The 69,118-nt window shown below is 53.5% G+C and overlaps 3 protein-coding genes across 3 annotated transcripts; all 3 read right to left on the bottom strand.

Annotated features, from left to right (window-relative positions):
• Positions 1-587: 587 nt before the first annotated feature.
• FEV (FEV transcription factor, ETS family member) lies at positions 588-4,311 on the bottom strand. Its single transcript, XM_065927651.1, has 3 exons — positions 4,260-4,311; positions 3,443-3,517; positions 588-1,174 (listed from the first exon to the last, which is right to left on the bottom strand). The coding sequence occupies exons 1-3, from the start codon at positions 4,309-4,311 to the stop codon at positions 588-590; spliced, it is 714 nt and encodes a 237-aa protein (XP_065783723.1).
• A 4,991-nt stretch (positions 4,312-9,302) lies between these two features.
• Positions 9,303-12,279, bottom strand: CRYBA2 (crystallin beta A2). Its single transcript, XM_065927650.1, has 4 exons — positions 12,119-12,279; positions 11,170-11,311; positions 9,933-10,075; positions 9,303-9,450 (listed from the first exon to the last, which is right to left on the bottom strand). Exons 1-4 carry the CDS (start codon positions 12,277-12,279, stop codon positions 9,303-9,305), a joined length of 594 nt encoding a protein of 197 aa, XP_065783722.1.
• A 10,027-nt stretch (positions 12,280-22,306) lies between these two features.
• CFAP65 (cilia and flagella associated protein 65) lies at positions 22,307-58,619 on the bottom strand. The gene is made up of 33 exons (XM_065928918.1): positions 58,446-58,619; positions 56,047-56,231; positions 50,278-50,380; positions 49,593-49,759; positions 49,191-49,390; positions 48,758-48,903; positions 48,048-48,270; positions 47,369-47,634; positions 46,763-46,963; positions 46,171-46,530; positions 43,828-43,965; positions 41,921-42,166; positions 41,114-41,338; positions 40,081-40,239; positions 39,704-39,854; positions 39,130-39,258; positions 37,522-37,735; positions 37,076-37,204; positions 32,542-32,718; positions 32,195-32,261; positions 31,937-32,047; positions 29,785-29,976; positions 29,522-29,680; positions 28,224-28,367; positions 27,764-27,877; positions 27,455-27,562; positions 25,827-25,871; positions 25,390-25,592; positions 24,791-24,919; positions 23,748-24,248; positions 22,928-23,065; positions 22,686-22,814; positions 22,307-22,484 (listed from the first exon to the last, which is right to left on the bottom strand). Exons 1-33 carry the CDS (start codon positions 58,602-58,604, stop codon positions 22,307-22,309), a joined length of 5,796 nt encoding a protein of 1,931 aa, XP_065784990.1. The 5' UTR covers positions 58,605-58,619.
• Positions 58,620-69,118: the final 10,499 nt, after the last annotated feature.

Below are 69,118 nucleotides of genomic sequence, written 5' to 3'. Positions count from 1 at the left end.
CTCGCCCCGACCCCCCACCCCAAGTTTCTGGGGCAACTAAGAACAGAGAGAGGAGGCAGCGGGGAGCTTGGGAGCTTTAATAGGTCTGGAAGGGAATAGAAACACACTGCAGTCCTGCAGGAGAGTTGGGGGTGGGAAGGAAGGGGGCCTGGAAGCTACCTAGAAATGTGTGAGGTGCCGGGAGAGGAGAAGGTGGACTGAGCCGGGGGTCGGGGGGGGGGGAATAATGAGAAAAGATTTGGAATTCGAGAGAGGGGTCATATCGGAGGGGCTTCCAGGAGCCAGAGGGAAACACAGATGGAGGGGAGGGAAAATCAGGAGAGATGCGGGGACCTGGGGTCTAGAAGATTAGAAGCGGGGGCACAGTCACCCTCCCTCGGGGGCTGCGGGACGAGGCGGGGGGCAAATACAGTGGTAAAGAAAGACTGAGGCAACGTCAGTCCCTTCCCACCCGGGGCTGGGTGCAGCGGGTGGAATCAAATCTGAGCTGGAAAGAACGGAGGGGGAGGCCCCAGCCCCCTCTCCCGTGTGTGGGTGGGATTGAGCGAGGCTCCCGGCGCATGGGAGAGGCCCCCGGGGCACCCGGTCTAGTGGTAATGGCCCCCCAGATGCGAGGCCGCGGCCACCGCGCCGAAAGGCCCGGGCGGCGCCTGCAAGCCCGGGCTGGGGTAGAGCGCAGCGGTGGCGGCGGCCGTGGCGGCGGGGCCCGGGCCTGGCCAGTAGGAGAAGCCGGCGGGCGCGACGCCGGCCGAGGCGGCCATGAGGTTGAGTTTGGAGAGGCCGGGGAAGGGCAGTGGGGCCAGGCCGGCCGGCAGCTTGTAGAGCGCGCCGTCCTGGGCGGCGGCGGCGGCGGCGGCCGCGGCCGCGGCGGCGTGGGCGTGCGCGGGGGGCGGCTGGCAGGCCTGCGCCAGGCCCTGGAAGTCGAAGCGATAGGCGTAGCGCTTGCCGTGCACCTTGCTCATGATGTTCTTGTCGTAGTAATAGCGCAGCGCGCGGCTCAGCTTATCGTAGTTCATGTTGGGCTTGCTCTTGCGCTCGCCCCAGCGCCGCGCCACCTCGTCCGGGTCGGTGAGTTTGAACTCGCCGTGGCCGCCCTCCCAGGCGATGCAGCCGGCGTTGGCGCGGTCAGCCAGCAGCTCCAGCAGAAACTGCCATAACTGGATCTGGCCGCTGCCTGTGGGGAAGGGGGCGGTCAGCCACAGGCGGGATGAGGGAGGCGAGCGGCGGGGAAGAGGTGGGGTGCGAGAACCCACCACTCCCCCCGCCCAAGTCGGATGTGGGGGCCGGTGTCAGGGAGGAAAGGGGCACGTCCAGCTGAGTAACTGGGTGCAGCTGGAGCGGCTGGCCAGGGAGGAGATGATCAGCAAAACCGTCCCTAGGCAGTACCGCGCTTTCGCACAATGGAAACGCAACCCCACGGGCGCACAGCTTTGCAAGAATTAGGGAGCGAAAGGAAAGCATCGCTTCTTCCGTGTGGGGGCAGCGGTACCCCAAGGCACAGGGCTCTTGGAGGTAAGCGAAGGTGGGATATCACCCCTCGGCCTGAGAGCCCTTACCGGGTGCAGAGCCTGCATAACCGCTCGGGGTAGCCTACATAGGTGGTTAGCTAGCCACATCCCAGCTGGACCACGTCCAGAAACCCAGAGGGAAGAAGTCGGCCTGCAGCGGGATCACTCCGCCCACTTGGACCCTCTGCCTGAGGTGGAGAAGAGGTGATGTCTGGCTTCCTTTCGATACCATGTCAGACTGGGATGGGGACAGTGGTTCCCTAAGTGTGAGAGGAACGGCAGTCTCTGAAGTCTCCGACCCTTGCCAGCGTCTGGTGCTGGGGCTACTCCAGTTCAGCCTTTTTTTTTTTTTTTTTTTTTTCGGAACAGGCGGGATTCCCAGGGTACCAAGGTGTCACAGTTCCCAGGGAACATGATACACAGCTCTGAGGAGAGGAGACCCAGACGCTTCTGTGCTTGGCTCCCTGCCTCCGCCCATCTTTGGCCAAACTCCAGGCCCTTCTGCCCTGTCCAGATTTTCAGGGTTGCTAGAAAGGGCCAGGAGGTTTTCCCAGATAAGTGGGTAGTGAGAACTTCTGTTTCTCTGTCTTGGAGCCTCAGTCAGACAAGTGGAGAAAAATCTTGACAGAACTAACCCCTGCACCCCCCCACCCCCACCACACCCCCAGCCCACCCCCACCACACCCTACCCCACCCCAGTCCTCACACCTACCAGCATGTTTACACACACTCTTTTAGAATAAAATGGATTTTCCTCGAAGTTGTCTGATTATTGTTTTAAATTGAGCCTGGTGAAGCTCTCTTCTTTTTTCAGTGATTTCCTCAGAACCCAGATGCTGCCCTCCACCATAATTTTGACCCCAATCCTTTCACACCAGCTCTGGGAGGGGCTCCCTGGCTCCAGGTCAGGAACACTGCGTTTTAGGATCAGAAGCACAGCAAGGGGTGGGGGAAATGTGCATCTGGTACTGAGAGATGTAGAGGCTTGGAAACTCATTCCTGTTGGGTGTTGTGCTCCCTTTTAGATAAAGCAGTTCCTGGCCTCGTTTTTCTGGTCATGGTAATTATCGGTCACTTGATGAGATCTAGGGTACCAACTGTGGGGCTTCGCCCCCCCCCCCCAAAGAATCTGCCTGCAATGCAGGAAACACAGGAGACTCACGTTCAATCTCTGGTTCGGGAAGATCTCCTGGAGAAGAAAATGGCAACCCACTCCACTAATTCTTGCCTGGAAAATCCCATGGACAGACGAGCCTGGCGGGCTACAGTCCAAAGGGTCACAAAGAGTAGGACATGACTGAGTGACGACGCACAGGGTACCAACTGGGCAAGGACCAGTGGGGAGGCTTTCCCTGGTAGGTCAGCCAGGTCCTGCTGCCAGCATGGCAAAGCCAAGGGCAATTTAGCGACCAGCCAAAGGCGGGTGACACCTGAAATGGCCTAGAGGACTTGGCTCACGGAGCTGGGCTGGCCAGGCCAGTGAGGCAGGTGGGCGCTGGCCTGGTGCTAATGGGGACTCAGCCCGGAGTGGCCTGAGAGCACTTCTCCGGGGTCACCTTGCTGGGTGGTGTCCAAGCCTTGTGCTCCTGCTGCCAGTAGGGAAAGAATGCCAAGCACCAGAGCAGGAGAGAAACATTCCCAGCTGAAAAGGGGCGGGCCGGGGTGGGGTGGGGGCAGCAGGATTTCTCAGTCTGCCCCGGCCTGCAGGGTCAACACTGGGTCTCAGAAGGTACCAGAGCCAAAGGCCAAATGAATGTTTCTCACCCCCCACCCCAGCCTCCCCACAATCAGGCCCGACCCGCCGTTTCCCAAAGCCCAGCTTTCCACATTGCTCCCACCCGCCAGTTGGGATGACAGTGGCGCCTGTCGGTATGCGGTGGGTGCCCCGGGACCCCATCCTCGACTCCACCCGTACACTCCGGCGGCCAGCTCACCTTTCTGTACCGCGGGGCTCAGCGGTCCCCAGCCCGGGCTCTTTCCTTCTTTGAAGAGACCGTCTCCGACGGGATCTGTGGCAGCGAGAGAAAACAGTCAAGCGGATCCAGGCGGAGGTTGCCGACTTGACCGAAAGCCCCCCAGGCCAAGGCTCAAGGGGGAAGAGGGGAGTGCCATGGTTCCCGGGCGAGAGGCTGGGGGCCCTATTCGTCCGGCTCCTCCTCCCGGAGCCTGGCCCGGGCGCGCGCCGCGCGGAGCCCCTCCATAACGCCCAAGTCAGGAAACGCGTCCAGGAAAAAGGAAATCCGCTTTCCGAACGGGCCGGCGGGAGCCTTATAAAGCCGAGCGGGGTTTGCGCCAGCCGAGCTGGAGCGCGCAGAGCCCACCGGAGAGGAGAGGACGCCTGGAAGGCTGGGCTGGTGGGAACGCTCGGAGCACGGAGGTGAGGAGCCACGAGGGCGCCCGGGCCACGCCCGGCTGACCACAGCCCCCCAACACTGCACGCGCGCTCAGTCCCTTGCAACACTGAAGACCCCTGCACCCCTACCAGGCTCTTTCAGCCCCCGAGCCGGCGCTCCTGGCTTCCCAGGCTCTCACTGTGCTCACTTCAAGTCCTCTAGATCTCACACTTAAACCTCTAAGCGCTCCATCTGCTTTTAAGGTTTCCTGATGCCCTAGCTGGCTCAGTTCTGCCAGCGATCTGAGTCTCTGGACCGCGCCCCCTTCCCTTGGACCCCAGCATCCCTGTCCCAAGCCCTAACCCAGATTTCCCGCCCCGGGTCCCGGTGCCTCCAGCCCCCAGCTGGTCCCTGGTACCTGGCAGGTACATGTTGATCAGCAGGGGCTGGGAGGCGCCGCTCTGTCTCATCGCCGCCAGGGACTGGGTGGTGGGAGGTGGGGGGGGGGGAATGGGAGAGGGGGGGATCGCGTCAGGCTTTGAGCTCCGGGGCACAGATCCCCGCCCGAGGCGACCGAGGTGACAGGGAGAAGAAGGCGGCGCTGGGTCCAGCAGGGCCTGGCGGGAGGGAGCTGCCCGAGTGTGGCGGGGGATGTGGGGTGGGGGGGTCCTGGAGCGACGCTCCCAGCTACCAGGCTGTTCGGAACCCTCCGGCCCCCAGCGCGGGCAGGGGCCGCAATTTCCGTTTTAATTAAAGAGCTGCCGCCTCGGCCCCCCGGACCCCGCCCCCGCCCCTTATCGCCCCATCGCAATAAAGTCTCCAACGTGCGGCGCGGCAGCCAAGCGCGCCAGGCAGCCCCCCGCACCCCGCAACCCGGGAGACGCGCGGGGGATGGGCCTGGACCTGGCGCTCTGACGGGGGTCAGGAGCCCATTTTTTTTCCGCCTCCCTGACTCTAAGCAAACAGCAACGGGGTGGACTACCCCGGCCCCATCTCGGACCCCCGGGGCCACAATGCGGGGAGGGGGAGGCTCACTCCTTCTCATCCATTCCCCCCACCTCACTGCTCCACTCTCCTCCCCTTCCTCTCCCCACCCCTACCCGGGTTCCCGTCTCCAGGCTGCGTTATCTGCATCTTCACTTTTAAATTTCCGCTTCCCTCCCTCTCGCCTGTCGCTGCGCTCCGGGTCGGCAGCCGTTGCTCTCTTTATCTGCCCCCCTCCATCCTCGCTACTTTTCCCTCCTCCTCCTCCGCTCTCTGCTCTTCCCTAGAGACCCGATCTCCTTCACTGTCTCCCTCTTGTTTCGCCGGGTTTCCTGTCTTTCCAGGGTTCCCAGGCCTCTGGGCTATCACTGGGGTGTCTCCCTTACAACTTTTAGTGGGTTGCCCTTCTTTTCCCTTTTTAGGTCTCTCCTTTCATCTAGTCCTCCTCCCTCCTCCTCCTATCTCCCCTTCTGTCTCCTCTCTACCTCTCCATCCTGTCTCTCTCTTTCTCTTCCTTTTCTCATTGATTTGCTCCCACTGATTTGTGGCATATGATCTTCCTTCCATTCCCACCCACCACAACCACTTCTCTCCTATCTTTTCCCATCTCTTGTCATCCCAGCTTAACCATCTACCCTCACAACTACTCCTGATTATCCCTGAACTAGGCTGCAATTGGCACCTTGCTCTAGCAGAAGAGGAGTTAAAATAGGTGTACTCTACAAGGCCCCCAACCCAGGGAAAGTGGAAGTAAATCCACTCTGGGAAAGGTACAAAGGTGGGTATGTGGTTCCCAAGTGCTGGCCTGGAGTCTCTGGATACAGGTGAGGCTTCCTGGCTCTGGAGAAGTGCATCTGGAGGGATGCTGGCTGAAAATGAGGCCCTGGGCCCGGAGCACCACCTGCAGCCATACAGCATCTGGTGACTCCAGGCAGAACTGATAAACTCAAAGCCTTTCTTTCCCACTGCTTGACTCGAGGAGACAGGAGGCCTAGACTTCAGGGCATTTGGATTCGAGTAAGCAGGTTACCTGTAAGATCCCTGGTCCTGGGATGCCTGACTGAGAATGGCTGGGAAGTCCAGCTCGAGGTGGGGACCCTGTGCATTCTTCACTTGGTGTGACCACTGGGTTGTTCCTCATTCCTGGTGGAGGATACAAAAATCAGAAGGAGCCAAGGAGGAGTGTGGGAGGAAATGGGGGCATCCCAGGACCCTAGAGGATCCTCAAGGGATACAGATAGAGGCTTCAGGATGTGGAGGTGGAATCTGGTGGGAAAAAGATGAGCAGTTGGGATGCTGGCTGGGGTCAAAATTCAGGGCTTCAAAGGAGCAGAGCATCTTGAGGGTGGGGCCAAGGTCCTACTCCCTCTCCTTCAAGCCTTCTGTCACTTCCCCAGAGAGAAAATGAGAAGGAGGAGACCAGCGTTGCAAGAGTGGGGAGGCAGAAAGTTTCACTCACTTAATGGTCTCAGCAGAAGGCTGAGGGAGAAGGGAGAGGCACTTAGAGTGGGGGTCTGTTCAGACATCCCAGCTCCGAGCTGGTGAAGGACAAACAGCTCAGGCTCTGCCTCACCTCACTGAGGACTGAGCGGCTGAAGGAGGGAGTGGGCTATCGGAAGAGCTTGTGAGGGAGTGAGGGGTGAGCTCCGACCTCTTGTGGATCTTGGCTGCATCCCCAGAAATGAGATGATTTCCTCCATTCACTTTGGCCTTTGGCTGAGTGTAACCAATGAGCAGGTCTAGGCAGCTTCCACCATCGCCTCCCACCTGACTGAGTGGGTGTGGGTCCCACAGGGTTTTGCACACCCCATCAGCCTGCCCAGAATAGGAGGATGGAAAGGTGCTTCCCTGATGGCTAGTGGGAAAAAACTCTGCCTGCAATGCAAGAGACACAGGAGACATGGATCCCTGGGAGATGCAAGTTCAATCCTTGGATCAGGAAGATCCCTAGAGAATAAATGGCAATCCACTACACTCTTCTTGCCTGGAAAATTCTGTGGACAGAGGAGCCTGGCAGGCTGCAGTCCAAAGGGTCTCAAAGAGTTGGACATGACTGAGCGACTAAGCACGCAAGGTGAAAACACCCAGGCCCAGCCTGGCATCTGTGCCTCCTTCTCTTTAGTTGCTGGTGTGGAGAGCAGAGTTGGACCCCAGGGTCTAAGAAAACCTAGAAGGTCCATTCATGCTAGCAAAGACTGCAACAAATATTAGCTCTCCCAACTCCTTCATTGTACAGGCAGGAACACTGAGACCTAGACACAGGGTGCGCCCTGATCAGCGTCACACTGCAAGTTCCCGAAGGCATCTTGCTGGATGTTTTTGGTAGTCATGGGCCTTCCTGGAGGGAGGGCAGCTCAGCTGGTGGAGTCCACCAGATCTCCCTTTGCCCATTGCCTGCCCCAAAGCAGGTGGTGGGGAGATGACTTGCTGGGCTCTGAGGCCAGTTCACCTGGGTCTGGGCTCAACTCCCCCATTTTCTAGTTTGTGTGGTTTTGGAGAAAGTTACATCACCTCTGTACCTTAGTCTCTTCATCTGTTAGATAGATAAAGATTAGAATACCAACTATACAGAATTATTAGGCTTATATAACATGCTGAGTGCCCAGATAAAGTTGCATATATGAAGTAGCATATATAAAGTAAGCATATATGCATATATAAAGTAGCTGTTAATATTGCCAACCCCCAAGGGCACAGTTAAGAGCCTGTGACCATGCAGGAACCCCATACTCCTCTGGAGGACACAGAGGTTTGGGGCTCTGCTGATGCCCGAGGCTTTTGACCACAGCTCAGATCAGCCTCCACTTAATAGTCTGGATTTGGGGTCAGAAGCCCTGTGTTCAGGTCCTGGCTTTGTCACCAATTAAATGGATAACCTCATCCATTTAAAACCTCTCCCTCTCTGAGGAGCTCGTCTCTTCACTGGTGAAACTGGTGAAGAATGGAAGCTGTTAGGAGGATTAAATGCAACAGGGGCCATGGACTCTTGAACCCATCCAGGCATAAAGCAGAATTCATACTCCGTCTAGAACTCTGTCCTTGGTCCTCTGACCCAACCTTGAGATCCATGGGGGAAGGCAGGGCCTATGGTAACTGTCCTAGTGCTTTTCTGAATCACAAGCATTTTCAGGGGGTCCTTCTTGAATCCTCACAACCCTTGTCCTGTGAGAGAGACAAGGCAGGAGTCTGGAGCTCCAGTTTCCACGTGAGGGAATTGAGACTCGGGGATGTTAAGTGGCTGGGTCCCAGGTGTTCTGACTTCTGGGCTGGGGGATCTTCCCAAGGGAGCAGATGCCTAATTTTCCCAGCTGGGCCCCTGGAACTGCCCAGGTCCAAGTCTGAGTTTTCTTCAACATTGCCTTGACTCCCCCAGACAGGCAACGATCTGGGCCAACCCTCCCTGTGGCTAGATCCACTAGCGGCTTGAAAACTCAAGCATCCTTGAGGGACAGGATGAAGGGCATCCCAAGGGTCTTGAATGTGCTGCCTATGTGGGGCTGAGATTATTGTAAACTGGGTCAAAGATGGAACTAGGAAGAAGCTATACTGGTGCCATGGACTCTAATGGCTGCTACCACACTCAGCCCCCAAAACATGGCTATGGGCCTCTACCACCTACCCCGGAACACAGGCCCGCTGTGGTCAGTGACTCGGGGGTGGTCTCTCCAGCTCACTGGTCTTCTGAAGAGTGGGAAGGAAGAATGAGGAGGGAGTTGTTTGAGACAGCTGAGAGGCAAGGAATGAAGATGTTTTGTAAAATTCTGGAGCTCACTACCACATGAAGGATTGCTATTCAAAGGGTCTGGGTCTCAGCTTAGAGACAGGATGTCTTCCCTAGAAAGCAGTGGGACCTCCCACCAATTACCCCTCTCACACCCTTGCTCCTCTGTCAGGCAGAGATTCCACATAACTGGGAAATGGGTGCAAGTTTCCCTTAGGCTGGATAGGGAGCCAGGATGAAGAAAGGCTGGAAATGCCTGTGAGGGGTTAGAGAGGGGCCCAAAGGGGCTCCTGCACAGAGTTAAGGACGTCCTGCCCTGTATGATGGTGCCTGGCCCGGGGGGGGGGGTGGGGGGGTGTGAAGGTTGAAATTAAGCTACGAGCCCTGCCATGGCATTGTGTGCACTCAAACCAGAGGACGGCAAAGGCGCTATCTGGGCTAGCAGGACCCCCTGGTCCAAGCTGAGAGGTCTCTATCATGGAGAGGTGTGGGGCTGGCTGCATTTAACAAGTTCCTGAGGATGGTTAGCAGCAGTTTCATCTCAGCCTCATCTCAACCACTTATATCCTAAGCCAGTGTATGCTCCATAGTCAAGGATCCTGGGGCCCAGGGGAATGGTCAAGTTGGCAGAGAAGGACTCTCAGAAAGATGAAGGTGAAGGTCACAAAACAAGACACTGAGAAGGAGGCAAGAGGGGCAGGCAGGTTCAGGAGCCTTTATTCAGGGTCCTCAGGGGAGGCGCTGGGGCTGTGAGACTTAGTGCTGGACTCTCCGGATGGACTGCAGCTGCCCGGTGTGGGCCTGCGTGCCGAATTCGCTGTAGTTACGGAACTCCCCACTGTGGCGGTCCCGCTCCAACACATACTGGTAGCCCCGGTAGCCCGGATACTGGTAGGCCACCCACCTAGGCGAGTGAAGGCACAGAGGTGGTAAGTCGGCTCTGCCCCCACCCCCAGTGATGTCTGCTGATTGCCAGTCCTCCTTTCTCAGCTCCCAATTCCCACCTCCAAAATCATGGCTTCAGTTTTCCCTACATGGTCTCTCCCTGCCCTGTCTACTGCTCCAGGTCTTCCTAACACCTTCCTCATCTCATCTCCTATTCCAACCCTCCATTGCCTCCTCACTCAGGTTTTCAACTCCTTCCTCTGCCCCACATTGCTCCCCTGACTCCTCTTCTCCTATTACCTGCCCCCCTCCCTCCCCATCTTCTCCGCCATCTCACTTCCCCTTGCCTCGAAGTCTCCCACGACCTCACTCCTCCAATCCCCCACCCCCCCCCATCGTGTGTGTTCATTGTGTCTCTTAGCACTGTCGCCTTTCCTCACCCTCCTCCCTGGTCCCCATTGCCTCCCTGCTCTAGCCCCCTATTGCAGTCCCAGGACTCACGCTCCAGAGCTGACTTTGAGGGAACCCACATCCTTGCTGGCCCAGCCCATGGAAGGCAGGGATGGGTAGTCATCATTGAGTTCAAACTTGCAGCCCTGGAAGTTTTCCCCCTCAAATAGTGTCACACGACTGTCACTGTGGTTCTGAGGAATGAAAAGGGGAAGCGGACAGGTCAGACCCTCCAAAGAGGTGCTAATGGATGCATTCTTAGCCCCACTCCCCCAGTCCTCCTGCCCAACACAAGCAGTGAAGACAGGGTTTATAAGCACACCCAGAGTTCACTCCATCAGCTCCATATTCGTCTGGGAAGCTGGGGTGCTCAAAGGTCCCCAGTCTGGTCCCTTCTGTGGCTTTGGATTGGGGTGGTGAGACTAGAAGGGGGATTTCCAGAGACCCTTCCAGGTCAAAAATAAAGAATCTTGTGACATGGACCTGTTTTGCGGGAGGAAAATTAGAGGTCCTAAGAGAAATCTGGTCCACTACACAAGACAGTTTCCCCAAGGTCTCATTGGCTATCCACTCCCCTGCCCAGGACTCTGGGCATGGCCACTCATAGGGTAGGACCCAGTGAAGGGTGATGGCAGAATCATCAGTGTTTGTTAAGTCTGGGCTCTCCTTGTCCCAGGACCTTCTCCCTGCAGGACTCCTTGGCCTCCTGGAATGGAGAACCTGGCCTGAGGCAGTACCCGCTCTCTGTCCTCCACCCCACAGCCCCAGATCCTCCCCTCCAGTGTATTTGATTCATTAACAACCCTTTCCCCCGCTCCCCAAAACATACACACCCAGACCATCCCTTTCTCAACCTTGATCCCTGATTGAGTTCTAGTCTCATCTTCATGTTAAGCTTTGTGAGCAGAGGCAAACCACTTTGCCCTTCGAGCCGCATTTCCACACCTATGTATAAGGTTAACAACAGTTACCCCAACCTCACAGGGCTGCGTGAAAACAAAAGCGCTGGCTGACTAGTGCAGACGACTGGAAGTGAGAAATGGAGCGCGACAGGCACGGTTGTGGTGCTGTCCATGGTGCTGATTTCTGACGCCTGGTTTAGGCCCACGGTCTAAACTCTTGGAGAACTCTCTGGTTCCGAGGAAGTAATGCCACTACTACCCGTCTAGGAGTTGTGTTTACACACCCCTGTACAGTGAGTGGACGGTCTTTCCCAGGTGCTGTGGTGGGGCTAGGACCTGGAGCTAGGAGCTAGGCTGCAGGGGAGGAAGGGGAGGGCTGTGCTTACTGCACAGAGCACTGGCCGGAAGGACAGCAGCTGGTCGCTGTGGTGGCCGGCACTGCCGCTCCAGGCACTCCACCGAGGATAGTCACCCTTCTCCAGAATGAACTGCTGTCCTTGGAAGTCAGGGTACTCGAAGGCCACCCAACTGGGGGAAGATAAGGGAAGCTGGGAGGCCTCTGCCCCAGCCTCATTCATTCCTCCCCGCCCCCCCACACCCCCAGCCTCACATCCTCTTGCTTGCTAGGAAAACCAATCTTTTCCTCCACCCTAGGCCCTTCCCCTGACACTCTCATCCCAAGGCAACCCAGTCCCTCTAGAGGCTAGAAACCCAAAGCCAGCTGCTATCTGGGGTTGGAGGGGTCCAGGCTTCCAGATCAGGGCTCCCAGGCTGGAAAGAATTTTCCAGTCTATGAAAATCACCCAAACAAGCACTTCTACCTCAAGGAGAGGTCCCTGCAAAGGTAGGTGTAGGAAGCCCTCTAACCTGCGGTAGCAACCTGTGATAGCAAAAAACTGCAATAGCTTTGGGGCCCCAGCTTTCCCGAGGGCCCCAGTCTCTAGGAAGCCAGGGTGGGGGGAGTGGAAGCGACTTGGCTTTTGTTGATGTTAAAAGAAGCTTAGAGTCATCCAACTTTGGAGAGGACAAAACTATGCTGTGAACTAACCCCTTTAGGACTCAAGCTGGCCTCACGGAATCCTGCCAAGGGTAGCTTCTTGCCTTTATCCCTTTGGTTCGCACGAGGATACAATCTCTCTCATGATTTGTCTTGGGGCTGGTGGGAAGTTTTGAGGACGCCTAGTGTTTTCCCATCTTGGTAGGTCTCTCTCAGGCAGGGTTTCTCTACAGTCTGGGGAATGGAGGGCTGGGAGCCAAGGTCCCAGTTTCGGAGCTTGGGCCAGGGGAACCTGGCGCCTCTCAACCCAGCCCAGCCACGCCGGGGGCATCACTCACGCGCCATTTTCCACCTTGACCGAGCGCACCCGGCGCAGGCCTCCGCGCTCGCCGATGTTGGCGCAGTCACTCAGCAGCCGGCAGCGGCGGCCCTGGAAGTCCTCCTCATCCCAGAGCGTGAGGCTGGCGGGCGCGGGGCCCTGCGCGGGGGCGCTGCTCATGGCGCTGTGGACAAGGACGGGACCAGGCGCTCAGCGTCCCCAGAGGCCCCTCCCGGCCCAGGCCCGCCCGATCCCGGTGGGAGGTGAAGGACCCGAGGGTTGGACCCGAGCTGCTAGCAGCTCTTTCCCATCTCGCCCTCCCCGCCCTAAGAGACCCCGCCCCAGCTCCGAATATTCACCAGGTGGGTGGGTGAGCGCGGTACCGACGGAAATGGAGAGGCTGCGCGCGGGCTGGGCGTGCGGGACTTTATACCAGGCCTCGCCCCCTCCCCGCACCCTCTCCCGCCCGGGTGGGGGGAGCTGAGTCAGCGGGCAGGCTGCGGTCAGCTCTGGTGTCCCTGGGGGTGGGGGTGGGGCCGAGGCCTTTCCCGCAGCCGCTGACCTGGCCCCAGCCCTCGGGGATGACAATGGAAAGTGCTGAGACACACGTCCGGCGCCCGCCACAGCCGAGGCTGACTCCGCTTTTTCTTTTTGGGGGGCCTGAGCCAAGCAAGGCGCACCCTCACTGGCCCAGACCCTCAGGGATAGAGGTGCCAGGCCACCCTGTGGCCATCCCGCTAAAACCGCGCTATCCCGACTCGAGATGCTGAAGCTCTTCCCAGCGTCTAAACACCTTTTCTTCAGCCCTAGGTCGAGGCTTCTCTTTGCGGCGACGCTAAGGAGGAAGTAGACAAGGCTCCTCACAAGCGACCTTCCTACGAGCTCAGCCCTCTTTTCCCTGGAAGGTGGGCCACCGCGGCCCGGCTCCTCCCAAGCTCGAGTTCCCAGACTCCGAGCCAGAGCTCCCAGAGTTTTCTTGCGGGAAGGTGCTAAGACGAGGCGATGACCAAGACTCGCCGCAAGACGGCGCTGAGCGCAGAGAATGAAGCGCCCGAGGGAAGGCACGGATTTACAAAGCGTTTAGGGAGTGGGGGTCGACTGAACATTCTTTGGCATTACCTTTCTTTGAGATTGGAATGCAAACTGACCTTTTGCAGTTCTGTGGCCACTGTTGAGTTTTCCAAATTTGCTGGCATATTGAGTGCAGCACTTTAACAGCATCATCTTTTAGTAAAGATTTTAAATAGCTCAGGGGAATTCCATCACCTCCACTAGTTTTTTTCCTAGTGATGCTTCCTGCTTAGTGATGCGCGGCAGTAGGTAGGAAAAAACGCTTTCGACTGATGTGCGGCTGGAACTGCGACGCGGCCGGCCACCAGACAGAGCTCCTGGGTCTGGGACCCAGCCTGAGAGCTAGCAGCTGATTATTGAGCGCCTAGGTCGGATCACACCCTCCGGTCAGCTCAGATCTCAAGTAATTCTTGCATCGATCTGTTGAGGCAGACGCTGCTGTTGCCTGGCGTTTCACAGAAGATCCTTCGGCCCAGAGGGTAACACCGGGACACAGTCCAGGAGGTATCACAACTGAGAAGTGGCCCAGCTGAGGTGTGACCCTGGGGTTTCTGCTTTGACTATAGATCCAAGGCTCTTGGTCTCCCACGTGCTGCAGTGGTAAAGAATCCACCTGCCAATGCAGGAGACACAGGAGAGGGGGTAGGATCCCTAAGACGGGAGGATCGCCTGGAGTAGGAAATAGCAACTCACTCCAGTATTCTTGCCTGGAGAATCCCATGGACAGAGGAACCTGGTGGGCTACAGTCTGAGGGGTCACAAAGAGTTCAACTCCAGGGAGTAGGCACGACTGGGCCTCCTAGGCTCTTAACCCCAAACTCACTGCCTTGTGTGTGGCAGGAAATTTCTTTCCTGGAAAGAAAGAACAACTTGCAGCAGAATTTCCTAGCCATCATGGCTGTCAATGAGCCACAAAAGTTTCTGGCAAAATTGTATTTTCCTTAATGAAGTGGGTATGCCAGAAGAAGTGCAGGGGTGAGAAAGAAGGGAAATAATACTTTGTTTTCCTCATGAACCAAGTGCTTCCCTTACAGGCTCAACAGTCCAACATGGTAAGGTTGGATGAACTTACCATGTGGAAAGGTGGAAGAGGCTGCCAGAGGTACAGAGCCTTTTCCAAATCCACACAGCTAGCCAGTGTCAGAGCATGATTAGACTGGAGTGCTTTGCCACACAACTTCTGGTGACTAAAGGGGCTCACAGGCCAGATTCTGATGCTACAGATCCAGAAACCTAACCACGCTGTCTTCCACGCTTTCTCAAAACTGCCAACCTCACTCCAGACTCAGAGCCTCTGCATTGGCGGTTCCTATTACCTGGAGTGCCTTAGTCACAAGGTCTTGGCGTGCTGGCCTTTTTCATCACCTGGGTGATGCTGTTCCTGACATTTACTGTCCTTCACATCACTCTATTTTCTTTATAGCATTTACTATTCTGTAAAGTTGTCTTTTTCATCTTTTGTGTATGGCTGTATGGAGTGTTTCCTTTTGTACTAAAGTGTAAACTCCTTTTAAAGGGGCAGGGGCTGTGTCACTCTTGTTTTCAGTTGTTTTTCTCCATCCTAGCACAGTGCAGGGCACATAGAAGTTGCTCAATAAAACGTCTCAAATGAGTGAGTGGACAGGGTGGTCAGGTTGGGCCAAAGGTCCCTGGGGAAAGTTGTGTAGAGGAAATGCTGCCTTGAATAGGGGGTGATGGTTTGCCCATCATGCCAACCTCCCCAGCCTTGAAATTCTGGCATGCTGAGAGCCAGCACGGGGGTATTGGGGTCTCCCTTGAGTCTCTCTCTTCACTGTTGAGAAACTGCTGTTCCAGATCCCGATGTGTGTGAAGGTGAAGGCCAAAAGTACGAGGCCCTAAAACACAGGGAGTAAAGTCCAGCTTGGAAATTTTGGAATCAGAGCAGGGACAACCCCAATTTGATTGCAGGTGGGGTCAGAACCATGACCAGTCCCCTGACTCTCTGTGCTAGAGGGGGTGTGGTCAAATAGGGTATACTTTTTCCAAGCCAAGAAAAGGGGAAACGCAAAGTATCGAAGGAGGCAAGAAACAGTCCTAGACTCTTCGTGTCCAAGCACTTGGTCTCGGTTTCGCAAGTGGGGCTGTGGCAGCGGTGACACGTGAGGGATCGAAAGAATCTCTCTTCTACATTCTCTGTTCCTCCCCGGTCTCTATCCAGCACGTCTGGACTCGGCCACCAGGGGGGGCGCGCGGGCCGCGCCGGGTGGAACGCCAGCGCAAAGGCGGGAGCAGCGCGGGCAATGGAAGTGGGAGTTGATGGGAGGCTGAGGTCTGGAGGCGCTGCACGCGCCGGAGGCGAGTGCGTCAGGCTGTGCGTCTGCGCTGGTCAGTGACGTGGCTGGTGAGTGCTAGTACCGAGGCTGCGGGGGTGTTTGTCCGAGGCCAGTCACTGTGTGTTCGGGAGCTGGGGCTGGGAGAGCAATTTCCAGTCCAGGTGTTGGTGGGATCACCATATTCCACAGGAGATGGGTGGTGTGTGTGTGTGTGTTTTCAAAGACTTGAGGGGAGAGAACACAGTTGAGACCCAAGTTGGGATCACCATATTACACAGGAGATGGGTGTGTGTGTTTGTGTTTTCAAATGTGTGTGTGTATTCAAGTGTGTGTGTGTGTGTGTGTGTGTTTTCAAAGGCTTGGGGGGAGATAACACAGTTGAGATCCAAGTTAGAATTCCAGCTGGAATTTGAGATGGAGACCTGTGTGTGAGAATCGTCATGGCTCCTCTCCGAGACCCAAAATCTGATCTTGTCTCTGCACTCAGCGGCTGTGAGGCTGCGAGGCATTAGCTGGCCTCTTACCTCCTCTGCCTCAGTGGGTCCCACCACCCATATACTATAGTCAGTGGCTTTTAGTTCTACCTGTCCTCAGCGGCTTTCTCAGAAATGGGCGCAGCTACCAACACCGCCCATAGCCATTTGCCAGGATCTCTAGACCTCTCTCAGGCTCCTCACGTCCCTCCAGACCCCTCTCTGGTTCTGGTGGTCCTCATAATCATCAAGAAAGAGAAGAATGAGCCCCTGAGGAAATGGGGTTGTCAGGCAGCCCTGCCCACTGTGCTAAAATGGGGCTCTGGGATCCCTGTCCCTTTCCAGTACTGGGGACCCCCTTCTTGCTTCCTTTCTCCACCAGCTGATCCACCTCCAGCCTCCGGAGCCTCCCCCACCCACTCCCCTCCTAGCCCCCTACCGTCCCCCTCCCCAGCAGCTGGTCCTGTTTGTTTTCCCAGATCAGTTGTGCTCAGGGCTTCCTGAAGGATGGATGCACAGGTGGCTTTGTTTGCCAGCTCAGCACCCTCACCCCTACCTCCTCCACATCCACAGCCGCTCATGGGAAGCGGTGGGGGAGGGAGTTAGGCGGACAAAAATAAAGTGTCCTCAGGGCCACACATCCAAGAGACCTCGAGATCTCATCAGGATCTCATTACCCAAAGGGAACTTGCCACCCTATCCAGTGCTTCATCTCATATAGGGACCTTTGGTCCTACAGAGAAATCCTCAGGATTCCTCCTTTCCATGATTCTACCAAAGCACTCATCTCAGAAGCACCCTAAGATCCCACAGAGAAGCCCTAAGGCTCAGTCCTGTATCCTCAGTGAGGCCCTGGATCCCACTCAGATGCCCATCCCATACGGGGAAATCTCGATCTGATGAAGAAACCCTCAAATGCACCCCTGGACTCTCACGGAGGTCTCCATCCCAGGAGAAGTGACGCCCTCCTCACGTAGGGCCCCATCCCTGGAACAGTCCAACTTCACAGTACTGCTGGGCAGCTTAGAGGGCCCCTGCCCGATGGCCAATGTCCTCGCATCTGCCGGCTCCTACCCCTTTCCTTCATTTCACTGGCAAATCAGCCAGGGCCTTGGTGACTGCAGATGCAAATTCTGTGAAGGGTGCCTTCCCCCACCCTTCCTGTCGCCAGCGCCTCCTTTGCAGCCCTGCTCCTCCACTCCCCACCCCCACCCAAGATCGGGAGGGAGCAGGGAACAGGCAGTGAGCACCTTCCCCGGGGCTGTGAGGGCTAGTCTCCTGGGAGACAGAGATAACACGGGTGAGAGACCAGCGCAGCTCAGGCTGGGTCTGACAGCTGGGCCTGAAAGAGGTGGGTCTGGAAGGGGTGAGAGCCCCACCCACACAGACTCCTCGTCCGGTCCCTTCATCAGCAGAGCGCCTCTTGTCTGCCCCTCGGAGGGATGGGAGAACTGGCCCCATCCAGGGAGGTGGGAAGCAGCTTTCACCGCCACCCACTCACCCAGAAGCAGAACTGCGGGACTTGAAGGGAGAGGGCACACACGTGCTTACATTCACACAGACGGATCCCACACGTGTCCCATGTGAACCGTCTCTCCTAGGCTCAACAAACACCTCAACAGTCATGTTCATTTACGGGCAGATGTTTGTTCGCTCCTTTATTCCTTAAATATTTAGTCAAATGTACCGTGTTTCAGCCACTGTGCTGGGTGCCTCGTGGACCTTCATTGTGCACACCACCCACTCCACGGTCATCAGAGTCACCCAGTCACGATCATACAGACACTGAAGGTTTAAGTGTGTGGGCTGTGTCCTGGATTCAGATCCAAGCTCCCCTGCTAATAGGCTGGATGAACTTGTACTTCTCAAATTTTCCCTTTAAAATTGTTGTGAAGATTTAAATGCATGTAAAACCCAGCACTGACCTGTATCAAATAAATGTTCACTGTTACTGTTGTGGTGGCTGTAGTTACAACTGGCTTTGCTGTCCTCGCTATGGCTCCCCATTCGTGCCCCCTGCTCCTGGGGCTGGACTGGGTTGTGGGGAGGAGTCAGGGCATCGAGTCTAGCTGCATCCCCCCTCTCCATCCCATATATGCCCCCCCATCCAATACATGCCCTGTGGAAAGCAGTCTGGCTCTCAGAATGGGGAACCTTCCTGCTTCACCCCATTAGAACCACTCTAATGATGAGCTCAGTGGGGGGGGGGGGTATCCCTATTTCTTTTGTTTTGCTCAGTCCTCTGCTCTCCAGATGGAACCAGAGACCTGACTTGTGGTCCCAGTGTTTCTCCTGGCTCCGTATGTGGTCTTGGGCGGGTCATTCCCCTTTTGGGGGCCACAGGTTTGTACCTGAAAACTAAGCTAAATGCTGATCCTGGAGGGGCCACCCAACCCTTACTCCTGTGATCCTGTGATGCCTCAGGAAGACTCCCTTCCCTCCTCCCCTAGCCTCTGCCTGCCCCCCCATCCCCCACCCTTTATACACACACACACCTGGCCTAGCCAGAATGAGGGGGCGAGTTGCCACTGTTGTCATGGGGACTAATCTCCGAGAAGGTCAGTGAGGCTCTGGTTCTGCCTTGGCCCGATTGGGGATTAGCGCTTGTATACAACACCACCCTCCCCAACCCAGTGCCTCCACTCCTGGGTCCCCACACTTCACACAGCCCCTGGGTGGCCTCCACACCCAGAAGTTCCAAGGCTGGGCAGAATCCACAGATGGGCAGTGGGACCAGGGGCAGCTGCTGCAGCTGTCTATCCAGCAGTGGCTGAGAAAGAAAGGGGAAGAGATGAAGTCAGATCCACACCCCTCACTCCTCACTGTGGCCTGAGCTTTGCCCTTCTTCACCTTCTGCCCTTTACTGGGGCATTACGGGTGTCCAGGAGATAGGAGTGTCACCTCCCCTTCCAATCCTGGATCACAGTTGCAGCTCAGGTAGAAGCCACCTTTTTCTCCCTTTGCTGTGGGTAGCATTTCCCCATCCCGATGACGTGGCTTGGGATGGAGGCTGTTTTCATACAGCTCCCCTTCCTACACACACACACACACACACACACACACACACACACACACACACACACACACAGTAGCTTCTGTACCTGGTTACCCTGACCTCTGACCCAACATCTTCAAGTACCTCCATCTCTCTGGAGTGTACATCCCTTGTTATTGTTATCTCACATTGCCTCTTTGTGTCTCTGGCCTCTCTCCAGCTCTCACTTTCACAAGTCTGGGGTTGGGGGTGGTGGTGGATACAGCCTCTCTGGACTCTGAAATCTTCCATGCCCGCTGGGCTGCACCCACAGTCTGTCCCTTGGTGCTCCTGCTTGAATTCCCCCATCTCTTCTTGCGCATCCTTCTCTCCTCTCCCTTTCTCATCGGTGATTTCCCTGTTCCCCCTACAGCCGCACTCCAAGCGCTCTTTCCTTTTTTCCACTTCCTCCATTACCTGCCCCTTCCCCCGCCCAGGGTGCTGACAGGGATGACAGGAAGCAGGCTCCGGCTCCCCCTGCTTCGAACACCAGCTGCTAAGCACCCCCCTCCCCAAGCCCAGCACCTGCAGGCCTGCCTGGCGCCTGGAGACTCCACCCCTGGGTCGGCAGGGGAGGAGGGACGGGGAGGAGAGGCCAGATCCCGGCCACATCCAGGAAATGCGGGTCTTGGGGGGATGGGGAGGTGGAAGTCTGCGGACACCGTCCTCTCTCCCTGGAAGCAGGGGAAGAAACAGTGGCTCTCTGTCACAGGGGCAGACCCCAGTCCACTGGTGAAACACTGTATGTTGGGGGGGCGGGGTTCATTCCAAGGGGAGACTTTTCTGTCTTGCAGCCCTAGGGTCTGGAATCCCAGGGAGGGGGGCAGTGCTCTGAGTCACTTCCATGATTGGGGGAGGGGAGAGGATGCCCACAAAGACAGGGAGGATGTGCCAGGGCCAGACCAGGCCCCTGACAGGCAGATCAATCAGTGCCAGGCAAGGAGCAGAGGGCTGGGCCCAGGACAGAAGCCTGGTCAGGGAGGCCAGGATGGGAGCTGCACACACCCAGCCCAGGACCCATGCATGGGCCTCCCCCCACCCTCTTGCCCAAGGGTTGCTGCACGTAGATCCAGCCTGCAGTCTGCCCTCTCCCCAGCCCTGCCTGGGATCTGTCAGAGCCATCTCATCCCCTCCCCCTCCCTTTCTCTGTGCCAAGACTCAGCAGATCCTGTGGAACCTGCGGGTAGCTGGGTGAGGGGTGGCAGTGAAGTGGAGGGAAGGTAGAGTGGGAAAGCCAGCACCCCCAGGAACCTCCAAATTGGAGTGGGAAGGGACCAGCGACTCCTGACCCTCATTCCCATCCCCCTGGGGGCTTCCTCGGCCTAGATGTGTGGGGGTACAGTCCCTCCTCATGATGTCTCCTCACCCTTAGGAGAAATTGGGGAGCTCCTTACTGTTGTACAAGGAACCTTCCTTCCACCCCTGACCTACAACTAGCCCCTCTCTCTGGGGCTGACTTAGCATCGACATCAGTTCTGGGGGAATGGAACGGAAGACACTGGGAATCAAGGACAGGGACCCAACTGACCCCAGTTGGAGTTCTAGGTTCTCCAAGCAGGGGGTGGGGGGTTTAGCGCAATCTTTCTCTCTCCAGTCAGATCTTAACACTCTTAGTCACTGAAAAGGGGGCGGCCTGTCCTATGTTTGGGTTGTAGCTAATGACCCATGAACTCCCACCTAATCTGAGGGCCACTTAGACCCACCCCACCCTCAGCTGACTGAAACAAGAGACCTTGGGATTATGAAGTCTGGGAGAGGCGGTCAACGGCAGGGCCTGGCACCCCCAGCAGGCAAGGGCTACCAGACCCTGTGTTTGTACTTCTCAAGCAATCTGTTCAGAGATGGGGAGACTGCAAGATGGGCCAAGGAGATGGCAGGGAGTGAACCCTCAGGATGTCAGCACCAAAGAGATGAGGAGGAACTGAACTTGATCCAATGTGACCCTAGCTCCCCAGACCCAGATTTTCCACACCTCATAGCTGTTGCTCCAACCCCTTGCGAGCCTCCAACTTCCCAGGCCAAGGGGCTCAAAATCATTGCTAAAAGCCCAGAAACCAGAAAATGGGGACTGGTGGGCCCCACACGAGAGGCCAGACTAACCTCCCTCTCCTTGTGCAAGTGGGAAAATCCGAGGAGAAGCCGGGAAATGACTTGCCCAAGACTACAGAAGTCGCTGGGACAGAGCCAGACTAGAAACCCGGGTTTCCACCTCCGAAGAACGCCTAACCTGGCCCCCAGACCCCCTCCACCACCCGGCGGAGCTGGCTCGGCCCGCCCGCGTTATCCGGAGTCGAAGCGGGCAGCCCTGGAGCCGCGGGCAGGACAGGGCAGGGCGGGCGGGGCCGGATGGGAGCCGGATGTCCCCGGGGAGCGGCGCACAGCCTCTCCGACGCATACGGCGGCGGCGGCGACAGGTGCCTGCGTGGCGATCGGCCCGGGCCCCCGGGCGGGTGCTGAGAGGCCGCCCCTGCCTCACGCGAGCCGAACGAACAAAACGCTCAGGTCCGGTTTGTGCGAGGGGCTCGTCGCGGGGCGGGAGCGGGGCGTCCGGGGCCTGGCTGTGGCCCTCGGCGGTCTCCTGGTCCTGGTCTTCGGCGAGCGCCGGGCTGTCCCGCGCTCGATGGCCGCCGCCCTCACCTGCGCGCATCTGCGGCTGACACGTCGGCGGCCGCGGCGGCCACTGCAGGTGCGCACCTGGCCCGCCCCTCCCTTCCTGGCCACCCTCCACCCGGCCCGGCCCAGCTTGGCTTGGTCCCCAGCGCACGCCGCGGAGCTTGTGCGGGAGCCCCGGCTCAGCGCGCTTTATACGGCCTACCCAGTCCCCGCCCCTAGAGACACACACGCGCGCGCGCACACACACACACACACTCACACCTGTCCGGGCTCCCGTTTGCTCGGGGCAAATATTGACTCAGAGGAGGCGGAGCGCCCCCTTACCCCTCTCCCCGCCCCCGCCTAGGCTTCGGGGCTGGAGCTCCTCCGAGGCCTTGGCGGTGGGGGTGGAGGGGGGTGTCGGGGACCTGGGCGCCTCTGGAACAACACCAGATGTCACTTTTCCACCCACCTGCCTCGGGGAGGGTGTGGGGAGGAGCCGAGGACAGAGGCTACCAGGCGGAGGTTAGGGGGAGCGGGAGGTTGGGTGTCCTAGGGAAACTGGGGCATCCCCTGGCCTGGGGGATTCGGATTCACATCTAATAGGGTCTGTGGCCCGCGGCCTAGCGATGCGCTCCGTCCCCGTCCCAGCGTCAAATTCTTGACCTTCCTCGACGTGCCTCGATTTCCCTTCCTCTCAACCTCCGCAGAGTCCCGGGAGTCCGGCAGATGCTGAGTAAAAGCTAGCAGTGGAAGGGCCGAACCTCGGAGCAGGTGCGGCCGGGAAAGGGAAGGGATGGCCCCTTTTGCTCCGCGGCCACCTGCTGTGCAGACCAGGCCACCCGGCTCTGCTGGGGTAAAAGCCGGTCAGAAGCCACCCGGAGCGCCCTCCACTGGCCAGACCGCAGAAGTCTCGCCCAGCTGCCGAGTGGAAAGGAGAGACTCAACCTCCCAGCTCCGACTCAGTGCGGTCCACCTTGGCCGCTTCCACCATCTGTGCCTCTCAGACTGCGCGCGAGTTCTTGTCGCTTACGAGGAAATAAAGTGAAGGCAGATGTGTGTGTGGGGGGGAGCTAAATGCTTTACTGGGGGGTGATGGAGAAAAGGCCGGGAGGAATCTACAGATGCAAGTCGGAGGGGGTGGGCGCTAGCGTCTGCAAACAGTCGGTGGGGGGCGGTTCAAACGAGCCGGGCATCTCCGTATGCTGCGGCCCCGGGGCCGCTGCCGGCAGCGACTCGGGACTCAGAATCCTGGAAGACAGAAAGCCCCAGGTAGGGGCAGTGGAGGAGAAGTTTCCCGGCGCCCCCGCCCTCCCCTGCCGCCCCTCGCGTCCTCCAGCGGCCGCTGGCCCCGGCGCCCCCACCTGGGAACGCTGAGCGGCGGCAGGGCGATGATGCGTGGTCGCGAGGTGAGCACCACCTCACCGCGGCTCGCCTCCACAAGGATGTTCTGGATCATGTTCTCCAGCAGCGCCTCCTGCAGGATAGCGAAAGCCGGGAGCCTGCGCGGAGGGAGGCGGGCGCGCCGGGGTCAGCGCCGCCACCGACTTGGGTTGGGCTTCTCCGCTGGCCTCCTCTGTGTTGTACCGTTTGCCCCGAGCTTTAGGTGGATTCTCATTTAACTCCCCGCCCTCCCAACACTATGAAACATTCTTGTCCCAGTTTTACAGACGTTCAAACCATGACTCAAAGAGACCAAGGTGCTAAATGTCATGCTGTTGGTACCGGAGAGGGATTCGAACTCAGACAATCCAGGTTCCCATCCCAGGATCAGGGCTGGGGAAAGGTTCTGAGCCATGAGACCGCACAGAAGGAGCTCCTAGGGAATCACACTGTGGACAGAAAGCCACAGAGCAGCCCCAGGAAACGGCAGTGCAAGAAGAGGTGGTACTTTGCTCCTCGCTCTAGAAAGTCACTTAAGTGACTTTGACGACTATAATCACTCTGCTGCAAGTGGTGTGATGGTAGATGTTAATAGCCTGCTCTCGGAGAAGAAAAATTAAAGCTCAGATCGCCATTCTGTACATAGCGCCCCTGAGACCTTAAGCTTCCAGCAGCGCTGTCAATGAACGCGGAGTTGGAAAGAGAAGCTGACACAGTTAGAGACCCAGCACACCACTGCCTCTGAGGACCCTTCTGCACTCAGCCCTCCCTCCAAACCCTCTCCTGGGCCTGGCTGCTCACCGGCTGATGGCCTCCTTCTCATCCTGCTCTTGTCTCTCCTTCAGTAAGGCCTTCATCTGCTGCTGCCACTGCCATTTCAGGGACTCCTGGGATGTGGGCTGCAGCAAGGGCTTCATCTCTGTCCAGGGCAGCTTCTCCCCCTTGTCTTCCCCCTCCTGCTGCCGTAGCTCCTCCTCGCCCATCTCCTCCTCCTCTTCCGTCTCCTCCTCCTCCTCCTCTTCCTCCTCCTCCAGCTCCTCCTCTTCTTCTTCCTCCTTCTCATCCTCTTCTTCCCCCTCCTTACTCCCCAGCCTCTGTTTGTCCTCCTCCTCCTCTTCCTCCTCGTCTTTGCTGAACTCCGAGCTCTTGGAGAACTGAGACAAGGCTGGTACCACATGCAGGCTGCTGTTGTGGGCCATGAACCTGGCCGACTGCTCATTCCAGAACTGGCAGAAGTAAGGCATTTGTTCCACCAGGTTTTGGCCCACAGCCTCATGGAAGAGCTTGTCTTCCAGCAGGCCCCTGGGTGGGCAGAGGAGGAGAAGGTCCTCACTGAGAGGCCTTGCAGCCCTCTGTGGGGGATTCTGGTTTCAGGGTTCCCCGAGGGGTGGTTCTTGACTACTGTGGCCACAAACAGGTGCTGGTGGGGGGCTGATCAGTTGCTCTTCCCGCCGTTCCTTCTTTAGAAAAAGACATCTCTGGTCCCCCTCCCCCTTGGATTCTTAAAGGCGATCATTATATGATAGTGGAAGAGCCAGGAGGTCAGAGGTACCCAGATGAGGGTAGGAGCCTTGGAAAACAGTGACCTAGCTTCAGACCCCATCTACCAGCTGCAACCCTGGTACCTGAGGAAACTGGTACCTGGGTACCTTGGGACCCAGTCCTGAGGATCCCTCCAGCCAGGTCACCCTCCAGGAGAGCCTGGGGCAACCCCTGGGAGGATCTTGTGAAGTTCTATCTTTTAGGAAAGGAAGGACTGGGACATGCGGGGCTTTGGGTGGACCCAGAGTTGGCTGAACTCACAAGGGAGACAGAGGGGTGAGGGTTTTGGGGAGGGTGCTCACCTGATGATGGCGGAGAGGCAGTCAATCAGAAGCTGCTTCTCTTGCTTGGAGACAGAGGCCCAGTTGTCAGGGGATTCTTCCTCACCAGCCTCCGACTCCACCTTGGGGCACATCCTCTTTGGCAGCTCCCTGGGGGGCAGGCCATAGCATTCTGAGTGGCCTGGGCAAGCCACCATGCTGGGGTCAGGGGCATGAGCAGTGATGGTGGCTGCCCGGTCATGAGGACATAGGTGAGCTTGCAGCAGTCTCTAGTCTTAACCCAAACATAATGCTGCTGCATTTTGGGGATTAAGTCCAACTCTGAGTCAGCACAGGACTTGGAGACGCTCCAAGGTGGAAAGGGAAGGGAGGAGGGGAGGCAGGGAGACCTAGGTGGGTTCCCCCGGGGGCTCTGGCTCTCTGCCCCTCCTTGTAAGGGCCTGACAGTAATGGGGGCATCTTGGGCCCAGCAGGGCACCAGTAGTCCCGCTGATGGCTGCATGTGCTCCAAGCCCTCAGCAAGGGTTAGATCTGGGTAGCCGCTGTTCTGGAGTGTGTGGGGGAGGGGCGATGCAGAGAGCAGAGAAAGGAGACCCCTCCCTTCCTCCCTGAGAGTTCACCAGTGCAAGAAGTGGCGGGGGAAGTCGGAGAAGTAGCTGGCCAGGAAGTCATCGGTGGCATGGGCATGGGCAGTGAGGCCTAGGCAGAGCATGCCAGGTGACGGCGGCTGGGGGCATGGCCAGCCTGTCTCTTCCTTCACCATCTTGAGGTTCCAGTTGGTCGGCCGGTTGAGATCCTGCTGGTTCTTGATGGGGGGCAGCGTCTTTGGGAAAGAGGAGGCATGGATAATAGGAGCTGGGGACTGCACTCCCATCACTGATGGGTGCTTAGTCCCCCAACCAGGCCTTTGGCGACACCTCTGGCATTTCATCCCCACCCATCGCTACTTTCATCCCTCCCTTCCAGGAGGCTGGACTGGGGGCTGGAGGTATCTCTGGGGAGCAAGTAAGGATCCTTTCAAGACATCCCAAGGAGATGGGCCTGGGTTTGTCCTCACCTTGTACTTTCTCGCAGGCTCACAAGCTGTACAATATGCCCTTTTCTGTGGAAGCAAAGAGACCCTTGCTTAGGATGCAAGAGGCTTAGAGGGATTCCCCCTGTCCTACCCTTTCTGCCGACCCACAGAGGGCCTGAAGTCAGCGCCACCACCTGCTGCCCTCTTGGTCCTGCACGATTCCCAGCCACACCCTCTTCCACAACATTCCCCAGGGAAGCGCGGCCTACAGACAATGAAAATCTGGGCTACCTAGCTAAAGGGAAGGAAAGGAGATGCCACCAAACAGTGCAGGCTGCTCCAACATCACTTGTCCCTGGTGCCCAGGAATGCTCTGGTTTAGTGGGATGGGGAAACAGCCTCCCATATTAAGCCTTAATTCAGAAATCCCTTCTCCCATAGCCCTCAAAACATGATTTGCCTTCAGAACTGGGCCAGAGCCTCAGAGGGGAGCAGTGCCTCCCTGGGGGTTCAGTGTGGAAGACACAGGGGCGATCAAGGTGCAAGAGTGCCACTGTGGGGACAAGGTGGACATGTTGACTCATTTATTCCCAGTCCACCTGCATAAATACTAATATTAGCCCATATTGAGTGGAGCCTTTCTGGGTACCAGGCACTGTTGTAGGTAATCTATAAGCATCGACTCATTTAATCCTCCCACCAATGCCACAAAGTGGATTATTTGTGTTTTAAAAGTTTTAAAACTTTTCTTTTTAACCTTTTCTGTTTGTTTTTGGCCACCCTGCACAAAGGATCTCACTGGCTGGGGGATCTCACTTCCCCAACCAGGGACTGAACCTGGGCCATGACAGTGAAAGCCCAGAATCCTAACCACGCGTCCACCAGGGAATTCCCTTTTTAAACCTTCTTAATATGGAAAATTTCAAAGGTATACACAAATGCACTTTCCTGGTGGTCCAGTGACTGAGACTTCATGCTCTCAATGTAGAGGGCCCGGGTTCAATACCTGGTCCGGGAACTAGACCCCAAATGCCACAAGTAAATATCCCACGTGCCATAAGGGAGATCAAAGATCTCGTGTGCAGAACTAAGACCAGGTGCAGCCCAATAAATAAATAAAAATACATATTATTAAAAAGTATACAGAAGTGTTGAGAATGCTACAAAGAGTTCTCCATTACCGCCAACCCAGCTTCAACAATTAGCACTTCATGGCAGTCTTCTCATCTAGACTATCTTGAAGCCAATCTCAGATGTCATATGACTCCCATTATATAGTTGAGAGAACTAAAGAGGTTAAATAACTTGGCTAAGATCCATCAAAGCTAGAAAATTAAGCCAGACACTTGTTTCCAGAGCCTCCACCTGAAAACACTATGCCACCTTCCCTTCCACCAGAAGGCAAGCTCTGCTTGTTTCCCCCTGGGTCCCCAGTGGCCAGCACCCAGTAGCCACTCATTAAACAGTCTACATGAGGCAGGGTATGGTCAACCAGCTTTCTGTATCCACAGTCTCTTGGGAGGGACTATGCTTAGTCTAATAAAAGAAATCTAATCTTTTATGTCAAGCTGGTCAACTTTTAGGACCACCTTGGATCACCACCTCTGTCCCCTCTGGCAAGGCTAATCAGAAGGCTCTGTGGTCTTCAGAGCCCACTCTGCCCTCCTCACCTTCACTTTCCTATCTGTGATGGTGAACTCCACTTCCTGCCGCAGTTTCTCGTCCTTCCACTCCTGCAGTTCCTTATGGTACTGCCTCAGTTGTTCCTGCTGGTACACCTGGGGCTCAGAAGGAGAGAGAAGACCAGGTCTGGAGGGCCTGGGCCTGGGCCTGTGTTGTGGGCCCCCCGCTTTTCCAGAGGTTGGCCCTTGGAAGAGAGGCCTTGGGGCAGATCTGGGGATCTCACAGACCACTGCACCCCCCCCCCCCAAGACTGGGAGCTGTGTGCCATCCCAGCTTCTCTCTGAGAGTGGTCCTACCTTGCATATCAGGTCCATGCTATAGAAGCTGGCATGCACTGAGGCCTTCAGGGTCACCATGAATGGGATTGTCTCTTCGGGAGCCACCTTTCCTTCCATAGGACTCACAGACACCTATTTATATTTGGGGAAGGAGTCTCTCTGGAGCCTCACAGGGATGGGATGGGACAAGATGGGGTAGCACAGGATGGGATGGGGTGGGATGAAGTGGGATAGGATGGAGTGGAGTAGGGTGTGAGGGGATGGAGTAGAGATGGGATGGAGTAGGATGGAGTGGAATGAGATGGAATGGGAAGGAATGGAGTGAGATGAAGTGGGATGGAATAGAATGGAATGGGGTGGGATGGGATGGTGTGGAACGGGGTGGGATGGGATGGAGTGGGGTGGGATGGGATGGAATGGGATAAGTCTAGAGGCCCTCTGAAGGTTCTGGTTCCCTGCAAACACAGGGAACTCTCACCTCCCCAAAGTCTAGAGGCTTCAGCTGCCAGGCAAAGATAATTGTCTCGTTCTTGGAGATGTTGTTAAGGAATAGCAGACGGCTGCACTTGCTCTGCACTGGAATGTTTCCCAGGGAGATATGAGACTGGGACAGGAAGACATTCTGTTGGTGGAGACAACACAACAGCAACTTTGGGAGGTGAAGAAGTACTAAGCCTAGCCATCAGTACCAGTCACAAGTGCTTCCAACAGGCCAGGTACCCTTGTAGGCAACTGACATGCATTTAATTCTCACAGTGGCCCAAGGATATAGGCACCACTATTGTCCCCACTTTACAGATGTTCAGAGAATATAAATAATTTTCCAAAGGTCTCTAGGATAAACCCAGACAGTATTACTCTAAAGCCTATGGTTTTAAAAATAGGCTTGAAAGGGCTGAGAAATCAGAATTTGCTTAGAAAAAGCAGAAGCAAGGCCAATATAATTTGAGTCTCTGAAGGGTAGTTGTGAACTAATAGGTGGTCAGCTGTTGGCATCTTCACCAGGCACAGAGCAGGAGTTGTGTGGTAGGGGTTTCTGGAAAGACAGGCCGTGGAAGGGGCATTTTCTTGGTCTAGACCCTGAGTGCCTCCAGAGCTGAGGCTCTGTCTGGCACTTTTCTGTGTCCCCAAAACTGTGTCCTCCATGGTATTCATCCTTCAGTAAGAGTCCAAATAGGGGAGAAGGGGAAGAGTAGACAGGCAGATGTATTGGTGGATAGTAACTGGATGAGTGCATGGATGGTTGGATGGATGGATGGGTGGATAGACATGGGGATGAGTAAATGGGCATGTGGGTCAGTGGGGAAATACATGGATGGTGGATGGATGAATGTGGCAGGCCTCGAAACAGTGAGAGAAGTGTGTGAACTAAAGGTAGTGTTACTGACCCTAGGTATCTTTCAGCAAAATCCATCTAGATCCAAGGGAGAGGCTGTTCTGTATGAAGATAATATCTCAGAGCCCTAGAATAGCTCCTTTCTACCCCTTCCAGTGCCCCCCCACAAATGCCCGGCGGCGAGGGTGGATGGGGGCCCCACAGCAGGTGGAGCACCTTGAGCAGGAACACCTGTGAGCGCTAGGTGGCAGGGTAAGTCTCTCATGGAGCCAGTGCTATATCCTAAACATGGAGGAGGATCGATTCCAGACTTCACCTCCGTCTCCCTCTCCTTTTTCAACTCCGTGTCATTTCCTTCTGCCTCCTCGTCCCGCCGCGCCAGCCACCCTGGGCCGCCAGGCTCCTCCTACCTCAGGCCTTCCCAGCTCCCTTTGCCTTACCTGCCCAGGGACCATCAGCCTTGAGTGGATGGCGCTGTTGTCCCACAAGGAGAGGCTGTGGGATGGGGCCGCGTCCCCCAGGACGTGGGGGTCGTAGCCCACTCCCTGGAAGCGGATGACAGCCGAGTTCCATCCCAGGATGTGTATGGGCACGTCGACCTGGGAGGTTAGGAAGGTGGCTGCAGGCCCTGGTCAGAGCAAGGCCTGCTGGGGGGCGGCCACCTCCAAACCCCCACCCTGTGTGAACCGGGGCTTCTGCTCACCGTGTAGGTCTTGGCCTCAATAGGCGAGAAGATCCAGAAGACCCGGGCAGTTGTGCCCGGCTGGATCTCCCCTTTGGGGTTGAGGCAGTGGAAGATGGGATGATCAAAGTTTTTTTCCTGAACCTGTGACAGGATGTTGGTCTGGATCTCATATGTTACGGGCACTGAGCCACCGTTATACAATTCATAAATCTGCAGGGGGGAGGAATAGAGGAATCTTCACACCCGCTCAAGGCCACGACGCAGGGAGCCTGGGATTCTGTGTTCACTGTGGCAGGGTGGGTTGATCTCCATGACGTCACCCTTACAGTCCCAGAGTTCCCCTAAAAACTTCTGATTTCCCTTCTGGCTGGATCACCCATGAAGTATACAACTGTATTTTCAGCCTGTAACATTTTAGTATAATATGTAATCTTTATATTATTTGCTCTCAACTTACCTAAGTCAAGTGTAAGGGGACCCTAATGCTTGCGTCCATAGTGTTGGAATTTAGGGAAACGTCCATGCATTCATCATCCGGACCCTTTATGGTTTTCTAGGCTCTCACTCTAATTACCTGGGAGGCTGCCACTTTTCACCTCTACCATTAGAGGCAGTTATGCTTAAAGGCAGAAAAGGGAGCAGAAGGAAGGTATGAGGTCCCCCAAGACTAACCCTGAAGTTGGCGAGTCACAGAACGTCCTGCCTGAAACCAGAGGTCTTCTGGTCCAAGGCTCCATGTTAGAGATGAGAGAAAGAAGACAGTGAGAATAAAGAGCTTATCTGGATTTAGGTTCAGCCCCCTCATCTTTCTCAGCACCCACTCCTGAATGTACTTTTTTTCCTGTAGCTTGGACCACTGTCTGAGCTTCAGACCCAGTATCCAACTTCTATTTGATGACTCCTCCTTGTTGTTTCATAGGCATCTTACATTTGGCCAGGACCAAATTCTTTACAACCTATTCCTCCCCCTCATGTATCTCACTTCAGCAAATGGTACCTACATATTCCCAGTAGTTCAAAGTAGGAATCCAATACATTTTCCTCCATCCCCTTCTCTTACTTTCAGATCTAATCCCCAGCAAGTCCCAGTGATTCTGTCTTCAAAATGTAGATTAAATCTGTTCATTCCCTCTGTTTCTGCTGCCTTCTTGCAGGTCCCAGCCATCATCTGTCATCATCTTATGAATGAAAGGAGTTGTGGAGTTTGGTTGGAGGTATAAGTTGGTCTTCTTCTTTGCCCATTTCCCACTGTCTGTGTTCAGTGTCACAAGGAAGTGGTGTGGTCTCTCTGGAAAGCTCTCCAGGAAGCATATGAGTCTTTGCTTGTCTTTTTGAGGGCCTGGGCTTCTGGGTGAGGCTTCTGGGAAGCCAGTGGGTAGAAGGGTTGTGTAAGGAAGTGAGCAGAGCCCGGGGCCATGAGACCCTCTCTCTGGTCTAGGAAGCCCTTTTATTTTGCTCCAGGCTGAGTGGCTGGAGGTCCCTGCCCAGAAACACAAGGGAGTCTAAATGATTAGAAATTTCAGAGCTGTGAAATGTTTGGAAAAATTGTACATCTCCCTCTGGGAGATTGCCAGCATACATTTTCAGAACGAAGGAACCTGGATCCCTCCAATTAATAAAGACAATTCTGTAGCTCCATGAGGATTCACTTTCTAGCATTTCAGCCTCTGGAAAGATGTCTTTTTTGGAGCAGTGATTTTCAAGATGTGACCGACAACCATTAGTAAGCAGGTGTACTGAAACCAGTTTATCAGGTCACGTCTGACATTTAAAAAGTGGAACAGAATAAAAAAGAAAACATCAGAGCACTCAGCATGTAGTGGTGTACATATTGATTTGTGATACTTTTGTTTCCGTTGGATGTGTATGTATGAACTGGGTTTTCCAACATATACTACGGTTCATGGTCAAGTTTGAAAAACCCTATGTTAGAGGAAGGAACCCCCCTGTTTTTACATGAGAATGGGGCCTGGCAAAGGGCTTAGCACCAGTGCCTAGAAGCTGAAATCTCTCGCCTTGGGTCTCTCCCAGTTGCCTAATCTGGAGGTTCAACCTGCAACCCCACCTCTTTGAGCGAGGACAGGGGCCTTGTCATCCTGTCATGGGCTGATGCAGACACAGAGAATAACACTTAAGCATCCTGGTGACCAGGACAACGTAGACCACTGACCTGCCTCGGGGGCAACGTGTCACCGATGGGGACGGGGATGAACTGATGGCTGGTGGAGGTGAAGTGCACATACTTCTGCTCCAGCTTCACCGTCACACCTATGAAATTGAGCTGGAAATAGAAAGCCCATGAGTAGCATCCTTCCCTGGGAGGAACTGAAGTACCCAGTGGAGAGATGGGGACCCCAGTTCCCTGGGGAACGGTGCTCCCTGTGTTGCTCTCTAGGCTTTCCAGGACAGGACAAGGGCAGGACCTCACCAGGATCTCCCGACCATGGGACACCTTGAAGAGCACCGGGAGGCGATCAGTGCCGATGAATAGATGGCTGGAAGGGAGGAGACAGTCCAGGATGACTTACTGAACCTTAGAGTGGGTGGAAGAACAAAGGGTTTGTGGCTTTGGGCTGGCTACATGGAAATCCCTGAGCTGGGATGGGGCAAGAGGAAAATTAAACCTCCCTTGCAGGTGGGAAGGCAACACCTTCTCAGGGTGGTGGCCACTCAGGGTACCCTGGAGTCACACAGTGTAAGGCCAGGCTCCTCCGAGAGTTGGGGGAATGGAGGTCTTCAGGACTGGAAGGGCGGGGTGAGCACTGGGGGCAGCACCTGTATTTGAGCTCTACCATCTGCTCTTGCCCAGGACTCAGGCTCCCAGTCTTGGGGCTGATGGAGAAGATGCAATTGTCTTGCACGCGCATCTGGTGCAGCTCTGTGCAGTCAAACTCGGCCTGCTCTGCCCAGAGTTCCAGGTCGATCTGCTGGTCACTCGGGAAGAGGAAGGCCCTGGGGGAGGGGTGCAAAGCAGAAGGGTGGAGGAGCCTCTCAGTCAGACCAGAGGCAGGAGCTCTGAGCCCCATGTGGGATGCATGGAGGCCTCCTCTATTACCTCCCCCTCTTTTCTCCCACTAGGCAAGTTGTCCCATTCAAGGCTGAGCAAACACTGAGGTTGTGGATTCTCACTTCATAATGGCCCCCAAACCTAGGAACAGAAGCAGTGACTAAATGCAGAATGGAAATTGGGGCTCCCATTGTGGGTGCCAGGGGTCAAGGGGCTGCTTGTATATATGGCCACTCTGAGCTTGGCAGTGACCCTGGAGGGGTCTGTGTGACAAAGCACTTAGGAAGGGCCATTTGAGGCACCTAGGAATGTCAGTAGCACCAACTAGGGGGTACCAAGAAGACTGGCACTTTTGAGTCCAAAGCAAGGCTGGGCATAGAATCAGTGCCCCTGTGATGCTGGGTGCTCCAGTAAAGCAGATATTGCATTCTAAAAGGTGCCCAAATAAGTGACAAAGGGTTCCCAAGATCACAATCTGAAAAGAAGGCTCCATCCACTCTCAGAGGGATGAACTGGCCTCAAACTGGGCAGAGTATATGAACAGGGAATAGCCAGAAGCGGGGAAAAATGGGCATCACACCTGAAAAGACTCAAGGAGAGTCTTGGGAAAATGCATATCAAAATTCCCTCAAATCAATCTTAAGTATTTTCACATCTGAATCGTGAAAAACGGTTACATTCGATGGTGGTAAGTTTAGGAAGGACAGACATCCTCAAATACAGGGAGAGAAGGAACTGCTCCCATCTTTTGTTGCAGGAATTTTGATAGCATCTTTTAGAATAGAAAGTGCATAGAATAGAAAATGCCCTTTGATTCAGAAATTCTATTTGGGGGAATTAACTTGCAGGGGTAAAAATGTAAGCATGCATGCAGGCAGGCACACACGCATGCACACACACACACACACACACACACACACACACACACAAGGATGTTTATTACAACTTTGTTAGTGATGGTAAAAAAAAAAAAAAAAAAACATTAAAAAGCACTGGGAACAACTAGTGTCATCTGAAAGGAGTGGTTTAAAAACGTAAAGGCTTCCCCAACAGTCCAGTGGTTAAGACGCCACACTTCCAGTGCAAGGGACATGGGTTCAATCCTGGGTCGAGGAGCTAAGATCCCACATGCCATGTGGCATGGTCAAGCAATTTAAAAAAATTTTAATACCAAGAATTAAAAAATTAACAAAACAAAATAGACATAAGGTCCTTTCATTTACGGGATATTATGCAACTATTAAAATGAATGAGTTACATCTCTATATACTGACCTTTATTGATCTAAAAGTGAATATTACTGACATAAGGGTGGGTGACAATGTTATTCTTATAATGCTGAACATAGAGTAATACATGTAACATCATGCCATTATCGTAATAAAACAAGGAAGAGTAACTGTGTCCGAGTGTCGGTGCCTTGCACCAGTGCTGAGAGTGGAAGCAGGTGCCAAGCCCACCAGGGCCGACTGGAGAGGGAGCTGGGGGGGGTGGTTCTTACTTTTCTTCCACCACCCTTGGGTCTTTGGACTTGTTACCGTTACTTGTTACTTGCTTCTGTCGTTTTATCTGCAGGATATTGATCCGCAGCAACACTGGAGACCTTGCTACTTTGTCCGCAGTTTCCCTCTCGGCTCTCACCCCAACTCCGTCCAAATAACCCCTGCCAGTCCTCTGGTGTGGGCCCCCAGCTTGGGACTGTGGAAACCTGCCAGCCTGTCCCCCTGCCTCGAACCGCTCATCCTCCTCAGAAGAAGAATTACATGCCCAGCGGAGGACTCCAAGGCCCTGCCCACGTCCCTATCAACGTTACAGCCACGCTGTGCCTTTTTCTCTTACCCGTGTCTGCACCAGGCCCTCTGTCTAAAAGGCTCTCTGAAGGCTCTCTACCTCTGCTCCCTGGCCTACAGGTCTCACTTTCTCCAGGAAGGTTTTCTGAGGTGTGCACACCCTTCCACCACTTCTAAATCCGAGGGAAGTAGCTCTCGACACTGCACAAAGGTCTTTCACAGCATGTCACTCACCACGCACCACAAGGCCAGTTTGTCCACCGGGAGGGCAGGGCCTAGGCAAGTCCGCTTTTCTCTTCTGAGCTCTGGGCCTGGGGCCTGCACCTAGGAAGCCCCAGTCTGCGTTTGGCCAATGGCTTAGTGAATGAATGAGGGAACAGATGATGTTAACCCGTGCACCTGACGCCTGAGAGGGATCACCCTTTAAACGCACGGCCCAACATCTCCCCGGGCCAAGCTCAGAGGCAGCAGAGGAGGCTTGGTGGGGGCGCGGCAGCAGCGTGGCTCCCAGCTCCCCCCTCCCCGATGCTCCCCCCAAACCCACTTGGGGTTCTCTGTCCTGCCTGCTGCTGCCTCCAGGCCAAGTCCACACTCCCCGTTTCTTACTGATCTTGGCAAGAATAAAACCTTCGGTCTGTTCCTTATGAGTTTAGCAGAGACTCGGCTAGAATTTTTAAAAATAGCCTTCTAAGAAACTGAAAGGAAACACAACACCACAAAAAGCCGAGGCGAGTCAAGCGTTCCTAGGAAGGTTCCCTGCATTTGGAATCTAGGAAGAAGCACGGACTGCCTTCCTGAACCTCAGACGATCTCCCGATGGACGGGCCCGGCTCAGTGGGCACTCTGCCTGGCTCTCCTCCTGCCCGATTTCCAGCCACCTGGACCCTCTCCACTGAGAGTGAGAGCTGGCGTGCTTCTGCACAAACACATGCACACACAGTCCACCAAAATACACTGCTCCACACCAGGACACCGGCCAACGCCGCTTCTCCTGCCCCCACTCCCGAGCCCTGCAGGGCCTTGGCTCCTGGCCATTCAAACAGCTCAGTGAATGGCTGACGCAGCGCTCCAGGCAGGCCCCGGGCCTTCCCCACCAGGCCACAGCCTGCCAAGCTTCCCAGTCACTCAGGGCCAGGAGCCCTTAGTTACTCACAATCCCAGCCCTTCTCAGACAGAAGCTGTTTAATGAACCAGCTCCCCCTCCTCCAACACAGGGAGGGACAGGAAAACCCACAGAGTAAGGGGCGGCCACTGCACAGGGGGACAATACAGCGCCCCCGTCTCACCCACATGCACCCCAAGGCTCTTGAGATCACAGATGCCTATGTCCACTCTCATCCACCCACTGCCACGCCCAGGCTGGGCCCCTGGCTCTCTTCCCACCGCCCCGCCCCCAAGCCTGACCCAGATGGGGACACTTCTTTCTCACCTCCGTCTAGCCAAGCAAAGTTGGAGGTCATCAAAAGGAAGTTTCCTGGGAAATGAAGGTGCGTGGCAGAGGCAGGGAGGAAAGAAAGAAATGGCGCTGGCACGGAGACAGGATGCTAACTGGGCACCGGTTCGGGGCCCCCGTGGGAGTTAAGCCAAGCACAGGAGGGGCCCAGCGTGGCAGACTCAGGTCCCCAGGCCTGGGCCCCGTGTGACCAGGAAGCGCAGCGGCTCCGTGTCCAGCCCCGACTCTTCCTGCAGCCCCACGTGGCTTTGCTCAGCTCGGTCATTTCCCTGACACTGGCGCTGCGGCGGCAGAGCCTGCCAGAGACCCTCAACTCGCCCCGTGCAGGCCCGGCCCCGCTGGCCTGGGGCTCTGTCGGGGCCGCCCCAGCATCTAGCTCAGCGCTCAGGGCACCCTGTATCTTCTTGCCGACTAACCTGTGTAGGTGGGGGCTCTGGACCCGGACAGATCTGGGTGGGAACTGCCTCTGCCTCTAACGGCTGAGAGCTCTTGCCTGAGTCCTTAGTCTCCCATCTGTGAGACTTGTTAGTGGAGGAGGATTTTTTCACAGGGTTGGTGTGAAGCTTGGAGAAGAGGGTCCTAGTGGCCAGCTGTGGCGCATGCGTGGTGGCTACTTCTCACTCGCTAAGCTATGACGTTGCCCCTGCCAGTCTCAGCAGTAAAGAATCTGCCTGCCAATGCAGAAGATGGGGGTTCAGTCCTTGGGTGGGGAAGATGTCCTGGAGAAGCAAATGGCAACTCACTCTAGAATGCTGGTCTGGGAAATCCCATGGACAGAGGAAACTGGCGGGCTATAGGCCATGGGATCGCAAAGCAGTCGGACACGACTTAGTGACTAAACAACTGCCAGTCTCCATCAGGGTGAGTCTACCACTTCTGAGCCTATGGACGTGACTCAGCCAGATCTGATGTCCCGTTGGGCAACCCTAGTCCTACCCTGGCGTCTACATCCAATCAGTGTGCGGGGTCAGGGGCACACTTCATGGACACCAGATGGCCAGGGCTACAATGAGCCAGAGAACACCTCCAGCCCCTGTCCCCCAGCACCCCACTCCATACCAGTCCAGGGGCACCATGCCGCTGTTCTTCAGGGCCAGGAGCACCACGGAGGGCGGGGCATCTATCGGTGCTACCCCAAAATTGAAATTGAGCTTCAGAGTGGTGAAGACAGGGGGGATCTGGCTGGTGCTGTGTGGAGCAGAGAGATGGTCTGGGACAGGGTTGGGGACAGGCTGGAGTCCTTACAGGGGTGGCTGGCTTGGCACCCGTCTCCCCACAGTGGGGAACTGGAGAATCTGGGACTCAGGCACAGGGGTGGGTCAGCATTTGAGACCTCAAGTGAATCTCAGCCTTCTCCAAGTCCCACCAGAGATGGGCAGACATTGGTGGTGGGCAGGAGATAGGGAGCCCCTTCTTGGACAGGGCCTGGTGCTGGGGGCATGAGTGGAATATTGCTCCAAGAACATTCCCAGACGGGCTCTGCCTCTCTCCCAGGCCCACCTCACCTGTGCCGGGTGGGCACCTTGTAGGTGAGTTCCCAGGGGGTGGGGTCACGCTCCAAGTAACTGTTGAGCAGGTCCAGGGAGAAGAGGTGCCACAGGTGCTTCCGGGTGATGCCCTCGGCGCTGCCCATGGAGCAGATATCCAGGATGGAGAGGAGGGGGTACACGGCCGTCAGGGACACATGACATAGCTCCTGCTTCTCCCCAGCCCTGTTATCTGTGGGGGTATGGGAGAGAGGGGTGGGCTCACCTGCCAGCTCCCCTGGGGAGCAGAGTACACACTGTGGGTGCAGGGGTCCCGGGCAACCTGCCCCGGAACCCCAGTCAGGAGCAGACTCCAGGGACACTTCCAACAACAACCAAACCTTATCTGATACTTTCTATGTGAACCAAGCACTGTCCTAAGCACTTGGCAAACACCACTGTATTTAATGTGTGTTGTTATTCATTTTCAAACTCATTAATGGCTTTATTGAGATATAATCTATATACCATAAAATTAACCATTTAAAAACATTTTGGGGGGAGACTTCCCTGGCGGTCCAGTGGTTAAGGCTCTGTGCTTCCACTGCAGGGGGCGCCGGTTCGATTCCTGGTCAGGGAAATAGGAACTTACATTCCATGCAGTGCAGCCAAAAAAATGAGAAAGAATTTTTTGGTTGCATCATGTAGCATGTGGGATCTTAGTTCCTCGACCAGGGATCGAACCGGGTGTCCCCTGCAGTGGAAGTGCAAAGCTTTAACCACTGGACCGCCAGGGAAGTCCCCAAAATTAACCCTTTCAACACACACAATGCAATGATTTTTTTCATATATTCACAGAGTTGCACAATCGTCATCACTGACTGTAGGACATTTTCAGGCCTCCCCAAACAAACCCAGCGGTCACTCTCCATTCACCCCTCTCCCTGCTCCTGGCAACCACTAATCTACTTTCTGTCTCTAGACTTTCCTATTTTGGGCATTTCACATAAACAGAATCATACAATGTGTGGCTTTTGGTGACTGGCTTCTTTCACTTGGCATAATGTATTCGAGGTTTGCCCATGTGATAACATGTATCTGTACTTTTTTTTTTTTTTGGCCAGTGCACCATTATTATCCCCATTTTACTGATGTGGAAACTGAGGCATAGGGAAGTTAAACAACTTTGCTGAGGTTACATGGCTAATAAGTGCTGGGACCAGGATCCAATTCCAGGGAGCCCACACTCTCAGCCACTCACTCTCCTGTGCTCCCCTGACTGTGCTGTCCTGGACTCCCACCAGGTGGCCCCGGGGCAGGCTGGCAACAACTTGGTTTTATGAGGGAGGAAACTGAGACCCAAGGCAGCTGAAGAGTTACCTGAGATCCCTCAGTAGGTAAACACAGTGCCCAACTCTTCACACCGAGTCCTCCACAGCTCAGGCACGCATATGTGGACACCCACACTGACAGATGTGGTTGGTATGAGGCATGCACACTAGACACCCAAAAGCACATCCTAGGACGTTCACATCCATCCTGCCAGCTCTGTCTGGACTCTTGGCATCCTCCCACCCCAGGTCCTGCTCACACAGCCCTCCGCCTTTCCTCCCTGGCCCTGACGACCCTGCCAGATGGCCCAGGTACCTCTGTGGGAGACGAGAGCATAACTGATGGTCCAGGAGTACTGGGACCGGTGTTTGGGACAGGCAGTCAGGCAGATGGTGTCCTGGGACCGGGGCGGCATGCTCCCCTCTGTGCGGTCCAGCTGCAGAGCTGCTCAGGGGCGGCCGGGTGGGGTTAGGGACGGCTAGGTGGGGTCAGAGGCAGAGGAGGGCCCCAGTGCAGCCCAGAGGGGCCCGGCCTTTCCTCTCACCAGTCCCCGCCACTCTTCCCTGGGCCAGCAGAGCTCTGATTAGAGAGCAGGCTCTGAGCCAGGAAATGGGGAGCAGAGAGCATCCTCCAGGCCAAGACAGTGGGGACCAGTCTTGAGGTCACTGGCACCTGCTAAGCACTTTGCTCCACCCAGCTGCCCTGGGAGGTAGGCACCACCAGTAGCCCCATTTTACAGATGAGGGAACTGAGGCTCAGAGAGGACAATCACCCTCCAACCCCACACATCTAGCAAGAGGAAGCACCAAGTTTCAAGCCCTGTCCCCAGACCATGGTCCGGTTAACCAGTGTGAACCCGTGCCCCTCACTCCCGCCCAGGCCTAAGTACCGAGGGGCCCGTTCCCGACAGCCTCGGGGTGGCTCTGCTGCAGGAAGAGGCGGTAGTGGAGGGTGCAGTTGCCGTCGTTCAGGAGCACCAGCATCCTGGTCTGCCTGCCATTCACCAGCATGTTTCCAAAGTCCAGCTCCTTCTCCTGTGCCTGAGGGCCAGAGTCTGCCAGCCCGGGGTGGGGGACCCCCAGGCCCCCCGATTGTTGTCCCCCACTCCAGCCTCAGAGGGTCCCCAAAGAGCGGATCCAGCGGGGACAGCCAGGAGGCCAGAAGACTGCCTTCGTGGGGTCAGGCACTCTGGGGCCTTGCCTCCCACCTGGGCCCTGCCCCTCCTCCCCTTCCCCTCCCCGCACCCGCCGGGCTCCTCCCACTCACGGACAGGCTGCTGGTGATGCCCGTGCCCGCCAGCCGGAGCATGTAGTGGGTGGTGGCGGAGGGCTTGGTGTTTGGGGGCAGGCCGGCTTCCCAGACCCACATCCCCACTCGGAACAGGTACTTGGTCTCCTCCAGAGGGCTGAAGGTCCAGGTCAGCGTCTGGGGTCACAGACATTATCCCTATGGGGGGGGGGGGTCTCTGGGAACCCCTGCCCAGCTCTTGGATGCCTGAGGTCCCACTGCAGAACATCAAGCTATGGAAAACCTTTCCGAGTGTTCCCCTGAGCCAGCCACTTACACACACTGTGTACTCTGTCATCTCCCTCGGGCCTTCAATCACTTATCCCCAGAGGTAAGTGGTATTATTTTAGTGTCTCATTGTCTGATGAGAAACTGGAGATGCAGAGAAGCAGGGTAACTCTCCCAAGGTCACACAGCTGACGAGGGCACGTGGTGGGAGCTGGGGAGTCTGTGTGGTCTCTTGCCTTACAGAGTACTACCTCTGGGCTCTAACAGACAGCGTGTGTTGGTGGTTCTCAGCTCAAGCTTGGCCTCCTTGACTAGCAGACCCTAAACCAGGGCTGCGGCTCTGCTAGTTTGGGTCTCACCTGTGCCCCCCGCACAAGGACCTACCGCTTTGACCTCCAGAAGCTCCCTCCTCATTCCTTAATGACAGCCACCCATTAGCCCCAAATCCAGGTGCTCCGCACCACCTCCCAGCTTTGGGGGACTGAGGATGGAGGATGGACTTGCCCCTGGGCACTGATATCAGAAACCGGGGTTTAAGTCCCAGCTCTGCACCTCTTAATTCACAGTCTTAGTAAATGGTTTCCTCCCAACCCAAGTCTCAATTCTTCCTTGTAAAATGGGGGTGAAGATGATGGTAACAGTCATACCTATGCATAAGGCTGGAAGAAATGACTGTGGCTTGGATGGAGGGGTGAGCCTGGCCCCAGTGAGACATGAGTAAGAGATGATGGTAAAGGTGAGGATGATGGGTATCCTTCCCTCCCGCTCTCAGCAAGGCACTCACAAGGCTCTCGTTGGGCTGGATAATCCCTCTGGCGGGCTGGACAGCCAGCATCTTTCGGTGCTGCTGGGAGACCCTCCACTCAAATTCCAGGGGCAGACGGGAGGGGTTTCGGAAGGTGAAGAGGCTGGTGGAGGAGCAGCCCACCCAGGTGGGCTTGAAAAAGACGCATTTATGGGTGTCCAGCTTCAGCTGCAGCGGCTCCTCGCGGCTCTGCATGGTCACCTCCTGGGGCCAGTGAAGGGAGGACAGTGCCCTGACATTGCCCTGTGGCCCTGGCTCCCCCAAAGATCACAGGTGGGCAGCTTTTCTCCCTTGGAGAGAGCAGCAAAAGGTGCCCCACCCTGGGCCCTAGGTACAGGCAGGCTCTGTCAAAGGCAGAGTACATACGTAGTGACTGAACAGGAGATGGTTCTTAAAAAGAAGTCAGGGACCGAAAAAGGATCTACAGACCATTTCATTGGCCAGACGTGAGTCTAAAAACCGCGGACCCTTTCCCTGGCCCAGCCCCAAACACCCTTCTACCATCTGTAGTCATGAGTTTGGGTTGCCCTTTCTCCTTCCTTGGGGATCTTTGCACCCCTTTTTCTTGCTCCGGATCCTATAAGTGGACAGGCAGCGTCCTGGGGAGAGCCGTTCCCAGACATGGCCCAGGGATCTTCTCCCTGCCGTGTCACTGCCTGGACAGGGAGCGGCCCCTGAGCTATTTTAGGGGAGCTTTAAAGGCCAGTCCCAGAATGCGGCTTTGAAAAGGAAAGCCCCAGACTCTGGCCCCCTCCGAAGGATCCAGTCCCTATTCCCACCGCCTACCTTGAGGTACTGGGGGCAGGAATTGAACTGCAGGTAGAAAATGTGCTGCTTCCAGGAGCTGCCCTTGGGATAGGTATAGGTGAGGAGGATCTTGTGGGCCCCAGGGCCCAGGAGGCCCGAGCTGGGCCGCAGGGAGATGTCCAAGCTGCTTTTGGGGGCCAGGCTGTAGGTGAGCAGCATGGAGCCTTTGTTGACAAGGAGCAGGCTGCGGTAGGAGGGTTCGCTGGGGGACACTGCAGGAAAGAGCTGGGGTGCGAGAGAGGAGGGGTCCAGGCTCAGAGCTGCACACCCTCCCCAGCCCCACCCCACACACACACTCCAGGTGGTCTGTGTGGGCATGGGTGAAGACATCTCCCAGGAGGCCCAAGATGCCCTCGCACAACCCGGTCAGTGCCCTGGGGGCAGGGAATGGAGGGACACAGCTCAGGCCCCCCCAAAATGCTTCTAATCTCCACAGACATCCAGGCAAGGAGATGGAGCAGCCATAGGGACTGGCTCCAGGAAATTCAGGACCCCAGGACCCCACCACCACAATTTTTTTCATCTTGTTGTTCAGTTGCTCAGGTGTGTCCGACTCTTTGGGACCCCATAGACTGTAGCCCTCCAGGCTCTTCTGTCCAGGGGATTTCCCAGGCAAGAATACTGGAGTGGGTTGCCATTTCCTCTTCCAGGGGATCTTCCTGACCCAGGGATCGAACCCATATCTTCTGTGTCTCCTGCATTGGCAGGCGGATTCTTTACTGCCTGAGCCACTGGGGCTCTTAAAGTGCCCACAAATCATCTTTTGGAGATCCCCGTTTCAGAGAAGCAGGTGCAGAAGCTCTGGGGTAAGCAGCCCCTTCTAGGTAATTCTCAGGCAGGCAGCCTTGGTGGGGGGAAGCGGGGAGCCCCACTCTGGGAAAGGGAAAGCCCCAGCAGTCCCAAACATCCCTCAGGCATCTAGGGTGTGGCCAGCACGAGGCAAAGAGCTGGGTTGGCTACCAAATGCACAGCTGAAATTGCTGGCCCAGGTGCCCCCTCCAGCTGGGGCAAAGAGCATAAGTGCACGAGGTGGGGGTGAGGGGTACGTGGGCAACATGGGTCCAGAATTCTGCTGGGTTTCAGTAAAGGCCACAACTGCTGTAAGGAACACCAAGGGAAAGGGGCGGGGGCCGGGGGGGTCAGTGAGGAAACCCCAGGGAAGTCAGGAGGGCTGTGGGAAGGGGTGCCCTTGAGCAGCAGTGTAACAGTTAGGGGGCAAGATCACCCCCAAACACACAGTGCAAAAGTAATGTCTTTCCAGCAAGCGTGAGACAGGGGAGTGGAGCAGTTGGATGAAAAGACTGATGATGGCAATAGAAGCTAGGAAGAGGCATCAAACGGGGAACCAGAACTGGCACTTGGCCATCTGGCTCCAGAGTCTGTGTTTCTCAACCTTATGTCATCCTGGGGCTCAGGTCAGACAGGGCCTCCAAGGGCCCTGCTGGAGAGACCTGGGAATTATGACTCCCTCCAGACAGGGTTAAGCTAAAGGGCCAGCCTTGAGACACTTGCTGGGCTGGATGATCCCTGAGGGCAGGGGCTCATGGCCTGGGAGGTCCTATTCCCAGCCGGCACTCAGTTAACATGCAAAGAGAGGAGCTGGAGACTTTAAAGCTGAGCGTGAGAGGGCCGGGGAACTGTTTCAGATGGAGCAGGCCAGAGCCAGTGGTCCAAGCCTCAGACTCTTCCCAGTCCCACTGCAGTGGTCCAGGAGACAGTCCTTCAAGATGGGTGCAGAGCCCCAGGGGCTGGTGGTGGGGAGGTTGGGACAGCCAGGCAGAGCACTGGACGTGCTTCTGAGACCACCAGAGATGGGAGGGAGCTGCAGGCCATGGCAGAGCCAAGCCCCCTGTCCCACCTCCCACTGCAGCTGGGGCCACGCTCACCTTGGGGGCATCCAGGGTGTATTGGGGGATGTGGTGCTCCAAGCCAGGGCAATAGCTGTGGCCTTGCGCCCGGAGCGTCAAGCACCAGGACGGGCACACCGTGCAGTCCTCCTCGATGTTGTTGTAGCTTCGCAGGACCTGTGGGACGACCATACCCACGACCGCGGTGTCTGACCTGGTAGGGCACCCCAGCCTGCCCCCTGAGCTGCAGGAACCCTACATGGGGTCCAGGGGGAGGGGTCCCCTGGGAAGACAGTGGGGGAACCACAGCCATAGCAGCCCCTCCCGCTGTGCGCCAGGCCCCGCACTGGACACGCAGCACCAAGCAGTCAGCAAACATGCTCTCTAATCCTCCCAGCAGGACGAGGGTGGGGCTGGGATGTGAAAGCAGCATTCATCCTGCAGGAATGTGCCCAGAGAGCACTGGCCAATAGAAACAGAATGCAAGCCGCAAGTGCGAGCCGCAAACATCATTTTAAATGTTCTAGTAGCCACATCGACAAGGTAAAACACATAAAATTTATTTCAACAATATATTTTATTTAACTGAGTAGATCCAAAATCGCATTGTTTCGACATTATACCTACATATACATATACATGTGTGCATGCTTAGTCGCTCAGTTGTGTCTGACTCTTTGAGACCCCAGGACTGTAGCCCGCCAGGCTCCTTTGTCCATGGGATTTTTCAGGCAAGTATACTAGAGTGGGCTGCCATTTCCTCCTTCAGGGCAATCTTTTTGACCCAGGGATTGAACCCACCTCTCTACGTCTCCTACATTGGCAGGCAGGTTCTTTACCACTAGCACCACTTTGGAAGCCCGTATATATCTGTGTGTGTACGTATTATTGTTGTTCAGTTGCCCAGTCATGTCCGACTTTTTTCGACCCCATGGACTGTAGCACTCTAGGTCTTCCTGTCCCTTACCATCTCCCAAAGTTTGCCCAAGTTCATTGCATTGGTGATGCCATCACATACATATATATATATATATATACATACATATACATATATCTATGTATATGATGCATATAGATGGTGGCATTGGGCTTCCCAAGTGGCTCAGTGTGTAAAGAATCTACCTGCAATGTAGGAGAAGCAGGCAGATGTGAGTTCAATCCCTGGGTCGGGAAGATCCCCTGGAGGAGAGCTTGGCAACCCACCAGTATTCTCGCCTGGAGAATCCCATGGAGAGAGGAGCCTGGTGGGCTACAGTCCATGGGGTCGGAAAGAGTCAGACACGACTGAAGTGACTGAGCTTGCACGCACACACGCACATGATGGCATCACCATACATGGGTCATATATATGTGAGGCAGGAGGCATTTTGCATACTTTTTGTGCAAAGTCCTAGAAATCAGTGTCTCTCCCCTTTACAGCGTGTCTGTTTAGACTAGACACAGTTCAAGTGCTCAGTGGCCACACGTGGCTGGTGGTTGGCATATCGGACAGCTTAGGACTGCAACCCGTAGCCTAAAAGTCTGACGAGCTCAGCCAAGCCAGACATCCACAGCCTCATTCCTACAAACTTCCGAGTTCCCGCACAGCCAAGATGTTAGAACAGAGGCAACTAAAGACTCAGCTTTGGAAAAACTTCTCCAAAGTTTGGATATGCTCCCAAGTTTATAGATGAAAAGACAGTTCAGGGGTTTATACATTAAGGGAGGAGCCCAAGGTCACAGAACTGGTGAGGGACTCTGATCTGGACTGCACAGCTCTGCTCCTCCCTCAGCCCCAGCGCCCGGCCATTGGGCGAGAACAGCAAGGTGGGCAGAGCAGAGAAGGAGGGAAGGAGGGGGACGGGCTGGAAATGAGAAGGGAGCGACGTGTCTGGGGCTGAGAGGCTGAACTGGCCACCTGGTCAAGGGAAGACGGATGAGAAGCACCTTCCTACACGCACGTAATTACTGGGTGCCCCAGGCTCTGTCCCCCCAGGGAAGAGGTCCTGCCCTCGGCTCTTCCAGAAGGACCACTTCCTACCTCAAGGACTACCTCAAGGTCAGGAGCCCTCCAGCCAGGAGGCCCAGGAAAATACGTGCACCAGAATTTTCCAAAGGGCTTGAGCCCCACTGAGTTCTCCCTCCAGAGAGGGTGGGAGGCACATGTGAGGGAGACATAATCAGCGGGGCCAAGAAGCCCCTCAGCCAAGGCAGGATATGAACCTGGGAGAAAGACCACCGAGGCCAAAGTCCGGCCAAGGAGACAAGGAGAGGAGGGAGCAGAGCCTGGCACAGAGAGCACGGGTCCCACCTCACCCCACCCTCCCCTCCGACCCCACACCCTGCCGTTCAGGCTCCAGGGCAAAGAATCCACCTTCCCCTGTCCCGTGTGCCCCCACACACCTTATAGACGGCGAAGGCTTCAAGCTCCACGGCATACAGGCCATTGGGGTGAGGCGGCTGGAAGTGCAGGCGCAGGGCTGTGGACTTGAGAGGGGGCACATCGCAGGTGTTTGGGGTCACCCAGAAGGGGCAGTCAGCCCTGCATGTCCAGGCCACGGTGATTTTGCCATTGGTGTGGTTCATCAGGCACAGGGGGACGGGGCTGGGGTCCTTGGGCCTGGGGCAGGCACCGAAATCCACCTCGACAGGCTCAATGCTGACGGGCGGGGGAAAGATGGCCACGTCGTTGGTACCGTCGAAGAAGTACTCAGTCATCGGGGGGATGAGGGGATACTGCAGGGCTGGTATGTCCTCCAGGTCCTGCGTGGGGAGAGCCGGGTTGGTGGGGGCCAGTTCTCCAGCCGCTGCCCCTCATCTCTGTGCTCCTTTCTGGAAAAGGCTATAAGAGCTCCACACATGTCACACCCCCCGACTAGGAACGATGCCCACGGCACTGCGGAGCGCGGGACTGCCCAAGGATTGCTAGAGAAGGGTGGGATGTGAACCTGGGAGGGTGGACAGCCCCCCGGGGTCCCAGAGGGACACATCGAACCTCAATGGGGATCATCAGGGCACCGTTCTTATCCTGCTCCAGCTTCCTCTCCCTCAGCATGACGCCCAGGATGTCGGGCGGATAGAACGTCAGGCCCCGCGCCAGGTTCGTGCGGTACCATGTGAGATGCTGAGGCCGGAGGATGGCTGGCTTGGTGCTCTCCGAGTGGCATGTCCCAATGAGGTCCAGGAACAGTGGGTCCTATGACATTTTCTGTGTGAGGCTAGATTTCAGCCTCCACTCTCCACCCTAGCCAGAGACCGGCTTCATCAGGGCACAGCGTGTACCACCTGGTCCGGGGGCCCGGGTGGGGGTTGTCACCTCAAGGCTCTCTGCCCTACACGTGCTACGTGGGGTGAGGGCCAAAGTCCCGGCCTGGCAGCAGTGAGGGCAAGACTGGCCTGCCCACCTGGCTCGAAGCGAGCCCCCGCCTGCCCCTAGCCAACCTCTGGCTCTGAAAGCCAAGCCAGGGGCCATGGAGGAGAAAGCCGTGCAAGTTCCAGAATACAGGTGACTGAGCACGGAGCCCTGTCCTCATGACTGGGCCTTGGATCGGCCTCTCCAGCGCCAAGAGGAGCCCCTCCTCACCCCTCCCCAGCAGGTCACCTGGTGGTGGATGAGACAGGCCACCCGCCGGCAGTAGATGATGGGTTGAGTGGGCTGGAAGACACAGTAGAGGGTCATGCGGGCCTTGCCCACCAGGGTCCCAAAGGCAGGTCTGATGCTGAAGACGCTCTCCTGACAGTCGATGTCAAAGTGGAAGTAGGCCGTGCAGTCCGACTTGTTCTCCATCCACAGGGACTGCTCTGAACGGGTCCCGAGGTTGACCCAGCTGAAGTCGACGCAGTGATGCTGCAGTGACAGGTGAGGACCTGGGCGGAGGAGGTGGGGGGGGGGGGAGGGGGGGGTGGGTGCGCTGTGAGTGGGCCTGGACACCTGGGGGGGTCTCCAAGGGTCCCACCGATGGGAGGTGGTGCTGCCTAGAGACAGAAGATTGGGTCGGAAAGGCTTGGCACCCCAGCGGCCTGAGCAGATTGCCAGGTGACCGGGGTGGGGGGATAGGGGGTGGCGGTGGGGGGGGGTTGGGAGGAGGGGGTGGGGGGTGACTATGGGAACCGTATCTCCAGGTGACCTTAACTGATTCTTAGCTGAGCCCACCAGGGGGCAGCAGACACCCAGGCTAAGGGTAGGGAGGCCCCGGGCGTCTGGGAGCAGATGCTTGGCAGTTGTAAGCAGGGGCTACTCCCTTTCTGGAGGCAGGGCCGTGACCTGGGACTGCCAGTACCTCTACAGAAACCAACGACTTTGAGCAGGGTCTGGGAGGCGCAGCCAGAGGGCACGATGGACAAGTAGTCCATGGTCCTGGCGTCCAAGGTCTCGGGGCGGAAGAACACCGACACGAATCTCTTCTCTCCGGGGGGCACGATGCCGTGGGCCGTGGGGCACGAGAAGGCCTGGTCTTTGACCAGCATGTCTGGGGCCACTTCGATCCTGAAGGGGGCGCTCACCTGTGGGACCAGGAAAGGTCCGGTTACAGGGTGGAGTGGTCTGTCATCACCAAGGTGCCCCGCTGAAGCCCTGCCTCTGCCTTGGTCATCAGCTTCGATTGGAGAGCAAGGCTGCCTCGGCCCAGAGGAGGGAAGGGGCTGAGCCGTGTGTCCTGTGCTGGGACTGCCCAGAGCGGGTACCTCTGCCTTGTCCCAAAGGTACCACGAGGGCTAGCAGTGGTCCTGGAATCAGGACACCTGAGGGCTGCTCTTGGGGTTGTTCTGCGGGGGGGGGGGGGGGCGGTCACGGGATAGTCCAGCCCAGCCCCCAGTTGAGATGATAGGGGGACCCCTGTCGACACGAGTGTATCAACAGACATAGGTACGCGAGGCTTGCAGCATGCGTACAGGGGGTGGGTGTTAGGCGCACCCGGGCCTGTGGTCCCCGAGCCCCGCCCCCACGCCCTCCGCCCGGCCCCCACGCCCCCGGTGTGCACAGGACACCTACTGCCGACGGGTTATAGAGCTTGATCTGCCTCTCGGCGGTGCAGCCCACGGCAACGGAGCCAAAGTGCAGCACTTTCTGGAAGCCCTCGGCATCCTGGTCCTCCGGGTGCCTCTGCTTTATGCTCACCAGCAGCTGGGCGCATTTGGCTGGACAGAGAGTGGACAGCCTTGGGGAGAAACCCACCAGGGCCTCTGTGGCCCCAAACTGAATAGCCCCTTCGAGGAAGACACGGGTCACCAGGGAAACACTGGTCTGCGGCACCAAGGGAAGCAAAGAGATGACAAAGCCTGTGGGGCTCAGCGAAGGGTGGGAGGCTGATGGAGGTCCCTTGGGGGCCAGGCCAGGGCGGGGATGGGGGGAACACACTGGAGGCTTTGTTTCCCAGGGAGGTGCGGCGGGGGGCTCTGGGGACGGGTGAGAGGTCGGGCCTCACCCACAGCCTGCAGCTGGATGCTGCTCTTCTGCTTGCTGCCGTCCCCATACCAGCACGTGGCCTGAGCGTCATAGATGACAGCCATTAGGGGCTGGAAGGTCACCTTGATCCGGCAGGCCTGGCCTGGTTCCAGCAGCCCCGTGGTCGGCAGCATCTGGAATGGGCTGGGGGACTCCCAGGTGAAGAAGGTAGACAGGTCCCTGGGGATGGGACCCGGTGGGGGAGATGTGGATCAGAGCCACCTCGCCCCCTCTGACCACTGCCCCTGCTTTAGAAAGGTAGAGATGCCCCCTTTACTCCCACACCCCATCCCACACCCCACACGCCGGTCTCTCCTGCTCCCAGGAATCCTCCTCCCAGTTGTCGCACTTCCCACCTCCAAGCCTCAGCCTCTGCCCTCACCCCGCATTTTCCAGGCAGAACCAGGCCTCGGCCATGTCCCCCATGGCGCACAGGGGCAACTGCAGGGAGGGTGGGCAGATCAGATTGTGGCAGGGCAGGGTGGCTCTCAAGTCCACACAGAACATCCCCTCCGCTTTCTCAAGCCACAGCTGGTCCACGTACTCCTTCTGCGGTGTGTGGGGGCGGGGAGGGGGGGAGAGGCAGAGGCAGAGGCAGTGACTGATCAGTGGTACCCGGGTGGTACCCACCTCCCCCTGGCCCTGGCCATCCCCCCAACATAACCGTGGAGGGCTGGGCCAGGCCATGGCCCTCCTCCATCTCAGTATCTGAAGACAAGGTCAGTTACTTGAGCTGTAGCGCCATCTTGGTCTCAGAGATATGGGGCCTCTTTTGTGAGGGATAAAGTTTTGGGAGAATATTTTGAGAGCAGGAAGAAGCCAAGGAATACAGGGCTTTCTGACGGCCAACAGAGTAGCGCAGCCTTCCCTGCTGCCCCCACCGCCCCGCCACCCCACACACCCAACTGGAAGCCCTTTCTGTCTAATGAGTCCTGGCTCCAAGTGGTAGGATGTGGGTGTGGTGGTTGGGTTCAGGGGGGCTCCTCACTGCTCTGCCCTGGCCCCCTGCTCCGAGGTCACTGTGCCCATGTCCCTCCCCATCCTCCACTCGCCACGGCAGGCCTTACCTTCTCCAGAGGGCGGAAGATGACGGGGAGTGAGAGGGCTAGGCCTGGGCTCAGGAAGATGGGCTGGGGGACAACCGTGAAGAAGAACTTGGTCTTGGGGGGCCTGTGGGAGGGAGCCAAGGAATACACACTTTGGGATCAGAAAACTAGAAGAGGCAGAAAGATTAGGGGAGACCCTAGAAAGCTAAGCAGCTGGTGGGACTGTGGAAGGGGAGACACAGGGGTTATGTCCCAGTAGGAATTGCCTCTCGCGTGCCACCATTTTTATCCCAAACCTTCACTCCAGGACGGCGCGCTGAAGGGAAAGATACAGGAGCGGACTTCCCTGGTGGTCCAGTGGTTAAGGATCCACCTTCCAATGCAGGGGACACGGGTTCCATCCCTGGCCTGGGGAGATCCCACGTGCTGTGGGGCAGCTAAGGCCGGGCCCCCACAGCTACCGAGGCCACACTCTGCAGCGAGAGGGGCCGCTGCAGGGGGCTGCCCGTGCACCGCAGCTAGAGAGTGACGCCTGTTCGCCGCAAGTGGAGAGGAGCCCGCGCAGCAATGAAGACCCAGCACAGCCGAGAGTGAATGAATAAATAGACAAAATTACTAAAAAAAAAAAAGACAATACTGCCAAAAACTCTATACCAGTAGGCTCAGATAAAATAAACACATTTCTAGGAATGTATAATTGACCATAAGTTACTCAAGAATTATACATTTTGTGGCCACCCTAACCTAAAATTATCCAAAAAATTGAATAAATAGTCAAAGAATCATCCCACAAAGAAAAGACCAGGCCAGATGGCTTTGCAGCAAGCAGCATGGAGCACTTGATAATTCTAGCCTTGTCTTCCCAACAACAGAAAACAAGGAAACCCTCCCCAAAATACTCTGTGAGTCTATCATAATGTTGTTATCAAAACTTGACAGTTATGAGAAGAAAGGAAAATTACAGGCCAGTACCAGCCATAAACAAAATATTGGCAAAAACAATTTAGCAATGTGTATAGAAAGAATACTCAATCATGAACAAGCTGGGCTTATTCTAAGAATACACCATTGGTTTAACATTAAAAAAAAAAAAAGTGTGGGGATGGATTTTCCTGATGATCCAGTGGTTGGGAATCCTCCTGCCAATGCAGGGGACATGGGTTCAATCCCTGGTTTGGGAAGATTCCACATGCCTCGGGGCAACTAAGCCTGTGGGCCACAATTACTGAATCCTGTGCGTCCCAGAGCCTGCGCGCTGCAACGAGAAGCCCCCCGCTCACAGAAAGTGTTTGCGCAGCAACAAAGACACAGCACAGCCAAAAAATAATTAATTTTTTTAAAAATCAGGGGATTTCTCTGGCAGTTCAGTGGTTAAGACTCCAAATTTCCATTGCAGGGGGTGCAGGTTAGATCCCACATGCCCTGTTGTGCAGCCAAAAAAAAGAAAATTAAAAATCATTTAATGTAATTCACCGTATTGACAAATCAAGAGAGAAAAAAACAAATGACCATCTCAATAAAGAAAAACATTAAATAAACTTCAACATATGTTTATGACAAAAACTCTCAGCAACCTAGGAATAGAAGGGAACTTCCTTAACCTGATAAAGTCTAAAAAAAGAAGAAAAAAAAACAACTACAGGAAACATGCAAATTAATGGTGAAACACTGGAATCTTTCACGTTGAGATCATGAGCAAAACAAGGATGTCTTCTATAACCACTTCTGTTCAGCACTTTCCTTTTCAACAGTGCAGGAAGGAAAGACAAAGAAAGAAAAGACATAGGATTGGAAAGGAAGGAAAAAAATGCCATTCTCATTTAAGATATGAACATGTACATGGAAAACAGAATTAACAAACACATCATAAGAATTAACGAGAGAATTTGCCAAGGTTTCTGAGCACAAGGGTGTGGACAAAGCATCTATATTTTTTAAAAATGACTTTCTAAAAAACCAGCAACAAGCAGAAAAATAAAACAACTTTAAAAGATATACTCAACATCATAAAAAATTTAAAACACTTAGGTATAATTCTAACTAAAGATGTGTAAGACATCTATGGAGAAAATTTTACATTTTATTGAAAGACATGAAAGAAGACCTAAAGAAATATAGAGGCACCATGTTCATGACTCAATTTGTAATGATGTCACTTCTCCCCAGATTGATCAGTGTGTGCATGCCTGTGTGCTCAGTCACGTCAGTCATGTCCAACTCTTCAGTCCTACAGACTGTAGGCTCCTCTGTCCATGGGATTCTCCAGGCAAGAACACTGGAGTGGGTTGCCATGCCCTCCTTCAGGGGATCTTTCCGACGCAAGAATCAAACCCGTGTCTCCTGCGTCTCCTGAATTGCAGGCGGACTCTTTACCCCACTGAGCCACCTGGAAAGCCTAAATTGATCTATATGTTCAACTATATCCTAAACAAAATCTTAGAAGGTTGTCTACGTGCATCTATTTAAGTTGATTTGAAGATATTTATGAAAGTTAAAAGGTCCAATGAGAGCCAAGACAATCTTGAGTAAGAATGAAGTTGGAGGACTTAAACTACAAGATAATCAAGACTTATTACAAACTTATTATAGAACTTATTATAAGCTTTAATAATCAATTCAGGATGATATTTATTGGCCCAGGGAGAGACAGATAGAGCAAGGGAACAAAACAGGATTCAGAAATGGTTCCTACATGTATGGACACTTGATAAACATCAGTGGTAGGGAGATCATAAGGCAAAGTATAAAATTTTCAATAAATGGTGCTGGGACAACTGGAAATTGATTTGAGGGGGAAAAAAGTCACTGAATCCCTACTTCAAACTATTCACAAAAATCAACCATGTAGATAAAAGACAAATATGAAAGGCAAAATTATAATGTCTTTAGAAGATACTATAGGAGAAAATCTTCATGAACTAGATAAGGGTAGAGAAGAACTTGCAGGTATCAACCATAAAAGAAAAAATATTGGTACATTTGATTCCTTTGAAATTAAGAATGCCTTTTCTTCAAAATACATGATAGAAGAAAAGACAAATCACAAGGTGGGAGAAGATATTCACAACACATAACTGACAAAGAATTAGTATCTTCAATAAGAACATCTATTAAAAAAAGACAGTCTACAAAGAACATGTAAAGATAGATAGCAGGTACATGAAAAGATGCTCAACACTGCTAATTATTAGAGAAATGCAATTCATAACAACAAGATATCACCTTGCACTATTATCAAGAAGTCTACAAACAACAAACATTGGCAAGGATGTGGAGTAAAGGGGACCCTTGTATACTAATGCTGGGAATGTTAATTGGTCTGCCATCCTGGAAAATAGTATGGAGGTTCCAAAAACACTAAAAGTAGGACCACCATATGATCTAGTGATTCCACTCCTCTGCATATGTCCAGGAAAAAAAAAACAAGAAAAATACTAATTGGAAAAGATACATGTACCCCAGTGTTCATAGCAACACTGTTTACAACAGCCAAGATACTGGAGCACCCCAAGCAATCATCAGCAGACAAATAGGTCAAGAAGATGTGGCATACACACACACACACACACACACACACACTCACAATGGAATATTACCCAGCCACAAAAAATAATGAAATCCAGCAACATGGGTGGACCTAGAGAATATTATGATTAGTGAAGTAAGTCAGACAAAGACAAATACTACATGATATCACTTGTATGTGAAATCCCAAAACTAAAACAAACCAATGTTTATAGCAAAGCAGAAACAGACTCAAAGACACAGAAAACAAAGTAGTTGTTACCAGTGGGGAGAGGGAAGTGGGAAGGGGCAAGATCAAGATAGGCGTATGGTGTTAAGAGAAACAAACTACCAAATTTAAAATAGATAAGCAGGACTTCCCTGGTGACACAGTGGATAAGAATCTGCCTGCCAATGCAGCGGACACAGGTTCCATCCCTGCTATGGAGAGATTCCTCATGCCAAGGAGCAACTAAGCCCTTATACCACAACTACTGAGTCCGCACTCTAGAATCCTCGAGCCACAACTACTGAGCCCATGTACCTACAGCCTGAGAAGCCACTGCAATGAGAATCCCAAGCACTGCAGTGAAGAGTGGACCCCGCTTGACGCAACGAGAGAAAGCCCATGCAAAGCAACAAAGACACAGCACAGTCAAAAATAGAATAAATAAATAAACCTAAACTTAAAATAATAAAATAAAATAGTTAGGCAACAAGGATATCCTGCATAGCACAGGAAATGATAGCCATTATCTTGTAATAACTTTTAAGGGAGTATAATCTATAGAAGTACTCAATCATTATGCTATACAGATGAAATTCATGTAATATTGCAAATCAGCTACATTTTAATTCTTTTTGAAAAATGAAAAAACATAATCTAACAGAAAAATGGGCACATACTTAAACAGGAATTTCACAAACAAAATGGCCAATAACATAGGAAAAAACACTTAACTGTAATAGAAATCAGAGAAATGCAAATTAAACCTACAACAAATTAGCATTACTGGCAACAAATTTAAGTCTAAAGAATATCAATTGTTGGTAAAGATAAAGAGAAATGGGAATACTCAGATGTGGCTGGTGGGAATATAAATGGATATAAGTACTTTGGAAACGAGTTTGGCAAACATGTACAAACATCTGTAAGAAGCAAACATGTACATGTTCTAAGTCACAGTAGTTCTATTCCTTTGTATCTACCCGAGAAAAACCTGAACTTGTGCAATAGCTGAACAATGTTGATAACAGTCTCAAACTTGAAACAACCAAAATGTTGCTCAGCAGAAGAATGCACAAACACACAGAAGCATACATTGAACTATTGCTCTGTGATTAAAAAGGATAAACTATGTATGCATGTGGATGAGTCTTATGAATATAACTGAGCTATGACCAACCTAGGCAGCATATTAAAAAGCAGAGACATTACTTTGCCAACAAAGCTCCATATAGTCAAAGCCATGGATTTTTCAGTAGTCATGCATGGATGTGAGATATGGACCATAAAGAAGGCTGAGCGCCGAAGAACTGATGCTTCTGAATTGTGGTGCTGGAGAAAACTCTTGAGAGTCCCTTGGACAGCAAGATCAAACCACTTAATCTTAAAGGAATTCAGTCCCAAATATTGGAAGGACTGATGTTAAAGCTGAAGCTCCAGTACTTTGGTCACCTGATGTGAAGAGCTGAATCACTGGAAAAGACCCTGATGGTGGGAAAGGTTGAAGACAGGAGGAGAAGGGGGAGACAGAGAATGAGGTGGTTGGAAGACATCATCAACTCAATGGACATGAGTTTGAGCATTTGTGACATAGTGAAGGACAGGGAAGCCTGGCATGCTGCAGTCCATGGGGTTGCGAAGAATCAGATATGACTTAGTGACTGAACAACAACAACAAAAGTATATCATGTTATCCCACTTACATAAAGTTCATAAGAAAAGAAGGTAAACAAACTATATCATTTAGGGATGCAAACATAAGTGGCAAACCCTTTTGAGAAAAACAAGAAAATCATTATCATGAAAGTCAGAACAGTGGTTACCTTTACCAGTAGGGAAGGTGTTCCAGTGCTGGGGGACACATGATGAGAGAAGGTGAGCTTCAGACACTGTTATTACTCCATTAATTAACCTGGTCACATGGGCTCCACTTTCAACAACTGTTCAGACTATACATGTTCTATACACTCTTTTGGCTTTGTATGACTTTTTTTTTTAAAGTGGCTGCCTTGGGAGTTTGAGGGCTCAGGGACTTAGTCTCTGAGCCCTCATACTGGTACCTGTATTTTATCTTCTGGATTTTCAAGGAGAGATTTTTCAGAACCAGGTGTTTGGTGATCTCCTTCCCCAACACCCAGCCTTTCCACTGTAGTTCCTCAGCCACCTCAATGTCCCAGATGACCCTCTTCTTCACTTTGTCCTGCTTCTTTGGGAAGCACACCTGGGTATCCATGGAGCTGGCAGGCTGTCGGGTTGGCAGGGAGAAAGGAGAGAAGACTTCAAAGACCCAGAGAATGGGCTAAGATCGCCCCACCTCTAGAAGGTAATGAATTACACCACTCCTTGCCCCATGGGGGATGGTCTGGAGAAAGAAGGTGAGAGGCAGGGAGGCCCTGGAGTCTGATATTACCTCTTCTGAGGTCACTGGAATGGTTTTCCAACTAGATTCCCTGAGACACTGCCCCTGAAGCCTTCCCCAGACCACTCTATCGACCACTTAACCCAGCACACTCAGCAGCCTTAGCTGGCCTGTTCTGTTCCCCAGTGTGGCCTCAGACACTGCTCGGTTCAGATGCTGCCTTCTCCTCCTCATCCTCCCCATCCTACCCCTTCTCTGCAGAAGCCTGTAGAGAACTTCTCTAAGACGTCCCTCACTGGAACTTCTCCAGGGCACAGGGATATTCCACCGTTTCCTCTCCCATCCCTCACTTGGCTGGTGGGACAGAGGACAGAGCCAACTTGCCTGGGGCCAACCCACACCCGATGCCTTGGCTTTGAGGCCACTCCAAGCACTTCTCCTAAGGATGTCAGAGGTTCACTGTACCAACACTCCCTGTCTGTAACAGCAAATCCTTTCACAGGCTGATCCCTAACCCTTAACTATCTGAGGAGGGAGGGGAATGGAAAACTTCTGGGGCAGCAAGATGGCAGGAGGAACCAGGTGCCTCTTCCTACCATTCATGGCAGTGAATATTCACTGCCATTCTTTAACTTTGACCAAGTATTGTTTTTACATCACTATATAAGGGAGGCCCAGCATGCTGCAGTCCGTAGGGACACAACTGCAGCAGCTGAGCAACAACAAAGGGTAAATGTATGTGTTTAACAGATACATGTTTCACTGCCTATGATGCACCAGACACTGTGGAGGTTAGTGCCCGGCCTATAGTAGTGAACAAGACCATCAAATCCTTTCTGTCCTGGAGCTTACATCTCAGTTGCAAAATATACATAGTGTCAGATGGCCTGAACTGCCCACAGAGGAAAGGTGACATGGGTGACCGAGGGTCATTTATTATAAACATCAGCTGATGCATCAATCAGTCCAACCAGAAAAACAGAAGCCCCTCTGGGTGTTTAAAATAAGGAGTTCAATGCACAACCAGCGGCTAGTGAAGTAATCTCAAAGTTAACAACATCAAGCAGCTGCCACCAGGGACGTCCCCGGTGGCCCGGTGGTTGAGAATCAGCCCGCCAAAGCAGGGGACATGGGTTTGCTCCCTGGTCTACGAAGATTCCACATGTCGAGGGGCAACTAAGCCCATGTGCCACAACTACTAAGCCCGTGCACCTAGAACATGGGCTCCACAATAAGAGAAGCTACTGCAATGAGAAGCCCATGCACCACAACGAAGAGTAGCCCCCTGCTCACTGCAACTAGAGAACACCCATGTGCAGCAACAAAGACCCAGCACAGCCAAAAAGAAAGAAATTAATTTAATATAATTTTAAAAAGAAGGTGCCACTGTACACAAGTGAGGGGAAGAGGTGGGGTTCTCAGAACCCAGAGCACTGTCTGGTGCTGATGGGAGTCACAGAGAGATGCCAACCGAGATGCTGTCAAAAGCATAGATTCTCCCCTCCTCCCACCTTCCAGTCTCCAGCCAGCTCAGAGCAGAGTGGGGAAGGGCAGTGAATGAATCTGTGTGCAAACTGGCCTGGAATGGCACAGATGCAGGGGAGAGATGACCATGGTCCACAGGGAGGCAAATGCAACCAGCATCACATCTAAGTCAAACTGAGAGCTCCCACATGATACAGACACATGCTGCACAAAACGCAGTCGGACCCCACGTTACCTCCCTAGACGAGCACCGGCCACCCTGACCCAGTGCTGTCACACAGAGAGAGCCGTGAGAGCTGCAAAAAAGCAAACAACATGCCCCCATTGGACAAAGGGAAAGCCCTAGGTATCAAGATCAGAAGACCTTTGTGAAGAAAGAGAGAACTACGGGCTACTCTTATCTGCAGCAGACTCCCATCTCCCCGACATTCTTCTCCTCTCCACCGTCATGCTCACAGCTGTCACCACTCCAGTTGGCCTGGGGCTCTGTGTATTACTATCCCTCTGTCTAGTAATGGGGTTGGGAAAAGGAGAGAGGGGTCCTCCCAGATTCCGACTCCTGCCGCCCTGCTGCCCATCCACCCCGCTCGGCCCCACAGGCGTCCTCACAAAGGCACTGGCGTTGCTGCTGCCGTAGGCACTCATGGCCATGCTGCTGCCAGTGATGGTGGGAAAGGCCACCGTGCTGGCACTCAGGCACGATCCGGAGTTCATGGTGCAATCCCCGCTGTCCCTAGTCCTCATGAGGAGGCTGAGCGCGGCTTCAATGAGCATCGGATGCTGGGAACACAAGTCCAAAGGAAGCTCTCTGGCTAAGCCAAGAGTTCCTGCCAGTCGGGAGCTGGAAAGAGACCAGAGAGGAGACAGGAGGGGCATGAGAAAGAGATGTCAATGGAGAAGACTCACCATGGGCACCGTGATCATGGAGGAGTTGCCTGCTCCCGAGCTCTGGCAACAGGTGTGAAGTGGCACGTGAGGAACGAGCCTGAATACAAGACCCAGGGCTTTGCCTGGGAGCCTAGAGGCTCACCATTCAGGAAAGGTCATTTGGCAAAGGAAACTGGGGATGAGGCCCATGCAGCACTGCTCTCCATAGCCACACATGGCATTTCTCAGTAAGTCCCCAAGTGAGTGTCACTGAAGCATATGCATTGCTTTTACCTGGCTTTTACTCTCTACGTGTTGCCTCAGAACATGGCTGGCCTCCTCTGAGAAGAGAAATAAAGGACAAAGGAAAGGCAAATGAGACTGAAGGCTTCTTGGGCTTCTGAGTTTTTTCTATCAGTACACAACCTCTTCAGTTCAGTTGCTCAGTCGTGTCCGACTCTTTGTGACCCCATGAACTGCAGCACGCCAGGCTTCCCTGTCCATCACCAACTGCCAGAGTCTACCCAAACCCATGTCCATTGAGTTGGTGGTGCCATCCAACCATCTCATCCTCTGTCGTCCCCTTCTCCTCCTGCCCTCAATCTTTCCCAGCATCAGGGTCTTTCCAAATGAGTCAGCTCTTGGCATGAGGTGGCCAAAGTATTGGAGTTTCAGCTTCAACATCAGTCCTTCCAATGAACGCCCAGAATTGGTCTCTTTTAGGATGGACTGGTTGGATCTCCTGGCAGTCCAAGGGACTCTCAAGAGTCTTCTCCAACACCACAGTTCAAAAGCATCAATTCTTTGGCACTCAGCTTTCTTTATAGTCCAACTCTCACATCCATACATAACTACTGGAAAAACCATAGCCTTGACTAGACGGACCTTTGTTGACAAAGTAATGTCTCTGCTTTTAATCCAGGTTTAAAGGAAGCCTTCACTGAAACGATGATTCAATCCAAGGATAAATGAATCAACCTCTAAAGCAGAGAGATCCACTGATAGGTTGTGTCTGAAAATTATATGCAAATATTATAGGCAAATTATATGCAAATTTCATGGGTATGGGCATATGCTCTTTTCCAGGGAGAGTGTCCACAGCTTTCAACAGATGCTCAAAAGGGTGCTTGACCCTGCTTTGGACACACAAGGGTCCCAAACTGGCTCTGGCTCCATCTCAAGTTCCCCTTCCTTCTACATATACACCCAGGTGTGGCTACCATATTTGACAGCATCAATGTATTCCTTTTTTGAACATATGTGCATTTTTAAGATTACTCAGTATCTTCCCCCACCTCTTTGAATAACAATTTCAAAAATAATAGCAACTTCTAAGAATGCCTATTGAGAACTTATCATGTGCCAAGCAGTGTTGTAAGTCTTTCACATGTATTTTAATCCTTACAACAATTTATGATTAGATGTGAGTCATCTTTTATTTGGCCTGAAATTATTTATTTTCCAGTCTGGGGTTCAGCCCCTTATTATAACATCTTATGCTTTAGGAAAGTTTTATGGTCACCCTTCAGAAATTTCCACACTTCCATCAGATACTCTCCCATACCCTCCTCACCATTCATCCAGACCAAAAGATTCTGTTGATGTACTTCTTTCCTAATTGGCAACAAGTCCAAACCATCTAGGGGCTTCCCTGGTGGCTCAGTAGTGAAGAATCTGCCTGCCAAGAAGGAGATGTGGATTCAATTCCTGGGGTGGGAAGAACCCCTGGAAAAGGAAATGGCAACCCACTCCAGTATTCTTGCCTGAGAAATCTCATGGATAGTGGAGCCTGGTGGGCTACAGTCCATAGGGTCACAAAAGAGTCAGACATAACAGAGCAACTAAACAATAGCAACCAAACCCTCCAAAGGGGACTATCTTACATTCACTCATTCATTCATTCATTCCCAAGGCGTTTACTGAATGCCTGCTATGTACCAGTGCTAGGCACCAGACAGGACAGGCAAGGCTCCTACCTTCAATTGCAAGTGAACATTCAGATGGAATTAAAGAGATGCAACCTGGTGAGACAGGGAGGAAGGCCCTGTTACCTTTCTGCTGTTGGATGGCTTTTTAGTACTTACCTGGCTCAGTAATGCCTGTAACTGTAGGAGATTCTACAAACAGCCTCTGCCTCTGGACTCTGAAAGAAAAAAAAAAAAATCTCTGATCAGCATTTGTAGGAAAAAAAAAGAGAGATAACAGGGTAGAAAGCTGGTCCAGACCAGGGCTTAGGGCTTAGGGAAGTGAGCACTGCTCCTGGAGCAAGAAAAGTTAGGTTCCAGCATCTGCTCTGATTCATTTGAGATGGGCAAGTTTCTACATCTCCTCAAGCCTCAGTCTCCTCACCTGTAAAATGAAGGTTATCCTATTTCACAAAATTGACTTTAATGGTGAAAGAAACAGAATTTGAAAAAGCCCTAGGCAAACCTGTGTTATTATAATTAACAATGATAACTTCCACACCAGCATGTGCTACTCTTCCAAAGGCTGCAATCATTGCGAGGACACTGGGCAAGGGAGGTGTTGTTTTTCGTATCTTTTTTATATCTTGAGAACCTTAAAAAAAAAAAAAACCACCAGCTTCCTTTATTTGCCTAATTTCCAACCTAAAAATTCCTAAGATGACCAGGGTAAAAAGTGGTGGGTTGCCAAGAAGAAATAAAATATACCTAGAGCGGTTTCACTATCCTCTAAGAGATCTCCAGGCTGATCTCGCCCAAGTCTTAGTCCCTCGGGGCTCTCCGACGGACACTGAGGGGACCCCATCACGACTTCCCAAAGGAGACGGTCTCCTAAGATAGATACCTTCCCTGGCCACTCGCGCGGCTCGCCTGGTCGCTGGGACCAACGCTCAGAACTCACACCACCGCCATGCTGTCGTTTCTATAGATACAAGACGCACGAGTCACGGCGTCTCTTGGTATCCCAGGGCAACGACGGCTACCCGCAGGAGTCACGGATCAGAGAAAGCGAAGACTCCGCCCAACTTCAACATTCACCCGTATTTTTTATTCTCCAACTTTCCCTGCTGGCTATAACTGTCTTCTACCAGTTGCAACACAGTTGTTGGGACGTCCCCGAAACCTTGGCTTTAGTTGACGACCAAATTCGAAGGAGGCTAATCCAAGGACTTGTCAGAGCAGTGGGAGTCGTTTCTGTTCTTTTGTGATACCCTTTGGTGATAAGAGTCAGAATCTCACCCGGAACTTCATTCTGTGATTGCAATTGTTAACTTAAAAGCAGTAGTTATTTCTTACCTGCATGTTGCATTGCAAATGAATTCTTTTTTGCAGGTGGAAGGGAATGTCTCCTAGGCGTTTTCTCCTGGCATTTCCTCCAGCCCAGCACAAAGCTAACTCTTTTGAAGGGATCTGAAGGTGGATGTTTGAAGAAGGCATTATTACACATAATATGGATTTTTGGAAGCCCACTGGTTCATTTGTTCCTTGTCCTTTGCAGGGAAGAGTCTCATTTGGTTAAGACTCGTTAGGTGGTTGAAGCTGAAAATCTGAGTTCATTCATGGGCAATTAAAGATGCTTCACTACCCGAGACAATGATGGAGGATGGGTGTTAGTGGGAGAGACTCTACGGATAAACCCAGAAAATAAACTCTCATTTCGGGAAAGTTGGAGTTTAAAGGTAAAAGATACACTTAGATGACAGTGCTGCCTTAATTGGCCTGGGAGATCACATGGCCAGAGGCTGAAACGAAGGGTCAGGCCAGAGGCCCATTACGTTACGCCAGCACAGTTAGGTCTGGAGTTTTCTTGGGATCGAGGAATGTGGAACTTGGTGAGCTTTTCACTGGTTTTAACATTATTCTCAGAATAGGAAACCTGCACTTTGGACATTACCACTTCTATGTTGTTTGTGGTTTCTATAATGATTTCCTTTTTGTTTTCCTTTAAGCTCTTTTTGAAATGGTCAGCCTGACTCAGCTGAACTTGAGGAACAGGGAAAAGGACCTTTTTGTCTATTCTTAGGCCACGAAAAAGTAAGGAGCAGTAACTCTGGAGGCACAGCTCAGTGGTAGCCTCAGAAATCCCAGTGAGAAAACCCTAAGGAGATTAGAGCTAGAAAGCTGATTCCAGTAGCCACACGCCCTGGTGCCTCTTCACTGAAGGAGTGTCCCTCCAGAGCTGGTCTTGTCCAATCAGTGGTGGCTTCTGGGCTTGGAACAGTGAGAGGGAATTCTTGGTTGGTCCCTTGCGGGCTCTACTTTGACAGGGTTCTGCCTGCCTCCTGGGAGCTCTGCTGATGAGTGACCTTGACTGGCATGGTGGACTCCCAGGGAGAGGCCCAAGCTGGACTTAGCCCCAGGAAGCAAACAGCATGGAAAGGAGTGTGGCAATGGATGAACCTGGGGAGCAGAGAGGAAGATGGGCTTGCCTCAGAAGTCCCTCATTTCAGGATCCCAGAACCTGTGAGGAACAATGGGTGCTGGGTCCTGGGGACCATCTCCTTCGTGGGCTCAAGAAAGACAACAGGGTGGGCACTGTTTTGTTCAAGGCTGTGAACGAGGGTAGGTGATGATTCAGTACCTGGATAAAGTCCAGGATGTAGAAGGAGGAAGGAAGATCGGTAGGACTCCAGTCCTCCTGGCTGGAAGCCAAGGGTGATAAAGACAAAGCACATTCAGTGATTTGGGCTTCAGCACACACAAAAATATCTTTTCTAAGCCTTTTTCCCCCAGTATCCGTCCCGTGAAATACAGAAGACTTTGGGCTGGGAAATCAGGCAGATCTGAGGTTAATTCATCAGGGAGACCTGACTGCCACTTACTGGCTGTGTTACCTTGGGCAGGTTCCATGACCTCTCTGAGCCTCTTCTTTTACCCTGGGGATAATTATCAAAAGGCCTACATAGGGACTGAGTGGTCAGTTATGTAAAGTATTTGATGCATGCATTGTCAACAAAGATAGACACACACACACACATACACACACACACTGGAAGGTCACTTGCTAAGTGGGTGTGTGCTCAGTTGCTCAGTTGTGCCCGACTCTTTGCAACCCCATGGACTGTAGCCCACCAGGCTCTCTGTCCGTGGAATTCTCCAGGCAAGAATACTGGAATGGGTTGCCATTTCCTCCTCCGGGGATTTCCCAACCCAGGGGTCGAACCTGCATCTCCTGAGTTTCCTGCATTGGCAGGCAGGTTTTTTTTACCACTGAGCCACCACGGCTTCCGAAGGTCCCTATAATTTGGCTACTCAGCTTTCTGTGCATCCTCACCTCCTCCCATCTCCCTGTCTCTCTACTGCACACAGGAGAGATAGAAAGTGTCTCTCCTCTCCACATCTTCCTCTTTTGTTTCTCCAAGAAGGAGGCTGCCTGTGGCTCTAGGGTGGAGAAAGACAAAACAACATGCCAGGATGATCTGCTGTCCAGTTGGCAAGGCACCCAGCTCCAGTACTTGAAGACCCCTCTCCTGCTTTTCTTCACCTGCAACTGTGACTCAGTTTCCAGTGTTGCTTCTGAAATCAGAAGGTGTACTTAAGTTTGGAGAAGGAAATGAAGTGGTAGGGCCTCCCACAGAAGCTCCTGACCTCCAAAATTAGCGGGGTAAATCGTATAAGCCCAGCCTGAGAGGTGAAGAGAAGACTATAGATAAGAGGGCACCTAGGAGCAGGCATGGAGCATTCTCTGCATTAAGCTGCCATGGCCCCCTAAAGTTGCTGGGTGTGGAGAGAGTGTCAAGAGATTGATGATACCCCCAGCCTGAAAGGGCTTCCGGGATACAACATTGTCAGGGGCTGGGGAAGACTGCCACATGGCAATACAATTCAAAGGAAAGAGTTCCATTCTGCCTGGGACCGTTATAGGGTTTTCCAACTCTCCTGTGCCAACCCAAAGAAGCTGTTCAACTTGCTCCCTCATTGTCCACACCAAGTGGTGAATACGCACAAGGCCAGCAGTAGGGGAGATGGGGGGAAAAGGACATGAGGCTCAATCCTAGAAGACTAAGTTCAAGTCCTGATTCTACCATTTAAGAACTGAACAATTTGAGGCAAATGGTTAAACATGTCAGAGCCTCACTTTGCCCATCTGTAAAATGGGGCAAACAGGGGCAGTATTCAAAATACAATTGGTACAGTATGCATACTGACCTATGAGAATGGATACCAGGGAGCCTTAGAGCCAGAGCTGGGTCCTGAGAGCCCATACTGTGCCAGCCTGAATCTTTTAGGTGTTAGGTTGGGAGGTGTGGAGAGCAGCCACAGTAGTGCAGAACTCAGTCAGTGACTTTCTGCTAACTAGTAACAAAGTGAGTCTCCCCCAGGTGGCTCAGAGGTAAAGAATCTGCCTGCCAATGCAGGAGCCTCAGGAGACTCGGGTTCGATCCCTGGGTTGGGAAGATCCCCTGGAGAAGGAAATGGCAACCCAGTCTAGTATTCTCACCTGGAGAATCCCAGGGACAGAGGAACCTGGTGGGCTACAGTCCATGGGGTGACAAAGAGTTGGATACGATGGAGGGCACCCACTAACAGTACCTCCAGACTTTAACAACCAGTAGAGCTACACAGGATAATACTGGTGTACTGACTGCAAGTGAGACCTGAGGATAAATCCTACCTTACCAGCTACTGTAGACGTGGTTATTTATTTTAAGTCAAAGCTTGAAGTTTTTCTCTCTCTCTCATTCCTCCTTATTGGTACCTACCACCATGTCTGACTGTTCTTTCCCTCTAGTCTGAGCAGGCTCCTTCTCTGTACTAGCTCTCCTAGCTGTCTTCCTCATCACCATCTCCTACAGGCTCCCCAACTCCACGTCCTTCTGGCCAGAACCATGGACAGCTCCAGCTGACCAGCCCATCCTAGGCCTTCCCCTTTCTCCTGCCTTCTCTCTCCTCTTCCCCCACCCACACCAGTGCAGAGCCCTGAGGCATGAATTGAATGCAGGTCACAGCTAAGAAGACAGTACAGTGGAGTGGTTCAGAGCAAGCTCTGGAGTAAATCAGACTGGATTTAAACCCCAACTCCATCAGCCCCCAGCTGTCGGATCTTATTCCTTCATTTCTGTAAGAACTTCTAACAGATGGCTCAAAAGTCATGAGGTTTAAGCAGGATAAAAGGTTTACAGAACTCAGCACAGAGCCTGACTCATTATATATTTTGAATAAATGAAGAGCAACATTATTCTGTGACTTTCCACCCTATTTAATTCCTCAAACCCTTTTCCAATCCCTATCTGACTAGAGCCCTCTCTCAAGTAAAGATGTTATAACATGACCACCAGTTTGTTGTAACTGGCTTCCTTTGGTTGTGGAAGTTGAAGTTGACTTGGACTTAGAGATGGTAAGGAAGCCTACCTTTTTTGGTCCATGAGATTCTCTTTTTATTAGATTTTCTTTTTTAATTTTAAAAGTTTTGAGTTAATTTTAGGTGTGCACAAGAATAGTACAGGTGGTTCTCTAAAAACTTTCATCCAGCTTCCTCCTAGGTTAACCTCTTACACGACCATAGGACACTTATCAAAAAGAAGAAATTAACATTGGTATAATGATGCTCTCAAGAAAAGCATAGAATTTATTTGGGTTTCACAAGCTCATCCACTAATGTCCTTTCCCTGTTTCAGTATGCAATCCAGGATGCTACTTTCGGCATTTCCTGAATCTTTCCTTGTCTTTCATGATCTTGATTCTTTTGAAGAGTACAGTCAATTATTTTGTAGAATATTCCTCAATCTGGGTTTGTTCCTTGTGATTAGAGTATGATGTGCATTATTGGGAAACATAACAGAGTTATAGGCCCTTCTCAGTGCAAAATATCAGAGAGTACCCCTTGTCGATATATATTACTGGTGATGAGCTTGATCACTTGACTAGAGTGGTGTCTGCTAGGATTCTCTGCCATAAACTGCACTTTCCTCCTCTTTATTAGATGCTGAACATACCTATCTTTTGCTTCTCTAGAATTAAGCATTCAGAACCAAGAAACCTATCCATCTATACTCTTCCAACCACTCCACGGAGAAATACCATTCCCTATGACCTGCCTGGTCACCTTTCTCTGAGTTTTACACACACACACACACACACACACTCCTTTACTTACTTATTTATCTTTGGCAATGCCGTGCAGCTTGTGGAAACTTAGTACCCTGACCAGGGAGGGAACCCAGCCCTCAACAGTGAAAGGGCAGAGTTCTAACCACCTAAAATGCAGACACCACCAGGGAATGCCCAGAGTAGCTTTCTGATGTTGGGCATTCAGAGACATATGTTAAAAACTAGATGCAGACGCAGGGGGAATTCATGAGGGTAACAGTGCGCTTCTCAATTCATTTTCATGGACCTTCTTGTCAAGGCCCGGTAAGTGTCCAACCATCCATGGGAATGTCCAGCCCCTCTCTCAGGTCTGGCCCCAAACTTTGAGCACTTTCTTCAGTATCTAACATTTAGGTTTTTAAAAACCTCTAGTAGCCTTCCTTACTGGCTGTGTATAACTCCTTGCTACCCACTAGCCCACATGCAGAAACTCCTTTCCTTCCACAGGCTCTCCACTCCTCTAAGTTTGCTGTCACCAGAGACCCTGCTACCAGAGTAGGTAAGGAGCATCCTTTCAATCAGTTGAGTGTGGAGATGAGCTTATCCAGCCCTTCCCTTTGTCTGTATCTGCTCCAAGTTTATCCCATCACTGTGTCTTCTCATGCTGCCCCTTTAGAAGATGAAGAAGCACCACCCCTCTCCCAGCCTCATGCACACTTCATTTTTTAAAAAAACTTTCATGCAAAAGTGTATTAAAGGCTTCTGGAAAGCCTCCAAAATTGTCCTCACCAAACCCCATCTCCTCTTTGCATTTTGTTCTGGTTACCATTGCTGTGTAAGAAAGTACACCAAGATTCCAAACAACCATTTTATTTTGCTTGTGATATTGTGGGTTGGGAATTCAGGACAGGCTGAGCCAGGCAGTTCTCAACTGGACTCTCTCATGCCGTTGCAGTCAGGTGTTGGCCAGGACCGCAGCTGAAGGCTCCACTGGACTGGACATCCAAGATGGTGCACTCACTCAGCTAACAATTGATGCTGGCTATTGGCTGGGAGCTCAGCTAGGTTAGGGCTGGGAACACCTATCCATAGCCTTTCCAGCTTGGCGAGCTCAGGGTAAAACCAGACAGAAGCTATATGTCTTTCCTAAGTTAGTCTCAGGCCAGATTCAAGGGAAGAGGAGTGTCAAGTAATTCATGGACATATTTTAAACATTGCCACTTGCATCAAAATGAGATTCTCTCCATGGGGTTGCAAAGAGTTGGACATGACTGAACAACTAACACACACACACACACACACACACACACACACAGAGTATCTAGAGTGTTGTTTTTCCAGGACCACCTTCCTGGAGATTCTTGGCCACCCCGGTCCCATCAGATCTTTTAGGTGAAGGCTGGGAGTGCATTCTTCTCCTTCTGGGCTGGGTAACTCGTCAGTTCCTATCTCCCTCAGTTTGCTGCTGCAGGGGACCTGAATTCTGCTCTGGAATGTGCTGTGTGACCTTAGGAAAGTAACTTCACCTCTCTGGGCTTTTGTTTCTTCTCTGCCAAAAAAGAACTGAGAATAACCTAACTTCACATGATGTTAGGGTTTTAAAAGATAATATAAAGAGCAGAGGCTTCCCTAGTGGCCCAGAGGGTAAAGAGACTGCCTGCAATGCGGGAGATCCAGGTTCGATCCCTGCGTTGGTTGGCAACCCACTCCAGTATTCTTGCCTTGACAATCCCATGGACAGGGGAGCCTGGTGGGCTACAGTCCATGGGGTCGCAAAGAGTTGGACATGATTGAGCAACTTTACTTTCACTTTTGTAAAGAGCAGAGCTAGCAATTGATACTCCTGATTGTGAAAGAAATAACTGCGGACAAGTTATTTTCCCTCTGGGACACTTCATTTATTTCTCTCTGAAATGGGAGGTAATTTCCTTATCCTGCTCACCCATGCATATGAGAGGGGTCTTGAGTGGACTGCAGGAGGGGGCCAGCCCAGAGGTTGAGGCTCCCCACCTCTGGTGTGGGTGGGAAGGTCCCTGCATCTAGGCCCTTCTGGGGCAGAAGAGATGTGCGGGCATGTGTGCGTGCGAGGCAGCCTGGGTGTGGCTTGAGGCTTGCAGGGTGGGGCCGCTATCTGTCCTACCATGGCCTTATCAGATCTGGGCTGGCCAAAGCTTGGCCCAGTGGAACAAAGAGTCTTTGAGAACTAGGCTGGGGTGTGGGATGTGGGCCCAAGCTCCGGGAGGCTTGCTCCACCCAGGGGGCAGAGGGCATGGGTTGGAAGAGCTGTTGCCACCAACCCCTGCCAAAAAGTTTTCCTGCTTCAAGGACACCCTCTCAGGTGGGCAGCAGAGCCTGTGCTCCCCACCGAGGGCCTCCATCCCTTCTTTGGGGTGTTTTCTGCTTCAACACTTCTCACCAGGCTTTCAC

The sequence above is a fragment of the Muntiacus reevesi genome, chromosome 3, assembly GCF_963930625.1.
Source record: "Muntiacus reevesi chromosome 3, mMunRee1.1, whole genome shotgun sequence".
Taxonomy (NCBI): Eukaryota; Metazoa; Chordata; class Mammalia; order Artiodactyla; family Cervidae; genus Muntiacus; species Muntiacus reevesi.
This window is presented reverse-complemented; position numbering and strand designations above follow the sequence as displayed.

Coding starts and splice junctions, on each gene's coding strand:
- FEV (XM_065927651.1), bottom strand. CDS start 4,311: ATGAGACAGAGCGGCGCCTCCCAGCCCCTGCTGATCAACATGTACCTG. Junction 3,518..4,259: donor GATCAACATGTACCTGCCAG/GTACCAGGGACC, acceptor TCGCTGCCACAG/ATCCCGTCGGAGACGGTCTC. Junction 1,175..3,442: donor GAGCCCCGCGGTACAGAAAG/GTGAGCTGGCCG, acceptor CCTTCCCCACAG/GCAGCGGCCAGATCCAGTTA.
- CRYBA2 (XM_065927650.1), bottom strand. CDS start 12,279: ATGAGCAGCGCCCCCGCGCAGGGCCCCGCGCCCGCCAGCCTCACGCTC. Junction 11,312..12,118: donor GTCAAGGTGGAAAATGGCGC/GTGAGTGATGCC, acceptor ATCTTCCCCCAG/TTGGGTGGCCTTCGAGTACC. Junction 9,451..9,932: donor CTCAAAGTCAGCTCTGGAGC/GTGAGTCCTGGG, acceptor TCACTCGCCTAG/GTGGGTGGCCTACCAGTATC.
- CFAP65 (XM_065928918.1), bottom strand. CDS start 58,604: ATGCTCATTGAAGCCGCGCTCAGCCTCCTCATGAGGACTAGGGACAGC. Junction 43,966..46,170: donor AAGCCTTCGCCGTCTATAAG/GTGTGTGGGGGC, acceptor GTCGTCCCACAG/GTCCTGCGAAGCTACAACAA. Junction 41,339..41,920: donor CCTGCCCCCAGTACCTCAAG/GTAGGCGGTGGG, acceptor CACTGGCCCCAG/GAGGTGACCATGCAGAGCCG.